At 39.9% G+C, this 71,923-nt stretch overlaps 2 protein-coding genes across 10 annotated transcripts; both read left to right on the forward strand.

The window, feature by feature from the left end:
* Positions 1-28,067: 28,067 nt before the first annotated feature.
* Positions 28,068-55,897, forward strand: MDM1 (Mdm1 nuclear protein). 9 transcript variants are annotated; one of them, XM_027659895.1, is made up of 17 exons: positions 28,280-28,298; positions 28,412-28,581; positions 29,471-29,567; positions 31,780-32,132; positions 32,556-32,690; positions 34,488-34,643; positions 36,653-36,786; positions 38,901-39,000; positions 45,558-45,596; positions 45,963-46,138; positions 47,518-47,796; positions 48,749-48,760; positions 49,648-49,790; positions 49,907-50,007; positions 50,854-51,112; positions 52,155-52,223; positions 54,417-55,897. In XM_027659895.1, exons 2-17 carry the CDS (start codon positions 28,426-28,428, stop codon positions 54,521-54,523), a joined length of 2,316 nt encoding a protein of 771 aa, XP_027515696.1. In that variant the 5' UTR covers positions 28,280-28,298; positions 28,412-28,425; the 3' UTR covers positions 54,524-55,897. The 9 variants fall into 9 exon arrangements, with proteins under 9 accessions (XP_027515716.1, XP_027515705.1, XP_027515724.1 ...); XM_027659915.1 differs by having other exon boundaries at positions 28,068-28,581; positions 34,488-34,631; XM_027659929.1 differs by lacking the exons at positions 28,280-28,298; positions 28,412-28,581 and adding an exon at positions 28,672-28,959.
* An 11,197-nt stretch (positions 55,898-67,094) lies between these two features.
* Positions 67,095-69,861, forward strand: IL22 (interleukin 22). The gene is made up of 6 exons (XM_027666549.1): positions 67,095-67,184; positions 67,264-67,512; positions 68,316-68,381; positions 68,478-68,621; positions 68,846-68,911; positions 69,320-69,861. Exons 2-6 carry the CDS (start codon positions 67,318-67,320, stop codon positions 69,431-69,433), a joined length of 585 nt encoding a protein of 194 aa, XP_027522350.1. The 5' UTR covers positions 67,095-67,184; positions 67,264-67,317; the 3' UTR covers positions 69,434-69,861.
* The last annotated feature ends 2,062 nt before the right edge of the window (positions 69,862-71,923 follow it).

Genomic DNA, 71,923 nt, shown 5'->3' on the forward strand with positions numbered 1-71,923 from the left:
ACTGAGCTAATCAAACTGAGGTGTTCTAATCATGAGTATGAGCCTCTAGTTTGGGGGTTTTTTCTTTTTTTTCTTTCTAAGGGTGAGAAATAGAATGGTTCTTGAATATGTAGATCAGTATAATTTAATTAGCTTTTATGACCAGCACTCCTCAGAGATAACCATAAAAGTCAATTAGACTGTATTAAAATGCAGCCATTTCCCTGAAGCTTCTGTGAAACATCCCTTCCTCATGCAGGAAAATGGTAAATGTCTAGATATCTTAATATAATAAAGATATGCTATTTCTATGTCTATAGCCACATAGAAAGACATGACTGTTGTTGTTTTCAATATAGCTGATTTCTTTCTTCACTTTCCCAGTGCCTGAAATGCATTGTAAGGTACAGGTCGGACCTTGAATTTATGCATTTACATGCTGTCCTGGTCAGGCAGTGTTACAGCATGATCTTGCAGTCTGTTTAAAACGATTTCAAGAACATGGTTAGCAAAGTGTAGTGCCTCAGGGCAAAAGCTGTTTATTTGCAGGAATCAGGAAAGGACTGTGTCCCAGCTGTACTCCCCCTCCCAATTCCAGATGTTACACACACACAGCTGGCTGAGCACACAGGAAGATGTGCAAATACCTAACCACACAGTCAGATGATCACATCTTAATTGATGCCTTCTTTCCTCACCCTTGCCCCTCTGCAATATAATCAGATCTTCATCTATGCTATGTTTAAAAGCAGCTCTGAGGTAGCATTTGGTGACCACCCAGCATTTACCTGCTTGGTCTGTCTCCACCTACCCTACCACACGGCCACAGTTAGTCTGTGTGTAATGGCTCTCTGCCTTGAGATAAGGTTACCCCCAATGGTCTTGGTCTTCAGCACACCCTGAACTTCAGGTTCCTGCTGAAGTGGACAATTTTGAAAGCAGGAATCACAAATACATTTTTGGTATCTCTAATGAACATTACAGACATATATGACTACATTACAGAATATTCAAGATTTAATTTTTAGGTTTGCTCGTTTTCCTTGAAACAACATATTCTGGCCATTACAAAGAGCATGATCCTACTTTTAATTGTCTTCATCAAGTACACACTCTCTTAAATATTAGTAAGCCTATTAGTGCTGGGAATGGATCATATTATTCCTTCAGGTATGGATTATCCAGAGCAGAGGTGGGAAGGGGTCTATAGTATCTTGCCCACCAGCAGTTTGGTCTTGAGAGAAGGAATGGTAAACCAGCTGGGCAGCTTCCCCATCACCGCCACGTGCATCTGGCCCTGAATTCCAGCACAGCCTTATTTATTTCAATTAGCTCATTACACCTTTCAAGCCTCCATGCTTATCTCAAAAATAAATATTTGCTGTACAGCACGTCACACTACCCGGTATTATGTTCTCTGCGTAAAGAAAGTCCTTGCAAAACATACCACAAGGAGCTTGTAAATCTATTGTGAGAATCTTCACTCTGGCTTTGCCTGATTTTATAGGATTAAAGTCTCAGAGTTGATGCTGCATTAGTGTGGCATTTCTGTGGAAATTACTGTATTTCATAATAAAGTGTGAAGCAAACAGAACTCATATCAAACTTGCAGCAGATAAGAACAAGCATTGTCTCAGAATCTCAAGTCTTTCTCCTCTTTTTCAAGGCATAAGGAGAAATATTTGAGAGTTAGCAACCATGACACTAAGGTGACACCCCTTGCATCGATGTAGTTAATCTGTCAGCAATTCCATCAGCAAACCTATTTTTCAGACCTGTTAACTGTGGTCTGAAAATCAATTTCAGACTTAATCATGGACAAAGGGGTGCATTCCGCTGTTCTGCATGCCAGTGATACACATATATCACTTGGAGAATAGACTCCAAAGGTCTCAGACCATGAGAAATTTAATGCTTACAATATTTATGACAGAATATCACCATCATGCTAAAGACTGCAGAAAACTGGACAGAATAGTTGATTAGATATTTTGCGTCTTTGCAAAATAGTTTGAGCCTCTGTTGAAAATTCCTTGGCCTTTGGCCTTATTGTACAATCCAAGGCATGTAAAAATTGTGCTGGAATTTGCCTCTTGTCATATCTCATTGCTTAATTATTAAACATGTTTGGTATGGTATGGTTGCTCTATAATAAAAGTATGTCATTACCTGAGCAAACAAAATTCCTTGTGCTATTGTCCTCCTAGATAGTCAATACCTGATAAGGGCCAGGGCTGCAGCTCCTGGCTGAAGCAGGGCCACACAGCTCTCCAGTGGGAAATGGTATCATCTTGGGGCAGTGCTGGCACTCACAGAGCAACCAGGCACTGCATTTTCAACTATTTATTGTTTTCTTTGTGAAGGAACAAATCCTGCACCCCTCTGTCCAGCTGGACAGACCAGGGGGAGAAGACACGATGGTGATCCTTTGGCACTGGCAAATGTCAAAGCCTTTGGAGCAAGGGGCTGGAGATAAAACTGGCAGTGATATCACGTTAGGGCACCAAAATTACAAAGGTTGCTGCACTTCTCAGTACACAGAGGAGAGAGAGATGGGAGGCAGCATGTCTATTTAGCACCCAAAAAGTGAGACATGATACATCCAAGTTAACGGCTTTTCACTTCATTGGTTTTATCATTTTCTGAGCAAGTGCAAAACAGCCCCTTGAATTAGAAAGGGAGCAAAAAAGGTGTGAGGCTCAAAGCATGGCTGGGCTTCGCGAACGAAGATTTGGGGAGGGTTTTACCCGCGTTTGTTACAAGCGCGCTGGTGGCTAAAAAGGCAAATACGAGATAGACATGTCTGATTGCAAAAGGCACAGCAGAAAGACTCCTTAGGTGGTATATTCTGCAAGGCACGATTTTTTCTGCATTGTCTTTTCTCCTCAAGAGTGATCCTGCGTGCTTTCTCAAAGGCATCAGCAGCGTTATAGATAGTGTGTCTCCAGACCTCCCGGTTGGAGGCCAGAGTAGACCAGTTATGTTGATCAATATGGCCAAGGCTGAGATGTTGTTTCAGGGAGTCCTTGTATCTTCTCTTTGGGGCTCTTCTCTTTAGGCAGCCACTGGCAAGTTCACCATAAAGCAGGATCTTAGGGAGGCGGTGGTCCTTCATCCTGGAGACATGCCCTGCCCATCGCAGCTGTGTTCTCAGCAACATGGCCTCAATACTTGTGATTGCTGCTTGTTCTAGAACAGACGTGTTAGTCACATAATCTGACCAGTGGATGTTTAGGATTGTGTGGAGACAGTGTTGATGGAAGCGTTCTAGGAGTCGCAGGTGGTGGCGGTAGACGACCCATGATTCAGATCCATATAAGAGAGTAGACAGCACAATGGCTCTGTAAACACTGATCTTTGTACTTTTCTTCAAGTGTTTATTTCACCAAACTCTTCTATGAAGCTTTCGTCTGACCCCCCCTCATCTGAATGTGCAGCCCAGCACTGGGCCAGGCAGTGACTCTGAAGCAGCAAAAGGAAACGCCATGAATACGTAGTGACTTCAGGTCCCTGCAGCATCTTTGCCAAGGTGCCTTTAGCTGCAGGGATAATGAACCCATATGAGCTGTGCTATGGTGCAGCAAAGGACTTGACTCAGGGAGATGCTGAGCTCTGACGGCATGACTGAGCTGTTTATGAATTGCAGGGTTTCCCTAAACAGAAAATTGTAGTTGAGGGCTGCCTGGGAATGTCTGTAGTGTGCTTAGTTTTGGGTTTGTTCCTGAGTGAGTCTGGGGAGCCAGGTAGACAGCATCCTGGAAAGGGCAGCAAAGTGTGCTGTGGGTACTGCTGTGGATGTGATGCTCCTAATTTATCGTCATCTGTGGTTCATGTTACATGCCAGCCTGCAAACTGGGGCAGGTGAGGTGCACGGAGACCCTTGCAGCCATGTGAGCAGTTCCCTCCAGTGCAGAACCGATGCTGGCAGCTGGGAGTGGTGACTGTGCCGGTGCCCCAGCCAGCCCTGCCATGCAGTGGGGGTCCTGCTTCTGGCTCAGTCCCCCTGATGCTTCTCCCACTCCCCACAGCCACTGTGGGCACCAGGGTTGCTGTCAGCTGCAGTCATCATAGAGCGAGTGTCCCTCCCCGCTGTCTCAGCTCTGAGCACCACAGTGCAGGTATGGGTCTGTTCATCTGCTGCAGACATGGCAAATTTTGGCAGAGGGCAAGGCAGAAAGCTGGAGGGAGCTCTTAGGTTGGGGTCTTATTCATGGAGATACAGTTTTTCCAAGGCAGTCAAAAACCTTATACAGGAATTCTACAGTTCATATGTCATCTCTAGTGCAAGCTGTGCACAGCAATGCTATAGTTTTATAGCCATATAATCTAGCTGTATTTTCTAAAATGAAAGACAGAGGCTATTTTAAAAAAAAATCTGGAAGTTAATTTCTTTTGAGGCCAAGTAACTCAGCACTTGCAAACCTAATAACTTTATAAAAAAAGAGCTCTATGCTGAACCGTGGGCCATCCCATCTTATAAAGCTTTTCAATGAACTGGAAATGATTTCTCTTCAGTGTCTTGACCTCAGGGCTCAAAGGGGGATCTGGCAGCAGCCCCATACAAAAGCCCACATGGGAAACATTTAATTTCCTGAGATGCTACACCCATGGTATACATGAAGAGGAATTGCTCCAGACACTGCAAGATAAGTTTTATGAATCATGAAACTCTGTCACAGTAGGGTGAAATACAAACAACTAAGCAATTAAATAAATACATCTTCTCTCTTCTTTATCATGCACAGGTTGGAGGATAGAATGGACAAAAATATAGAAAAAAGCTGATGTAAAAGCCTAGTTGAGAAGGTCCTTTAGTTTTATTGAAGAATCTCTTGTCCAAACAGTAAAGGTGACCTCTTGAGATGTTCTGTCTTTACCACTCAGGCTTTGCTTGTCCCTGTCCCAGGAGGAAACCTGGAGTTTTTCCCATTGTGAATTAAATTAATGAGAAAAGAATCTAGGGAAAATTGGCTATTCTTTGGCTGATTACCTTTAGTTATCCTACTAGCTGTGTTGGGGTTCAGCATTACTGAAAGAATGAACAATAATCTAATTAATATGCTTACTGTACTAGAGGAGAATATAAAGATGTATTCAGCTTGTCACAGCATGCACTTTTGAATTTTTTACTCAGCAGTAACATTAAAACAGCCAGATTTTCAGCCCCGCAAACTGTGGATAATGAATTTCTTTCATCCCAAACAATTTACTCCCCTGTGTATTTAAACACTTAACCAGATCAGTTGTATTTGTACCGATGCATGCTCTGACGTGCAGAGCAATGGAAAAAATGTGCAATCAGTGTGCGGTAATGATTATTTTCTTGGTAAATGTTTTTTTTCTTAAAATGATAGGAAAAAAGTCACATATTTTTCAGTTACAAGTGAGCACTGTTTACACAACCAACATGAATAATGATAACAAGTATATTCCCTCCTGCCCTCACTCTCTTTGGATGCTATCCAGTGTTGACTGAAGTCAGGGAGAGCTCACTGTTGACTTCTCTGGAGCAAGATTGGATTTTCTGCCTGCAGTCGCATTCCCCTCAAATGAGCATAGCTCTGGAAATGCAGTGTGGATGGAAAAGTCCCATGGAGAAGGCAGAGTTCACTGTACTCAGGGTTAGTAGGGTTACCCTCCGGGGCCCAAAACAAGGTCAAAGATGGGAGGGAGGGGAAAAAAGAAGAGTTTTAAAATAAAGGTTTGCATGCTCTTCCCCCGCCATTCTAGTTTCTGAGGCATTTAGCTATATTTGGTTGTATTTTTAGGCTCCGTTCCAGAAGCAGATTGAAGAACGAAAAACTTTGTGAAATGAAAGTTAGGATTTCCGCATGATCACTTCACTTGAAAAACTAATGTTTAGAAAGAAATACCCCACCCTGCCACACTTCTTAAAATACAAATATTTTGTACAAATGCAATATTAAGCTAGCCACATGAATCAGGTCTCAAGAATATAATTCTCTACTTTTTAAATTTGATATGTCAGCACAGAAATGATGCCATAAGGAGCCCGTCCTTTCATCAGGGGTTGATTTCCATGTTCTTTTACAAACTTGTGTGGGACAAGACTTTTCACTTACAATGCACATAAACAATTTTTCAAAGCAACTCCCAGAAATGCAGTTAATCATTCCAGCAAAATGGAATTTAGGGGAAAGCTTTCTGCCCTTCAGAGAACCAAAAAGGAGTGGGGCTTGGTCTGTGGGGATGGGATTCACCCTGGGTGAGGGGTGGTGTGGACTTGAAACAGGCCCAGGTCATCAGCATTTGACTGTAGTGGCAACTCTGCCTGAGCAAATAAGAGCTCACATGAACTTTTAATTTGTGCACCCATAAGGGAAGAGATTTGGCTTTGGCTGCCAGCTTCTTCAGTCCTTCTGGCTCTCTGGAGTGGTTCCTCTTGATTTCAAAGCGTATCAGCTGGGGCTATTCATGCAGTTGTAAAAACAATGTGGGTTGATGAGAGTCACTCCCCACTAGGTGACCCCTGGAAAACCTGCTCAGTCAAGGGCAAGAATTTCTATCCCATTTTGGCTGGAGAGAGATTAAATCGTTAGACTTTTTCCCATCATCAGCATCCTCGCTGTGGAAACACAGCGGTCAATTTTTATTGTGGTTCGGCAAGGCTGCCCTCAGTGCTGTGTATTTCCTGCTTGGCATCCACCTTCCTTGCTTTTAAAATTCATTACGGGTAATTTGTTGTGAAAGAGACTATTGAGTCTGTATGTCTTGACCACCCAGGTCTATACATTCCTATTGTCAGATCTATATACTTCTGCCATAACAAAAGCACTGGAGAGCAGAGCATATGATAAAGTGCTCCTAAGGAGATCACTGAATCTTAATCTTTGCCTTACACCCTGTTTAGCACCATTTCTTCTGAAGCTGTGCAGATATCAGTGCAGCTGTATATTTTCAGCATATGCCACTGAAAAATAAATTATTCAGGATTGTTAGATTACTTATAAATGACACCAATCAATTAACACTACAGCTGGCAGTCTTTGGGGCTTTTGTCACAGGACAGTATGGTACAGCTCTTGACTCCACGTTTCCTAGTCTGAAGGATTATGGTAATGACATCTTATTTTTATTGAATTTTTAATTGATGAGTAAAATCACTGCTGTGCTAACATTAGGTCTAGGGAGAATTAATCTCCTGAAGGAGAACATGATACAAGTAGAGCTGCCCTTCTGCAAACAAAACCCCTATCTACATGTGGTACCAAGCAACCATGTGAGTTTGCTGCTGCCAGTTGTCAGAGTCTTTCACAATCCCGTGCACTGAAGATTTGTCCCTTTTCTTTACATGGGCTGCACAGGCCTTTGTGGAGGCCACACATTGACATGCGCATCAGTGCTGTCCTGTAACATGGTGAAAAAAGTAGGGTGGTTGCAAGTCATGCGAAACAAAGTGGGCAGCAGCCTTATTGATCTCTGGGCCAAAGATCCCACGTTTCTGTTTGCAAGTTGGAAAAGCCTCAGGTCTCCCTTTTCTGCATCACTGATATCTCCAGTGTTTCCACTGGCGCTACCAGCAAGGCCACAGGATAGCAAAGTCTGCAACCCTCTTAGAAAGGAACAAACCCTAGTGGTGGCTACCAAGCCACAGAGCCATGAAATCAAATACTTGTTTCCCTCTGTTGAAACAAAAAAAATGGGATCCCTTCTTCCTTCCAAAATACCCAGACCTTGAGCAGACTGTGCTGGCGTATGCTCTTGGTGTGGATATAGGATGACCCACACAGAGAGCTGTGCCTAAATACTGGCAAAGAATAACACAGCTGATCAATGTTTTCCATGTTGCTTTAAGGAGCAGTAAAGTTACATGATGAGGGATAAATGCTATTATCATGCATTAAATGTGTGGTTTAAGGACAGAGAGTAGCCTAATACTAAGTTTTTCAATACAGGTTGAACATGTCATTGAACTGCTCGAGTGTTTTATATTTACATCTTCCTTGTAGCCCCATGAGCTAAAATCAGGCTGTTCAGAGTCCAGCTGAATTAACTTCATAAAGTCCCTGAGAATAGTTTAAAAACATATACATTGTGTGCTGACATGAATTGATTCATTAAAGGTGATGGTAGAATCTGAATTGGAAGGTGCAGTGAATATGATGATGAATTTTAATGTGCCCAGTGGCTACTGTTCAGCAGATATGAAATTGAAAATCAATGCTAGCTATTAAATACAAATGGATGCCTTACATCTGAAGCAGTCTTCCATTCCCAATCTTTCAGCGTGCCAGGGGATGCTGGAATGAAGGAAGAAAGCCCAGCCTTGCAAGGAAGGGTCTGCCAGTGCTGCTGTCTGTACCTTCTGTTCATAGCTGGGGTACATCTCACCCTCTGTGAAATGGATCCACAGCAAATGCTCCCAACTCCCACATGCTTGATGTGGTGGCTCTATTAGGTCTAAGCTCTGTCTGAGAGCTGCATGACTGCATCTGAACAGAAACTCATACATATTTCTAGACCTCATGGTCAGAAAGAAAATCTTTGAAGGGTAATGAGTGTGTAATGGATGCAATGATGCCTGAGCTCACTGGCACCTGAAGATTAGCCCAAGGCAAATTAGAGTGCAAATCCTAAAAGGCATGAGTGACTGCACCACAGCTGGAAAGGGTTGCTGAAGGAGTGTGGCATCTCAGGTTGCCCTATCCTGGCCCATGAAAATGCTGTTGGATGGTCCCCTAGCTTCTAGTATGGTGCCAGGAGTGGCTGGTAGGTAAGTCTCTGCCTGCCAGAGATGAAAACTCCCCTGTCAATGCAGCATCATGTAGCAGCAGAGACACCATGTGTTCTTGGGGGAGCAGAGAAAGCCTTGGGGAACTCTGTGTTGTATTTTGCCTAGGGCATCAATTTGCTATAATCCAGCTGTACTCCCATATAATGCAGAGACAAGGTGTTTAAGCCTCCTAAGTAGTGTCTGTTGCTTTGCTTTCTACTGTCCCTCTTTTCAACACACGTGGATGACAGAAATCACTTTGTTTCTTTGTAATAAAATATTGAATGAAAAGATAGAGACCAAAGTGTGTCCTTCACCAACAGCAAAGCAATGAGGAAATAAGCATCTCAATCTTATTTAAATATTTGCTGGCTCTGTTGACACTGGAACATAGAACTAAGTCCCTAATTAAGTGAGAAAACAAAACAGAGCTAGTAAACAATTGGTTTTCAAACAGTGTATAACAAAATAAGCACCATACTCTAAATGTTCACCTTCTAGATCTCTTAAGCTGTAATAAGTGAAGTTTAACACGTTCTTTATGAAAAAAGGAGACAAGCCTTTCCTAGGATGTGGGCAAGATGGATTTGTCACACCTGTGCACTGACACAAACACGAATTCTCCTGTGTGAGCATGATAGTCATATTGGTGTAATTAGCCCATCTTAATTTCACAGACAAGTCTCAGTCAGCACAGCTGGTCCACAGAGCTCGAATGGAGCGGTCCACAGAGCTCGAATGGAGCAGTCCACAAAACACCGACCCTAGTAAGGAGGGACAGAAACGCATCAGCTGTGCTACTTCATTTTTTTCTCTGTGTCAGAACTTGTCTGACTCCTGAGAAGCATCTCTCATTATGTATTTTAATTTTACCTAGCAATGGTTCCCATATGATAACATTTTTCTCATTTCCATGTCGTCCTTGACCTGCGTTGGCACCATGTACCTGTCTCTTCTTGGCTTATGTGTATAAATTTAGCCAGTAAGGTTGAAGTATTAGTGATTTTCAGCCATTTTGGCTGACATTTTTATAATATTAGAGGAAAATTTCTGTTTGAAGTTTATTTGGGCTGGTGATAAAAAGGTGGGGGAGGGCAGAAGTGTTGCTAAAGCATCTCCAGGAAGCATCCATTTTAAGAATGTATGAGATTTTGTTTTAATTGATATTTGACATTTCAGCCAAGTCTGAAACCTCCAGGATTTAATTGCAGTAAAATCAATGGTACACCAGGAGTAATGAGGTGTGCCTGAATCATTCTGAAATGGATATAATTGCTGTATAACTCACCCAGCAGGTCCGAGTTTCCCCAGCCACAGTCAGTATCTCATTGTTTTCCAAGAGAAAAGATGTCAGGAGCCAGTGGGATAGAGCTTCATCAGTCAGGTGCTTTTGTTGCCTGTTTCGCTTTTGAATGTCATGTAGCAAACACCATTTGAGAAGAGGGAAGGGTGCTGGAAGAAGTGATGGCTTGCTGGCACCCTCAGGGCACTTCACACACGAATGGTGGGGAAGATGAGTGTGGACGTATGATGCCAGGCTGGAGCAAGCACTGGTGCAGAGGACTTTGTTCAGCTGGGAGGTCTGGGTAAATATTAATGGTGTTCTCATTAGAAATGAGTTTGGATTTCCACTGCTGTACAAAAAAATCCCTGCTACAGGCCAAGATAAAATGCTTCGTGAATTATCAGCTGTCATCTACTGGAGTCACATCTCTGAGCCATGGCACTTCATGGAGATAAGGGACAACAAGGTACTTGGCCAGCAGAGCTATGAAAGCTACTGGGACTAAGGAGTCTGTCCTCCTAAGTGCATACATCCCTGCTCAGGATTTCTTGCTGTCTGATCTCTTCTTCCTTTCTTTCTCCTGAAGAGAAACATTCCTAAGATGTTATGAATCCAGGCTGGATGTCTTCTGCTGCCTGAGGATGCTCGACTCCACACATCCTCTGCTGGAGACCAGCAAGACACGAGATTTCAACTTATTTTATTGCACTGCCTCCTCTGCTGCAGGGGTTTCCTTATATGCAGAGTAACTGTGCCTTAATTAAGGGCACTCAGCTGGGAAGGCAGGATATGCAGCCTGAAGGTAGGATTTGATGTGAGTCTTGCTACTGCAGCCACCTTGGCCTCTCAGTGTTGTGTTAGATTGTGGATGAAACTTGTTTTTGAAAGAAAGACAATTTGTTAATTTAAGTGGGGTTTTTTTTGTTTGTTTTGGTTTTTTTGTGTTTTTGGGTTTTGTTTTTTTTTTAACAAATAGACCATTTACAAGCCCAGGGAGATGTAATGGGGATACACAGTCATCTGGACTTCTACTAAAAATAGTACAAGATAAATTTAGCTAATGAGTTCAGCGTATATATGTCTTAATAGCCTTCCCCTGCTAGTCTTATACTGGCTCCTATCGTACATCAATGCTTCTTTCAACACATGTAAATAATACACAGAGTACAATTCAAATTCCCGTAGAAAGCAACTTACATTTAGTTACAAACAGAAATAAGTGCAGCAGCAATAGCATAGATCCATTCAGGCAGTATATCAAAAGCTGGGCCAAATTCTGCACCTTTTGCTCACAAAAATAATCCCTACTGACTTCCTAATGTCACTGTGATAAACAGGGTTAGATTTTCTGAAAGATCTTTATGTTGCAATATATTTCATATCCCAATGCCAAAGGCACTTCTAAAACCTTCCATATGTCTAGCTAAAGCATGGTGGATGGGTTCCTACATTAATAGAGAACATAACCAAACAATTAATATAAAGACTCTCTCTCTCCATAATCACCCATCTTAGTCATATATCATCTAACTCCAGTGCTAGAAATGCAAAACTTTTTAAATAGCCTATTATTTGTCAACAAGGCAAAGATTTTAATGCAAGTACTCTGTATCTATCAGTGTAGCTTACATGAGCAGCTTGTCTAAAGTTCTCAGCACTGGATAAAAAATTTGAGATGTAAGTTTAACTATACTGTATGCCTCTGTGTGGTGAGCTGGGCCCCCTCTTTGGACTTGATTTAGTCTGGCCATTCCTATGTTGCTCAAAGAAGCAGAGCGCAGCGTGCTACACAAGGCCATGTGCAATGTCTGCTCCTCGCAGCGGCCATCTCAATTCACAAGTGTCATTGAGCACCACCACGTAACAACAGTCCCCACTCCACAACAGTTACTGCTAATTTAAACCTAAGCTTATACTGTGGTCATGTTTGCAAGTTGCACTTGTAAAAATGTGTGAAGAAAGTAATTTTCAGGTAGGCCTTCTTGAATATTGGTGTCCAAAATGACAAGAGTACCAATAATAGCATAAACCTTTGTTTCTGCCTTGAGATATAAGTGACTGGACTGTGAGGTGTTTCCTTTCTTGTCACAGGACCATTATTTTGTTTCACTCTGTTCTCTGTTTCTATGATAATACCCCACTTCCTCATCAGAGAATCAATTAGGAATGAGCTTGTACGAGTAATGGGTGAAGGACAGGTGTTTGCTGTCTGATTCTTTGCAACAGCATGGCTTCTTCCAAAGTATTTTTATCTGGACAAAGCACTATATACAATTACACTATATACAATACACTGGGGGAAAGGGTCTTTCAGTATGAAAGCATGAAGCAGAAGTGGTGTATGCCTCTCTCCTTCACTTTGGTCTTAATCTACATCTTCAAGGTTTGATCTTGTCCACATGAAGACAGTTCTGTTCACTTCAGTGGGATTAAGTATTAGAAATGTGCAGAGGGAATGATATAAGAAAGTACTTTATAGCTAGTCTGCATGGAATGAATTGGAAATACCAGGTGCAAGTTCAGGGAGAAGAAAGACGCAAATGTTGCATTTTCTTCATTTAGAAACAGGCTTCCAAAAATCAATATGCTTTATACATAGTCCTGAAATATGCTGCCTAAGGTGACTTGGACACCACAGTGATGTGTGTCCTCAAAATCAGATCAATACAAACACCTGCTCCAAAGGTCTACCTTAGTCATAATAAGTATAACACCTGACTCCTCAGGACATGGGCAGCTCCTGCAGAAAGTAAGCACAGACATATCCTCCAATCAAGTATGCTTATTGGGAGTAACATTTCAGGTACAGTCTGCCTGCTAACCCACTCATTGTAGGAAGTTCTGTGAAGATCAGACCTGCTTGTAAGAAGTAGAAAATATATGCTTAATGCAGCAAACTTTGATGATAAACATATGCTATATTGCTTCATTCAAATGTGTATGCTTGTTCTTTTTCTCCTCAAAACCTAAGTTTGTTGTTTAGGCATATATAATAAATATAAAAAAATAATAGGATGTCTTTTCTAGTACCTCTTGTTTTCTAATATGACCTTACAAAATTTTCAAATTGAAAAATGATGGGAAGCAGTGAGGCAGAGTTTTCAGATTAACTGTTATAAGAGCAATGGAAAATTTCTAAGGCATTCCCAAAAATGTTTCCATGTTCAAGTGGATGTTGCACCAGAACATTTACCATTTTATGACATTCTTACTTGTGTTCATCCAATCACCACTTTTCCTGGGAAACCCACTTAGGGCTAGATTTGCTATACCTGCAGAAATCACGGAGACTGAACCTATAGGAGGACACTCATGTGTTAAGCTTTTCTGGCCTCTTGTGTTTTGGGTGAGGTGGACTAATATAGATATTCTCATCTTCCTATCCCAAAGAAAGAAAAATATGCTAGAAATTCACATATGTGACACGATCATCAGAGAGAAGTAGAAAAAGAATTTCAAAATTCACCCCCAATCCCAACTGGAAGCACACAAATCCCAATTACTTCTATAGTACTGCATCCTTTTTAAAAACTATTTACATCTGAACTCAATTAAAACCAAATCTGATCAGAGCAATCAGTTCAAAGGCAAGATTACTTTACCATCAGTTATATTTATGGACACTGATTAGAAACGTACTGTGCATGCTAGGGATCTCTTTTCAGATAAATATTTGCTTTCTTTAATTCAGACCTTTAATTCAAGGTATTTGCACTATCAGCATGCTGTGCAGTGACATTCCCACACCAGCAAACTCCAGGCCTCATTACTGGAGGGAATGTCTGTTTAAAAGGAGACCATATCTGTTAAAAAGTATGTTTTTAGATGCTTGGGTTTTTTTGAGGGGGTGGTGAAACTGCATATCCAAAAGCACCATTCAAATGCAGTGTGATGCATCAGCAAGGTGGTATAGTTTGAAAGGAGTATCTGTTACCTTAAAGTGATTTTGCTCTCAGGAACTAAGGCAGATGCATTTGTTTTTCTAAAACAATCACCCTTAATAATCCTGCAAAGAAGCTATTTCTGAGAGGGGCATATTTGAGTGCAGCACTATTATTCCTAACAAACTGGTCATATTGCATCATCAACACAAAACAATGAAACTAAAGAGCCAGGACCATCATTTGCTCTCTTGCATACTGGTGTAACTCCACTGGGTCTGATCTTTGGGCACACCCGAGCTGAGCAGAGAGTCTTGGAAAAGCCAGTTACAGCCTGAAGGCTGCTCTGCTCTCCTGAGGAGTGGGTGTCCCACTGGACTGCACAACAGATGGACGGAGCACCACTGGCTTGGCCACCTCCCTCCCTGCCTTCCCTCTTCCAATGTGCCAAGGGGTACATGGCAGCTTGGTGCTGGATGGGAGCTCCCCAGGGAGACGGCAACCAGCTCAGGAGACTGGCTGTTTCCCACCTCCCTCTGTACTGTGGGGCTGAGGCAATGCAGGGAAGCAAATATTGAATCAGACGGAATCACTCCCCTTTCCTGGCATAGAACAGTTGCCAAAGCCCATCGTCTCTTATGCCTGTTGAAAAATAAGAAAGAAATCAGTATAATTTGGTAGAGTTTGGAGAAAGATGCCTTTCTTCTCTGTTCAAATACTACAGTGATCTGTGTCCTCATTGACCTCTGCAGTATTAACATTTTTAAAACATATTTTTTAATTAAAATGGGCTGGAACAAATTTCCATTCTTGGTCCTGGATTGAGCACTTGGATTCAAACTGTGCACTCAGTGAGGTTTCCAGCAAAACATTTGACAAAGTGTGGAGCTACTTCAGATTTCCATGCAGAGAATTAAGATCAAGATCTGCCCTTGACATTTGAGCCTTCCTCCAGTATAGATCAGGGGTTTTGACACTAATCCATCTTTAAGACTAGAATCTCATTCTATTTTTGCTATCAAAAAACCCTCTCCTGTGCTCTCTTTAGCAACTCTGCAACTTTATGCTTGTGAATAAACTGTAGAGTAAAAAAGTAAAACTAGTAACTAAAATAGCAGGGATATGATCTACCAAGCATCATCATCATCTGAGCAGTTCCTTCCTTCATGTGCCACCTTGTTTTCAAGTATTAAATCACATCCTGAAGTCTGCCCTACAAAGGAGCACCTGAGGAAAGCAGCTGTGGTACGGTAAGGCCAGTTACATCCCTATGTGTGTATTCACAACCATGACAGATGAGAGTGAGAAAGCTACGGGGGCAGGGAAGTAATTGGAAGTAATCACAAAACAGGCTTGCATAAGTGAAATGATGCATACAAGTAGTCTTTGGAGATTAAAGATATTTGGGTTGGGAGAGGAGCTTTAATTGGAATTGACCTTGTAAAACATGTTCCCTTATGTTCAGGCTTATAATCATGGGTGGGCCAGCTGATCTATTTAAAAATGCCTGGTTCACATTAACCACCCAGGTTTTAGAGACGGTTTTTAGATGCTTGGTAGTATCACAGAGAACAAATGACCATGTTTGAATATTGATCCAGCTTACTCTCAGCTAATGGAAACAAGTGCAGATGTTTGGTGTAGCACCTCAGCACCATCATGCAATACTTTGACATAAGAAAACACTGGATAATATAAATAATATATATATATAATATATATACTATATAAAATAGTAATAGTCCAATTGTGTCTTCTAGGACTACAGATTTCCAGTTGCTGATCTCTAGACAGATTTTTAGCTGGAACAGATGTTAGAGAAAAAGATCTAGTAAGTCCAGAGATTGTCCCTGGAAGATTTGGTCAAAATGAGTTCCTTTGTAACACAGATCTCAGTGTAATGAGACCAACACTAAGAAACAGACTATTTTGCTCAGGAAAGCTGTGCATAAAAGAAATGCTGTATCTTTTTGCACTCTGGGTGGGGGCATGTGAAGGATGGTGCTGGAAAGGGGCAAAGCAGATTTTTATGAGGAAGTCCTGGGCTGCACTTTGCAGGATCTAGCCACAATGAGTGCCTCTCTCTGACTTTCTTTTGACCTGTAAAATAGCACACACCAATTGTCTGCGAAACAGCCCAAATTTCTGCCTCTCTTAAAGGAAGAGTGTGAATACTGGATATTTTGTATTTGCAGAATTTTAATTATGCATCCCTGATGCAAGCTGCTAGGCTCTTTTTTTTTTTTTTAAATTGATTTCTTTGGTAAATACTGAGTCCTAGCAATTCACTGTCTGCCTTTGCAGTTACTGTTTAAAGGTTTGCTCCCTGGGCTGTTCCCTCCCTCTGTTGTGCCCCTCTACTGTGGGGCCCTGGGAGTCTGGTGCCTCACAAGGGGTGAGCACTGCCTATGGGAAATAGGGTGAGACCAAGCTTTGGCTCCACAGACAGGGAAATAGGATGGTGAAACACCACTGTCTGAGCTGAAAGCTTGCTCCAAGCAAAGACCCTTGAGCAAAATCCTGCCCCTGTGCAAGCTTCAGGGCTTCTGTGGTTATTATCATGTGTTTTTAAATGTCCACATTAAATCTGTAACTAAATTGCATAGAATTTGGAAGTGTAAAGAAACTGTAGTCCTTCTCAGGCAGTGTTCTTCTAGTGTGAGAATACACGAAATGCCTTAAACATGTTTGAGAATTGATGACTGAAACTTGTGCTGATGAAAACTCAGGTTTTAGCAAAATGAAATTTTTCTCAGAAATAATTTGCTTTCCTCTACGTTATATATGAAAAGGTATTCCCCCTGTTCTTATCTCATTGGCCAAAACTGAGAACTTACTTTGTTTTCTGCCAAAAACCAAGTTTCCTGTAAGGAAACTTTTTCTTACCCCGGCATACAGTTTCTGACTGGCTTTATGTGTATAACATTCGTCACTGTAGTGTCTGGGTGTAGCATCACACTTCCAGGAAACCAAACCAAATTCACATTTGACACAAATGACTCAGAAACTTATATCAAAGTAATATATTAAAGCATGCTGTCTGTGTAAGAAATGGGAATTGTTAAAAATATTTTTAAAGAAATAGTCTCTGATCTTTTTCTTCCTGCAGCCTCAGACTCCCTTAAAATCTTTTGACATGCCTCAATTTTTTTTTCAAACAATCTTCTATTGCTAAGTTCTGCACAATCTTTCAGAGTGGATGCTGTCCAGAAATCCTATTACAATAAATTTACTGTATTAAAAAATCTGAGGAGGAAATAAGATATGGTCATATTATTAAGTCCGACTGTTCACCACTGCCAGTTTTTCATCCAGCCCTTTGTTTATTGTCATCTTATCTTGCACTTAATCTCATTTAAAGCATAGGTGCTTTAGTACAAAGACCTTCCATTTTCTTTATTTTGAGTGCCTTCTGCATATATGATACAACATTTAAAGCACATATTCTATGTATTTAAAGTGCTTTCCACATGTGTGATGCTGTAGAAATAAACTGTTACAAAAGCTTAAGAGTTGTAAGCCATACCAAAATGTATTTCTGTGGCTCTCAGTCTCCTTTGTCATAAATAGCAAGGCCAGACTTCCTGTATTTTAGGAGAGATCATATACCATATTTGTCTAGAAATTCTGCTTAAAGGAATGGATTAGATACTAGCAAATCTGAATAAGAAATCAGTGGTATACTAGAGTGCATATCCCAAAAGAAATTTGGGAATTATCTTGGGATCTCTAATATCTACTTGGAGGGCCATCATTTGGAGTCTTCCAGGTTGACAGTCCACTCAGAGGACACACCGTGAGAGGAGCTCTCCCCAGATCTGCAGTGCAGGGTCAGCGCTGACTTGGAGGCAAAGTGCTGCTGGGATACTTCAATTTACAGCCTTGAGGCCTAAACACAGGGTTGCACTGAGTGAGCTGTGCAGCCACAGCCAAAGGGAATGCGATCACCATGGCAGCCAGCTGGTCTCAATTTTTTGACACAGTCCTAGCTGTCCACATCATTGCTGCTCCAAGTCGGGAAAAAAATGTGTGATTTAAATACCTGGCTGCAGAAATACAGAAAAAACATATTATTAGCAATGGATTTTCATTTTGCCTTTGGGGAAGGAGGCAACACAGAAGTTCTGTTCCAAACACATCCTCCTTTCCCTGTTATCTAGAAGACTGTTGGGCAAACCAGAATGAAGTGGACTCTTCAAACTGTGGTGGTGGTGGTAGTCTTTTCACTTACTGGATGGCAGCTATTCAGCAAACCATTAAGTGCTCCAGCATTTTTTGAGACATGTTTTCTGCTGCATCAGGTTCGTGCCACCTAGTGGTGACAGTCCCACCGTGCCGAGTCCCATCAGCAGACACTATACAGTGGTTTTCACATCTCTTCATGAAAAACAAAAATAACCAAAGTATACTTTCAAATAAAAAAGCACAAGGTCCTAAGTTATTAAGCAGTACGCTGTATGCTCTGTAAGTTTTGTTTTTCATCTCCAAACTGCACATTGGCCCTTAGAAGACTGCAGATGATATCCTGGACTTTGGTGACAGAAAATGCCAAAGGCATGTGTTAACATCTGGAAATTTGCCTGCCCACTCCAGCTGGCTCTGACTGGGTCTTGAAGCCAGAGGCAATGCAGTAACAAAACAGAAGAATGGAGAAGTGCTTCACTCTGGCAGTTCTCACCATTGCTACTTCTTCAGCTGCCCAAGTCATCATGCAGTTGTCAACAGTCTGTGCACTACCTAGAAGCCCTGAAAGGTATATCTGAGAAAATAAATGTTTCTAAGTAGCTTTATTTAATTGATCTTGTCTTTCACTTTGATTTATGATTATTGTCTAAACTTAACATGGAATAGATTGGCTTAACAACCAGTTGTCAGCAAACCTGCAGTAAATTTTAAATTAAAATTCCTCCATTTGTCTTTGTTCAATGATACTTCCAGCCTTGCTTATGCAAAGTACTTTTGAAGAGTTATCATCTTTTCGGTTAGATAATTTAATTTAGGGAGGGAGAAAAATAAATACAACATCTACCCACATTGCCGAATTGGAGTTGTATCAGGAATGAATCTGGACCAGTAGATTTATTGACCAAAACACAACAGAAGAAACTTTTTACTTCAGTCTTTCTGCTGATCAAGTGACAGAACAGATTGCAGTTTTAATGAATAGACTGCAGTGGAACATTTCTAGTATTGTGCATTCATGTATGGTTTAATGGATTCAGGCCAATACTGAAAAGAAAGTCAGCACTCAAGTCTTCAGAGCAACTGTCATAAAATCTGCATTGTTCCCACTCAGAGATCAAAGATTTGACTTGCCCTGGTGAGGAGGTAGGAAGAATTCGGAAACCCTAAGTTGCTTTACTTCCCAGGAACACAGGAAAATGTGGTGCTTCTGCCACTCTTTTCTGGAAACTGTTAGATTTAGCTTTAAATTAATAGTGAGAGCCTCAATGAATTCTAATGTTAGAAACTGTTGATAAAAGCTCCTGTTAATATGTAACCTTTACTCTGGTTCCTCAGTAGTTGTCTGTGTCCTCCTGCTGTCTGTGTGATGTGTGGTCCCTGGTCTTGTTCCCTGCCATACATCCTTCTTCCAACAAGTCTTTCTGCTATTGAAATTACCCAAAGTGCCCAGGAAGAAAATAAAACTTCTGAGTATAGCAGAAATGCTACTATGCCAATAAAGGCTTTTAGGGATTTAATTGCTGTTCCTTAAATAACCCAGTTCAAAACACAATGAGAACTATGTCTGAGAGATGAGCCATGGATCTCAATGAATGTAAAAAATGGATTAGAGAAGTGTCATTTATTGAGAAATAAATATTTTATAGACAGTAGAATTGTGAGAAATATGGCTCCTTTAAGCTGTCTTAATACCATGCTATAAGTGTTCAATGAGCATCAGAGGTGGATGGAGCAAATGCAGACGTAAATTAGGAGGAAAATAATCTGGAAGAGCTGCTGCATTAGAGTTACATTTAAAATTTAAAACCAGATCAGATGCAGCATGCTATGACAGAAACTAACAGAAGATCTTCAACAACAAATTGTTTATTTGAGGATGACTATGTCTGGGCGGGAGCAGAAAAAAAATGAAACATTAAATCTCCAATAATTTTTTTAAGTTTGAAAAGGCAACAAACTTCACAGAGGCTGCCAGCATGGCCCACACTTAAAGGAGAGACCCAAAATGGAGAGAAAACAAAAAAATACCCATTTTATAAAGTAGAGAACAACATATTAGCTGCCACAATGCAATCAAAATGGATTAACTTCTTGGATCCTGTTGCTAGCGTTCAATTAACATGTCAAGTTAATTCTTCAATTAAAAGTCAAGATTTTCAAACTTCTTTCTGGTATTATTTTTATAAAGTCTAATTTCTGATAAGACCAGAGTAGACTGAGACTCTGCTGTCTTTCAGTTGGAAAATTTAGGTGGATTTATTTCATCGGGTGATTGCCTATGGAACATTAAATTTTCAAATATTTCCACATTATATTGTATTTACCACACAAAATATTCTGTGGGAAGTTAATGCCCCACTGCAGACAATGTTTTGCCCTGGACCCTTTCTTCCAAATATAAGTTTTCTGCTGCAAATGGGTGTTAATTAGCCACAAAGAGCCCCTATTTACTATGCTGCTACACTGGACACTGCGCAGTGTCAAGGAGGTATTTACCCATAAAAAAAAAAAAAAAGACCACTGGGATATTCTAAAAATGTTAACTTTTCTTTTTTGTATGTGCAAATCCAAATTCAAATGGAAACTTCCAGCATAAGTAAGCCACAAGAATGAGAGCTTTTCTACATACTTCTATTTTAAAATATATATTTTAAAATCTATGTACTACTCACATGGCTTCTTTCCTGAAACTTTACATCCTGGTGGGGATGAAGAACTGCTTTGTTCTGCTGAGAGCATTTTAACTTGGCTATGCAAGTAGAATTGGTGGAACACCTGCCTGAACTAACCTTTAAAAACAATTAAGAACTGCCACTGTTGATTTTAATTCACTATGACATTGCTCTTTAGGTTAATGCTTTCACCATCCTTCTCTTCAGAACAGGATGTTCTTCCTTCTCTTGAGGTCATCAGGAATGTTCTTCCTTACATTAGCAGGACTTTCAGGACATGATAGTTACAACTTTATCTCTTCACCCAATATTGTAATTAAGGGATGGATTTCGACAGCTCATTGTAACTGATGATGGTGAGACCTAGCACATCTGCAGGTGGGGGAGATATATATTTCAATCACAAAACCTTTTGCTGCCATTCCAGATTAAAAAACAATGAAGTTTATTTAAATTTTATCTGGGACAGTCTATCTACTTGAGAAAAAGCTTCGCCAGAATTCATGACTACAGAATGAAGTAGCCCCATGAATGACATCAAACCACTGCTCTCATGGGCAGGTTCAAGCCACTGGCTAGAACATAAAAGGTTATAATGCATACTCCTTTTTAGATCTCTTAGCAGAGATGATCAGCCAATGGCCCTATGTCTAGATTTGGCCTGCAAAGCAGTTAATCTAGTCTGTGGAAGAAAAAGAGCTACCTTCGGCAGACTGTACCTTTGAGGTTGCGCCCTTGATTTCAGTGAGAGACACTTATGAGAAGGAAATTGTAGGATTTTGTTCCAAGTAGTGTCACAGAAAGAAAAACCCTAATGAAATTATCTTTGGAAGTGTACCACAGCAAGTCAGGTATTTTGAAATGGATCCAAAGTATCATATTTAATTGCAGATATTTTCTAAAAGCTGCTAAGTACTGAAAGCTTTGGTTTATCTGAAGTTGCAAAAGCATCCCAGAGTTAATTAATTTGAAACTTGACTTTTTGTTACTGAGATTCAGCAGCTGTGATAAGGACAAGACTGCTGGTTAGGTGGCATTTTCATTTCCAACAGTATTTGTAACTTTAGATTTTGATACAGATTGAAAGAAAATACTAGAAAGCACCATGCACCATGTTTGTGCAGAGCGGCTGTAAAACCTGTGCCCATGTTATAAAGGTCCTCAGAGCCCCCCACAGCAGGAGGTCTGGCTGCCAGGGCTTAGGGACAATGCAGAGTCAGTGCAGCCAAGGCAGAGGTCCCCAGGCAGTGCCACAGGGAGGCTACAGCTGGGACCCAGCCCTGTCCTGGGGGAGCTGCTTCCAGTCCAGTCTTCACCTGAGAGAGAGTGCTGCTGCCTGGCCTCAGCCCACCCCCATATGGTCATTTTCTTTTAGCTGGTAAAGTGTGGAGTCAGGAACAACCACACAGGTCTTGCATTTGACAAATCCCATTAGCAAGTCCACAAAGAGCAACAGGGACCACCGGGCCTCTCCCTGGAACCACCAGGGGTAGAGCCAGGCTCAGCCTGTAACTCCACACTTGTGTTCCCTGCGGCCAACACAAAGACTGATGCTGTCTTCAGACAGAGATGAATAAGGCACTCCAGGAACACCCCCAGCTTGTTCAGTTTCCCCGGTTGGCATTATGGAGGAAATAATTTTTTTAAGAAACTTGAGATATGTGTGTCACAGTGATGTCATATCTGCCATAGAAGGGACTTCAAGATTTTTGCCAACTGCTATTTACACAAGACGCTATTAGAATGGTGTCCTGGGGGGCTGCAGATGGGGAAGGAGGTAGAAAACAGCTGTGCTGGTAAATACTGAGATTTCTTTGTGCTTGTATATATGTCAGATGGCGGTGAAGCTCAGACAATTATGAAATTTCAGCTTTAGTAAGGACATGCTGACAAGATTATTAAGATTTGATTTGTGTAGCACTGGATCATCTACCAGTCCAAATGAATGGGGCAGGAGCACATGATGGCACTTCTGGTGAATTATGCAGAGTACAGAGATCGTTATTTATACTGGCTTTATATTGTCTGGGGGGAACTGGCAATACCTAGTCAGGCATAAAACTGGCATGGTATGGATAGAATATACTCAAAACCAATAAAAACTGGAACACTTTTTTAGCACATTCAAGTCACGTGCCTGCAGCACTTTGCACCATAAGGCTGCAGTGTTTTGGTGCACCATTTAGTGTCCTAAAATATTCTAGTGTATTGCTTAACATAATTCCAACTGTAGAGCTGGGCTGCGGTAACCAAACTTCCTATACAGGATGTTCAGAAGTTCTCATCCTCGGGAACAGCCAGAACCATGTGTCAGAACCGGGTACACACTCAGATTCCTTGCAACCTAAATACAGTTAAGAAACGTGTACAGCAGCTGATGTGTGTGGACCTAGTGCAGACAAAGGCCAGGAGAACAAGGAGCTCATTTGGCAGGTGGCAGTCCAGGACTACAAGATCCTGCCTACTTGCAGATTTGTATTTGGCTATCAACTAAGGGCAGCTAGAGCAGGGTGCACTCAGATGTCCTGCTTATCTATATTTACTGGCACTCTTTGAGGGGAGACAAGTTTCTAAATTTGTCTTTCATAAACTTTTAAAGTCAGGTACTGGCAGGGACACCAGTGGCAGCAGTGCTGGTGACAACAGGTCACATACCTGTCTGCAAATTATACATACTTGAGGGGAATGCAAGAACACAATTTGGGAACATCTGCTATGGTACTTCAATCAACGCCTTCAAGTCACCTTATTAGAAGGCATTGGATCTAGTCAAGTAATTGTGTACATCTCATCTAGTTTTCCTATATATGATGTAGCTGGCACGGTAATATCTAACAGCTTTTGTAGTTTGTGGATAAAGGTAGGTTTGCACATGTAACTGCTGGAGCATTATTAATCCTATGGGCTGGTAGGATTCAGGAGGGAAGAGGCAAACATTGAAAAAGAAGAATCAAAGTCTGATCTGTGTTTAGTACAGCTATATGAGCAAGCAGTACCACTAAGTGCTTGCCCTCCACTGACACTTTACTTAACAAAAAATGAAAACAAGAACAAGGAGACTTGCATCACAGTTAGTAGAGGATTAATGGATAAAATGACAGATAAAAAAGTTGATATGGTTCAGGATCTTGAGAACTACTGCCCCTTCATAAAAATAATTATGTGTCTCTGTGACAGAAAACCCTCACCATAAGCTGCTGCAGTGACCCAAGAAATGCATCCTACAGTGGAATATGTAACTTTTCTAGATGTCACCAGTAAGGTAAAGGGCGTAGCAAGCTATCTGTGAGGAGCTACCCCTGCTATATACAGTGAACGAGTTCCTGATAAGGAGGGAGAATATATGATCTATGAAAATGCCACTGGCTTTTCCTGCAGCTGGGTGCCGAAGTTCTTTCTTCTTTGATTATCTCCTTACCAGTCTGTCCTCAAGACTGTTATAGCTACTGGTACAGTGTATTTCAAGCTATGAATAATGCCTCTTTCAATTTTCTGTACTATAAACCACAGCAGGTTTACATAATGTTACTCTATTGTATTACCATCTTTTTTGTAGAGAATAGATACAGATATCAGCACAAATGACAGACACTGTGGCAAATTGCACTGACAGACACTATTACCAAAGCAAGAACAATTTTTAGATGTTCCTTTACCATGGTGCTGCCAGATGAACTGTGTTGACCTAGACATACAAAACCTGAACTTGTTTGAACATTTTCATTCTGTCCTACAGGGCTGTGGAAATAGACTTCTGTCTGTCTGCCTCCTGAAGGACGCTGCCCAGAGCAGCAGGGAAGAGGGAGAGCTGCTCACATCTGAATTCCAAAATGTAAAGGATAATCTCCTTCGGATAGTGTGGCTAATTCCCACTCCCTTAATACGTCTTCCCTTCTAAATGGCTATGAGTCAGCATCATGGAAGTGTGATTTCTTACTGATGTATGCATGTGTGATGAGAGGTTACTGTTACAAACAGCATGTAGAGCAAAGTAAGAAATGAAAAGAGAAATGACACAAGTTTCATTCAACAGGAAGTTCAGTTCTCTTACAAAATGTTTTCTTAATACATCATAGAGAGTTTTGGCTGTCTAGCAGATGGCTCTCTGCAGAGACTTTTAACTTCTTTGCTTTCCCTTTTGAAGTTGAGCTGCATTACCTCACCAACCCAGCTGAGCCTGCCCACCAAATCCATGAGGTACTTGAGGCCCAGCTCCTGTTTCCATTGTTACGGTGCAGTTACCAGGGCATCAGACCATCCTGGGTTTACACACACACATCTTGCCAACAGGAGTTACTCCCCGAGGGGTTGTCAGAACAGATTATTTATGCCAGCACTGCACAGTTTTGCTATTGCACTGTGCAAATCTTATGCACCTTTAAAAACAGAAAGGAGATTATTTCTACAGTATGAACAGCCATGTGGACTGGTAATGACTGAGCGCATAGAACTGCACAGATATCACGAAGTAATGCTTCTTTATGCTTCCTACAGAAACAGAGATCACTGTTTATATCTACAAGCTGGGTGCAAGCTTCTTTGCTAAAGAATGAGCAGCTGTGGTTTCACTGTGTTCTTCAGGCAAACGTTAGACCAGAATTACATCAAAATGACACATCCTCTCCTACTTTCCTTTTTCTTCTGATATAAAAAATGAAGTTAGCAACTGTTGCCCTTGCATCACCTACACGCATCTGATGTAGCAGAACACACACTCTGTTCTGGTTTTGAACCTGAACCACTGTTTAAAAATTACCTTGTGCTTTTATAAAAAAAATAAGCTCATTATTAGGAGATACCAAACTATGGTTAGGAATCTCATTCTCACTTTAAAGAGGAAGGAATCACAATCTAAGGATGCTGGTTTCAAAAGTGGTCTGATCTGAGACATTTTAGAGTTCCAAGATCACTCTGGGTTGCCACAGAGGTTGGCAGCCCTTGGTTATGGAAAGCCCTGCTGTATGTGTCTGGCCCTGGGGGTTAAAAATTAAGTTCTCAAAGGCAGCCATCACTTTTGGCAGTGTTTTGCCCTAAGAGATAGCATACTATGCACAAATAAGTAGATGCTGGATTGAGAGTTGGACCTGTCTATCCATATTTCATGTTCATTTTATGAGTTCTTTTACAGTTGTAAAGAACAACTACATAGGCTTCTCTGCAATTCAGAATGAAATTGTACCAGAGAGACAGACTAGTTTAGGATGATAAGAGTTAATACTTTTGCCAAGCTCAAGGACATGAAGCCAAGATATCTTCAAATCCAGACCTCTGTAGGCAACAAAACACTGCCCTTTAATGACTGCTGCATCAGCTCAGTCACTTGAAAAAGGGATTAAAATGAGTTCTAAAATTAAAGTAGTTTTAACACTGCAGTTTCTAAATGAGTTGTAAAATAAGCTAGGACAAGTTTGCACAAGAAACATTTGCTATTAAGCGTAAAACCATGGGACCTGTGCCAGGCCAGCTGTGCTACTGCTCCTCCTACTAGTGGGTGCCAGAGGCTACAGACTCTGGTGGTAGAAAACAAGTTTCTTTGCTTTCATTTGCTTCCCTCAGGCTGACGTATGGAGTGGAGTTGTCAGGCTTCACAGCAAGCTGCATCAAGTCTTCTTTAGCTGGAGGGAGAGTTGCTGATACATCATGCTCTGAGTTTTGGCAGGAGAGACCACCAATGTTAAATGAAAAGAAAAGAAAGAGACTTCAGGTTATCAACTCTTTAAGGCACGGTTGCCTGTGGTATACGAGTTTACGAGCAGCAAGAGAAACAGGTCATAGGAAGGTCCCTATCTAGTTAGATACATTAATTAGCTATCCACAAGCTGAAGTTCAGGTGAAAGCTGCTCAAGTACTTGAAGTCAGGACTCAAGAATGCTGGGGTCAAGAGCCAGAAAGGGTCAAAGATAAAGGTCTGGAAATGCAGCAAGATGTAGTGGAGCTAATGGGCAAACAAACAACATGAAAAGAAAAATTTATAGCTCACAAATTACTCATTTGAAATTATACATATAAAAAATCAAAAGAATTTTCATATGTGGTTTACCAAAAGAAACCACATCTCTTGATTCATTTGAAGAATAGCAACAGGAAGATCTAAATCTGGAGTAAGTATCAGCAAAGCAAGTTAAAATACTTATATTTGCTTTATAGGAAATAAAGGAGGAAGATGGTCAACATCTCAGGTGTTATAGAAATGTGAAGTGACTTGAACTCAAAACTACTTAGATGTGTTATGTAGCAACATAAGCTTTAAATGCTTGTTTTTTTAAAACAACGGGATCCAATAAATGATACAGACCAGTTACTGAGGGAGGTACATTTACATCAGTTGTAGGTAGTTCATTTTCCAGAAAGCTGGAAACAATCTTTTCTTTCTTTTCCAGACAGTGAGCTTGTGAATGCAATGTAACTTTTTCTAGACATGGGTCCATTCTTATGCTTTCATTATTTATTCAACACTCATATGAAAATACTACAGTATTTTCATACAGATGGCCTAAGCATCTTAGCATTCTTACATCATATTACCTTGAATAAATGAATATTCAGCAATGTGTATACATTGAACCTGAAGTAGCTGGTGTATCAGCAGTGATAAAGAACATGAGGTAAAGATACAGATAGTTCAGTGGTTGACATATTTACCCACATAAGCTGTTCCTATCTATTAGCTATAAGGAGAAGATTTAACATACAATTTAAGTCAATCGCTGCACAGAGAGGAATGTGAATTCCATTGTTTCAGGATAGCTTATTGTGTTTCATCTTGAAAAAAGAGAAAGATATTGTTAATACATATAATAATCTGCATTTCAGGATGTGTCCTACTATTATGTTTCTGCACTAAAGAATCAAATTCATCTCCAAATTCAGACAACCCCAAACCACCTATAAAAGCATTATTATAGCTTGGTAATTGAAAAACACCCTAAAAACATACTGAAATTATGTTTGGCCTGGTTTCCATACATATCAAAGAGGAGAGATGATTACTGGCAAACCTGGAATCTGTATTTTGAACAAGGTGTTTGCCAGCTGGCTCTTCACATTCTGTAGCAAGTTTGTGCATTACTTTAGCAAATGTACTGAACTGGACCCCCTTGAACATTACAAAATAAATCACTGTAATAACAAAACAAACTACTTTATTTGGTGGACCTAGCAGTTTCAAGTGTAATCAGGAAGTAAATTATAAAAAAAAATTGTCTTGATCTTGAAATTCATAAATAAAGATGTGTGAAACTTGGAAACACTATCAACACAGCAAATTTCTTCCGTTCCTCCCCCACCGTTCACATCGCAGAAAAACATTTTACTTTGCTCGCAAGCGTTTCGTTACAGATTGGTGCTTTCTCCTGTCTCACATCGACAGTAAAAAATTGTTGCTCACCAGTTACAGAGAGTCCCACCGGACCTAAACTCTGCTTGAGTCAGTGGGACTGGCACTGTCTGGCAGGGTGCTTTGCAGAGACAGAAGTGACAAAGCCCTTGCTCAAAGAGCTTACGCAGCTCTAGAGGCATCAGCGATCAGCAACAGGCTCTGCTAACAGGGAGCACAGGGGAGGGTCAGCAGCCAGGGGCAACGGGGATATAAACAGACTGCCTGGACCGGTTCGGGTCAGTACATCTATCCGAGCACTTTTTTACCACCCTCTCACTTCTTTTTATTTTAATACAGTAAAGCCAGTCAGGATGGAGATTAGAAGGAGGAAGGCAGTCAAAAAAGGGACCCCTGAGGGAAGATCTGAACAAGAAGGTGGATTAGCATCTCCTGACCGGGTGGCGGGGTCGGGTGAGGTGGCGAAGGCGGACCGGCCGCTGGCACGGCATCGCATAGGCTCCAGAAGGGTAAGAAGTCTTGTTTTATTCTTCCTCCAAACGCTGTTTTTGTACCAAAATACAGCTGCGTGCGTGGACACGTGATTTTCCTGTAACCAGCCGCTCAACATCTCCCCGGCCTTGCGCTGCATTAGCACCGGATACTTCCCCGTCGTGCATCCCCACACACACGGCGCTGGCCGTACAGCGCCATTATCCTGCCACAGGCGGGGGATCAGGCTTTTAATAAGGATACCACGGCCCCGAGGACTGCGCTGCGAGGGGAAGCGCTGGCGGCCGCCGGCCAACATGGCCTTGAGGGCAGGGCCGGGAGGGGAAGCGGCGCGGTCGCTGCTGCGCAGGCGCCCGGCGAGGGGAGGCGAAGAGAGGCGAGGGGAGCTGGGCCCGGTGGGGCCGGGGCCGCGAACGGCGGGGCTGCGGGCACGGCTTTGCCATGCCCGTGCGGTTCGGGGTGAGGCGGGAGGGGACAGCGGGCCCAGGGGGCGGCAGCAGGAATGGGAGTGCGCCCGATTCTGTGGGAAAGGGGAGACCCCTGCGCCGCGGGCATCGGCCAATAAAGATATAAACAGTTCGGTCGTGCCGGTGACAGCGGGTCCAGGCTGTGCTCGTTCCTGGAACTGTTCGCTTAAAGATATAAATAAGGGTTGAGGTTTTGTCCCTTTGTTCGTTTGTTTTGGTTTTGTGGTTTTGTTTTTATTTTTTATATTTTGGTGCGTGAAATGCAGTAGTTTTTGTTCTCCGATGGCGGTGGGTTTGGAAGCCGCAGAGCAGCCTGCCAGCTTAGCTCATCCCGCAGCAGCGTGTTGGTGTTTCTTCCACTCGGAAATCTGTTACCAACAGGAGCGGTGGAGCAGCATATGCACCGGTGGCTTGACAGACTCCTCTCTGTTTGCTGCAGGGACTGAGTGAATATAAGAGAAACTTCAAATGGAGAAGCCCAGAATTTTGTAGCCCAGAGAAATCCTTGTGGGCAGGACTTCGGTCGGACCAGTTTGGTAAGCGCCTCTGGAAGCTGTCTACCTTGACTTCAGCCAAAGCCATGATGAGTGCATGGCCGCAGTAACTGGTGGTATTTGCAGTTTGTGCATTTTGTGCAGTTAAAAGTATATTCTTAGGTCATCATTTAGTATATGTTTTTGAACTCCATATTTTTTCTGGCTACACTGAAACTTTCTTTTTTTTAATTAGTGCTATTTATATAAACCCTGAAAAAAAGTAATTTCTGACTTTTAGTGGCATAAGCCAAGACCCAAACAGATGCAGTGTAAACTCATACAGGGTGTGCAGAGGATGATACTGGGTTACCTGTGATGTATGGAAACAGAACGTAGAATTCCATATTTCAGATGAGACTAACTTGGGGCAAGGTTTGATACAACATAAAATTGTTCTGAAGACTAACAGGTACAGCTAACTGAAAGAAAAGGACAACCATTAAGTCTAGAACTTAAGGATTGCAGACATTGTCATGGCAGGGAAATGTGGGGATAGGAATTGGAAGACGGAGGAAATAGCATCTGGATTGAGAGGCCTGTAGGGAGTTGAGGAGTAGGAGTAAGCTGGACAGTGATGGCAGCTGTGATGCTTTGAAAAGTAGTAGTAAAAGATAGTAATTATTGTAGTGGCACAAGGCAGATAAAAAAAATAAATTGTGCAGTTCAGTACAACTGCACTATGCAGTCTACGTAATTAAGAATACAATGTATTGATTCCTACAATATGATAAGTGCTATAAATTATTACCTAGTAATTAAGAACCAAATACTGGGAGTAGGGTTTTTTTTAGTCAAGATGGTAGACATTTTAATAAATAATTTAATCTTGTTAAAGATTTTTTTATATTACTGCTTTCTTCCATTACTGCAAAATGTATCTTTCTTTAACCTTGCTTTCCCTAGTGCACGGGTTTGTGTGTGGGTACCTGTATTGAGAACTGTAATTTTCACAAATTCTGAAATGCTTAAGCATACAAACACATTAACATCTTTTTAAAATTGCAATCTATGTTTATTTTCCAGTCAAAGTAAACTGCAAATTTTACAAGACTTGCAATAAACCCATGACTTAGCAGTACAGCAGTTTCTCCTTTTTCTGATGTTGTAGTGGTGGTTTTGTGCATGCTTGGTTAGTTTTTCTATATATTTATGTTAATTTTCTTTTCCCACCATCTTTAAATGGCACTGTTGGCACCTCATAGGACTTGCAGATTGTTACTTATAATATACTTATGGTTCTTCTTGGTGAAACACATAGCTGACAGTTTTAGGAGTCGCTTGGAACATCACTGCAGAAAGTTTACAGCTGCAGGTGCTCAGAGGTCCTTTCTGCTACTTTTCCAGTGTTTTGCCACTGGTATTATTTCCTATTCCCTGTATGTATAGTCAGACATCCAGACATTCTGTATATCTTTCACCATAGGTTGTTCTCTCTATCTTACTTCTTCATGAGATAGGAGTGTCTCTCTCTCTCCTAGAAAGTATTTCTCTAAGGTGTGACTTTCACTTACTTTTCCATCACAGTTGAGCACTTTGAAGTGGATTCCCATTTTGAATATGTTCAGTCATTCAATACTGTTCTTAAAATGGTGGGGGAATTTTATTTTCACCTGCCTGTGTAAAGGCCAGCAATTCTTAAAAATAACTTGATACCTGGTTTTCTTACAAAGTATTTTTCTATTTTTGGAAATGTTTTTTTGTTCATACTGTAAAAAGGCACCAGGTATCTGAGATGGTGCTAAACTGCAAGGTGGGTGGGGATCTGTCACAGTCACTGAGAACCTGTTCAGCAAGGTCTGTTGTGCACGAGTAATGAGAAGTGCTTGTAGCATAATTCATGGCTGCAGGTTGTTTGTTCTGTATCTGAGTTAGCCATGTTCTTTTTGCTGGTTGTGTTAGTTTTCTTCTTGTTCAACTCCCAGAATCAACTTGCACAAACTTGTCCTATGGACAGTTTTACTTTATAGGGTTCTATCCAATATTGTCCTGGAGCACCATGTTCCTGTCTTTTAGTGGAAAGTCATTTCAGATAGGAAAGAACACAGAACTTCACAGCCATGCCCATAGTTTATAGTTTGTCATTGCTCAAAGATACTAAAACAGTGCTTTCTAATAATCAGTTGTATGATAAACTTTCAGTTTATTATTGTAATAGACTGATATTATGTCTTCAGTAGAATGTTTTTGTTAAACCTAATGTGGTTTTTTTCAGGAATCACTAGAGAACCAAAATTCATCTCCAAGAGAAGGGTACCTTACTATGATCCACAGATTTCGAAGTCCTTTGAATGGACAGCAGATTGTGATTTGAATGGCCCACTTGAACCTGAAGCTGCAGAGTTGCACACAGACCACAACAACAATGATGTGAATCAGGAAGAAATTGAAACGGTAGAAGGACCCAGACTCCCCCCAGAAGTTCGGTCACATTTGGTAGATTCTAGCGGTGAAACAGCTCTTGCCCTTGCAGAGAACAACATGAAGAAATCACCCTATGAAGCTCCACCAAATCAAAATGAAGCATTTTCATCTCCGAAAAAAGAATTAGAAAAAATGAGTAATGGGGTAAGGGAATATTTTTTTTTTAATTGACCAGTATAAAAATTGCTAACAGTGCTTTCATGCACATGCTCAGACTCTCAGACTACCTATCTAACTCTTTCTTTAGTTGTGTATTTTGATACTCTATGTTGTAACTTCTCTGTTGGGAGGGCAGTACTTTTGAGATCAGATTTTGGTGCTACTTAATTCAATAGGAATTTACTCTTTTTTGTCATCACTGTTGTTTTCAATTAAACTAGCCAATAATATGTAAACTTTTTGGGCTTGGTGACTGTAATGAGAAAATGTACTTTGCATTAATTTTGTTCATAAAACTGAAACCCCAGCCACTGGTTTGGAAGTGTGTGTTGAAAGATGTGTGACTTGTAAAACATTGTAGGAAAGGAAACAATCATTGTTATTTTTTTTCTTGTTTTATGTTACCAGCTTCACAGAACCCTTCAGAGGAAAGCAGACTTGAATATTTCACGTTTAAATACTTTCCCTAGAAATTCGGAATATCAAAGCCAATTTGTCTGGAAGAGTCCTCATGAAAAGTCACCAATACTTGCAGCTGAACAGGTAACTTTAAGGAATCCAAAAAGTAAATTAATACTTCCTTTTATGTATCAGCAAAGTTGCTTACCTTCCAAGATTTGGGTTTTTCCTTTTTTGGTGTGGTAACAACAATGTTGTTACGTGATTTCTTTTTTTTTCTCTCACTGTATGAAAGTGCATTATAATGGGATTTGTTTCCATGTGATTCTTTATTGTGGTCAGGTCTACTTATTTTTTCTCCTTACCCCTGATTGTATTTTATTCTGTTTGCATTAATTTACCTGTGTTGTCACAGTTTCTTATTGTCAGTCTCCATCTCTGTGCACATGTACTTCTAAGCCCTAAAGTGCGTCTCTGTTTTTTTCTTTCATGAGAACAGCTTATATTTAAAAGTGGAGTCTTCCAATTTAAAGATACTCTTCTGGCATTTTACTACATCTCATGAGCTTTGGGGTTTTTTAGGGTTGAAAATGCTATTTCTAGTCAGACCACAAAGAGTAACTGATTGTGAGACTATTTGTATTTTCAGTTAATTGTTACTGGGATTGGGACTTGAGCAACTTAGTCTGTTTTTACAGTATAAAATAGGCACTTTTGCTTTTATTTTGTCTTCTGTTAGTAGGATTACTAGAGGTCGTGCACTCTCTCTTTTTATCCACAGGTAGCAGATTTGTTCAGTAACAGCTTTCAGGGGAAGTAAATGTTGATACTTAAGATCAGTCACTGTCCTGTCTTTTTCCATTGAAGTGCCAAGCAGGTGGATTTACTATAAGATATGCTTCCCAGCAGTTCCTTATCCAAGGAAAACTCTTTGAAATGTGTGACGGTAGTATAGAAGTCAAAGAATCCTTTGAGAAAGAGGCAGGTCCCAGAAAGTCACTTTATGGAAAATTTCAAAGAGAATTCTGTTTGGTTCTGTGTGAAATCAGTTCGATAATGTCATTAATGATGCTTGTTTATCTGCCTTTTTCAGAGGATAGACGTTGAAATCTAAAACAGCAAACTTTTTTTTCATAGCTTATACAGAATAAGAAGCAGTGAGAATAAGTCTGTAGGCACTATACATCTGTGGATAAATAGAACTTAGAGAAAATTTCATTATAAAAATGATACATATTAACAAATTGATATTTTTGATGTTGATATGACAGAGAATATACCTGAAAACTGAATAATGACAATACCTTTCCCTTGAAGAGATTCAGTGAAAATCTCAAAGTTATCAAGTCAGACCCAAATTCTCATAGCAAAGCTGAGGAAAATGTATGCTTGCCACATATGGCATGGTGTTTAAATTCAGCACCCCATGAAGGGATGATACACGACCACATAGCAGGCAAATTCTCTACCTTGGTTTATAGTACTATATTGATTGGAAAATAATGGATTTTTAATTTACCCAGCCCTAAGCATCCAGCTCTAGAACACAGAGCAGTTGTCTGTTACTTATGGACTGGACATGTACTGAGGAGGCATAGGGAAGTTTTATGCTGTGCCTTTCAAAAAGCGTGATTCAACATACAACTCTGAAGGTGAGCTGTCTTCCCAAATAAACAAAACCTCTTTAGTAAGAACAGCATTTGATCACAGGTTTAACTGTGTCTGACTTGATCACTTTTAAACTTCTTTTCATCAGTTTAAATTTTTCCTGGATTTGTCCTAAAAGTTCATTAGTCTGCACATGCTGTATTGTACCCACAACTATCTCTCTGCTCATAAGTGAGTGTATTGGCGTGAATCAGTTAACAGATTTTGAAAATTTACTCTCAAGGTAAGCAAATCTCACTTTTCTCTTTGTTTTATTTTCTTTCTCTCCCCAAGGTTATTTGCAACACAAGGAAATCCACACCTGTGGTTAAATCTCCTACAATTACTTCTGAAACTGCATATGAGAGAAATTTCAAAGGGTCTCCTCCTGTTAAGGATCCACAAGAGAGAGGTGTTTCAGAAGAGAAAGAATTTCCGGTTTGTGAACAAGTAAATCTTTCCCTGAATGAAAGGCTTTAGTAGTACTTATATAGTTTTGCTCTATTTTATAATGGGGTGGGTTTATTTTGAAATTTTTTAGTTACATTGTAGAGCCGTTGCTAATGACACTGGACTCAGTAGTGGTTTTGCTATAAAAGACTGAAAATAACACTGTACAGCTCTGCTCTTTGGGGTTTCTGTAGTGGGTTTTGCAGTTTCTTTTGTAGTTAATTTTTTTCAGTTTACAATGAAATTTTAAGTGTGTATTTCTGAGTTTTCAGGTGGTTTCATTAATTTTTTTAAATATTTAATCCTTTTGTTCCCAACTGAAACTTCGTTTTTAGTTATTAGGACAGTTTCTGAAGTCTAAATCTCTGATTTATACTCTCATTGCTACCAGTGTTGTCTCTTGGTGTGCAGGAGGGCTAAATGGGAGGTCTGGTACTTTTTGAATGTCATAAATTAGAGATAGTGTAAATAAAAAATAATGTCGATGTATGAAAATTGTCACAATTGGAACTGATTTTCAGCCAATAGTTGTAATTTGAAGAAACATGGAGGAAGGGTTACAGTTAATAAGTTGAAAGGGTAAGTAATTGTATGGGGTATAACAGGACATTATGTAGCCTATGTAGATTCTGTTACTCAGTTCAAAATATTATCATCTTTTGTGAGAGTAGAAGACATTTTTAAATTTCTATTTTTAAAAGACATTAAAACAACAATCTTAAATGACATTTTAAAGTAAATTTTAAATATTAAAATCTCTTTTATGAAAATTTGGCTGTCTTGCATTTCCTTGTCTTGCTGTTGACTTGTACAAACTTAAGTGGACATTTAGGAAACATGCCTATGTCATTTTTACAAGATACATGAAATGAAATGGAATTGTTTCAGACTGAGACCTTCTGAAAATAGGTGAGAGCAATTTAGAGTGCATGACTGAACCTATTTTGCGAAGGGGATGTACAAATGTTTATTTTTGTAGCAAGCTGCCAAGTATGGTGTTGTCTAAACTCCTGCAGGTTAGCTAGCCATCCTTCAGGTACAAGGACCACAAATGAGTCTCCTCACTACCCATCTCTGTTCCTGAGAAAACAGAAGGGGCCACTATCAGACAACATGTTCCCTAGGATGACTACTGAGCAAAATGTGTACTTCATATGCGGGGCCTGTGGCTTAGTTTAAAGCCATTGGTACTTCTGAGGTGATTGTTGGCTTGGAGGTTTTGTCATATAAAACTCAGACCTGCCCAGTGCTTTAAATCCCATTTGGGAATGAGGAATTTTATGTCCCCTTTTGCCTCTTTTAGCAGATACAAAGAAAGCTTGAAAAACCTGAGGCTTTCAGGAAACATTTGTCTGGTTTTAATATTGGAATTTCAGGTTGTTTTTTGAGAACAGCTAATACAGTAAAGTAAGAGAAGTCATGAGAAGGGACTTTTGTTGAAAGTGTCTAAAAAACTGGTTGTTTATACCGGTATCTCTTCTCTGATTAGTATCTTGAAAGAGTTTTGGGGGATTTTGGTGGATTTTTTTTTCCCTTGAATTTGAACAGTGTCTGTGAGGATCTCTAGCAGAATCAGAAGGCATGCATGAGATTTCCAAGAGAATAAAATAAATCAGGAAAAAAGAATCTTTTGTGTAAAACCCAAACAAATCAATCTAATAATTTGTAAACCATAATGGCAGGGAATAAAAAAAATTTGCCTTTTGGACTCAGGTTAGAATGTACAGGTATTGTATTATTTTATTTCTGTGCTTCGTGTTAATTTTGTAAAATGTACAAAACGGATCATCTAACTAACTGAATGTTGTACTCAGAGACTTAGCTTTGGCATTTTGTTAGTTTATTTTTGTATTAACAAAAGAATGTGATATTTTTGTTTGTATTAAATATGCAAAAGAGCTAACACTAAAATAAAATTAACTATTTGCAAGAACTTGATGTCAAAAAGAAATATGAGGGGTTTCAGATTGTTAGCTAATGTGGTATTTTTAAAATTATCTTTGCCTTAGAGTAAGAGGGAAGAACCGTTTCAAAAACCAGCAGAAGATGCAGCAAAACAAGGGAAATCAGAACAGAAACATCTTAAACAAAAAAATAAGCAACATATCAGTCCAAAACCCCTCTCTTTACATACAAGTCATGGGTATGTATAAAATAGGAAAACCTAGACTAGTGAGTAGGTGTACAGCAGCCTAATATTTAGAATGATGGACAGTGGACCTTTAACCACACCATGCTACAGTTGCAGGGGCAAATGCCCCCACTGAGTGTCCTGTGGCTACATCTAAACCTGGTGTTAATTTCCATCCTCTTCCCTGGTCAACAGAAGTGGAAACTTTGTAGCCACTCCTGTTCAGTGAACCTTGTGATGCAATAATAGTATTACTAATAAATTTAACGTGAATGAAATTAAATTGGTGCAGTGCTGCTACTAAACTTTTAGCAAGTCCTTCAGAAGTCATAGTCACCTCTCAAACTGCTCTCCTGTGCTTGCTCCACACCTTAAAACTGTGGTAATTGTACTTGATCTCTGCTTTTTCTAGTCTCTACTGCCTTCTGTCCCTGAGTAACAAAAGCAGACACATGAGGTAAAGAGGAGTAGAGAGATCTGTCCCATTTAGGGTAATCTGACAAGCATGGAAATGAAATGAAATTGTATGTTACTGAGCACTATCAAAGTATCTTTTTTTTCTGCCACATGCCTACATTGCAGGAATTGAACTCATATTTCCATTTTATACACATCTGAGATACGTCAAAAGAAATAAAGGGCAAGAATAGATGTGGGCTTTAAAATGCAAAAATGAACCATCTCTCTTGTCTTTGTGCTTAACATATACCCCAGCGATTGCTTTCATTCTTTCTGGCAGTGTTAAGGCATTAAATTAAAAATGGGAGAGGAGACTTACCTGAGTCTTAATGCTGTTGGATATTGGGAGTTGATTACAAAATTCTGTGAAATAAAATTGCTTTATGAGAAAGTAAGCAGATATAGTGTAGCTAAAATCTTTAACTCTTTGGTTTTCTTAGCACTCTGATGTGGTGGATTGTAGTCAATTTTGCAGTGAGTACTGTGTAAAATTCTTGATCAGATGGTGTGGCTCTTTTCATTTAAGGGTAAATTTCTTCCTCTTATGCCTTCAGTGTGGTAGTATAAGACAGATTTTTCTTAAAAAATCACTGGGCAAATAGCTGTCAAAATGTGCAAGTTCTCAACATGCAGACAGAATGCAAGCTGTGTTGCATGGCCTGCTTTTGCAGAGTGACTGCAATCAAGGCATAGCAGTGATGTGTTTTTTGAGCTAATCCATTAGTTTTGCAACCAAAACTGAAAAAATTTAGTCAGTTTTAAAGAAAGAGACATATTGAAAGAAATTTTGAGTATAAAGGGTTTGTGACCTTGGTATTTTTCTTTTGAAAAGGTACTTTTTATTCTGTGGCTTCAGGCTTTTATGACCTATTTCTGAAGAAGGATTTAAAAAGAGGGCTTTTTCACCCAATGCTGAATATATTAAAATAAAGTTAGTAATGTTCTGAAGGAAGATTAAAACCAGAAATGTCTTCAGATTTAAGCTGATACATCCACAGTTCAGTGCTTAGGGACTTGAAGTACTACTTGTTGCTTGCTATAGGTTAGATGATGTTAATTTTTCTGTGTATGTATGTGTGTGGCAGAAGGGAAAATGAACCCATCTTTTCAAGTAATGAGGCCTTTTGAAGATCAAAGCCAGTAGGACATAGTTAAATGAATTATACTGACCAGTGTTCTGGCAGTCAGATGTTTCTAGCCCCAGCAGTTCACCCCACCCATATGCAGAGTGCCTTTAAAGTGGAGTTCATAGAAGGAAATTCTCAGACACATTAGTGCCAAACCAACATTTTTACTTAAATACACCTTTATTAGCGACTTGAGTCAAGATGCTGCACTTTGCATTGGAGTGATTGAGGCTTACGTGTGTATCACGTTCTCCTGATTTGGCTGTCAGAGCAAAAGCTTCAGGTAGAAGTGTTGTGAGGAAAAAACAATAGGAATATGTACTTAAAGGGCTACCAACTGAATGAGGTTTTTTTCACAGCTTTCCTAGTTGTGTTGGTTTGAGTTGTTTGTGCATGTGTTTTTCACATCTCACTGGCATTTAAGTGCAAGTACATATGTGTTTATTGATGTAACTTTAAAAGTGCTCTTAAAGAGTATTCTGAATATCAAGCTTTACCCTTTCTGTCTTTTTTTTCCTCTCCTCATTCTTGATTTCTTAGGAAGATGAACACTGAATATAGGTCAAAATTTTTGTCCCCCGCCCAATATTTCTACAAAGATGGAGCTTGGTCTCGTATTAGAAGTAAAGTTCACAACCAGGTGAGTACTCTTAGAAAACCTGAAGCCTAAGTATGCTTTGTATTTTGATTTTTAGATGCAAAAACTTCGAATTGTGGTGTTTATAAGATAGAGTTTTGAGATTGTGATGCTAATGACTCAAGCTCCCTAAGGTGAGTATACAAAGACAGGTTCTGACAAGTCAGTGTAATACATAACAAGAAAAAAAAGAGATGGTGAGACTTAAAAAATATATTAATGTGACATCCAAAGTGAGGGAGGAGTTTTGTTTCCCTTACAATCAGAATCATTCAGAACAGAGTGCCTTCTGGAAGGTAATCTTGCTATTGATGTTCAGCCCAGTTTTAATAAGTGGAAGTGTTCGAAATACAGAGTTGAATGATAGGAGATTTCAAGGGAATAAAAGGAGAAGGCCACCATAGTGTCAACCCAGGTCAGCTTGGTGGTCAGGCTCACGATGCTGAATCCATTCAAAGCAGTCAACTGAATTCAGTCATACACAACATAGAATTGACAATTTTTCTTGCAAGTTTCAGCCAGACCGTGTATTTCCTTGTAGTTTAGTCAGTAGCTGCAATCCATATTACACTGTGTAGAGGAACTCATTTGACAGAACTCTGAAAATGGTGGGCAGCCTTGGGACCATAGGATTACTTAACAGCATTATTAATTATGATTTCCTGAGTTAGTTAAGTAAATCAAAACCCTTAGTGTGCTAAGAAACTTCTAGAGCTAGTTCTGCAACTGATTTCATTTAATTGACTTAGGTTTCTCCCAGCTGATAGAGGGAACCTTTGTGAGACGCTGCACTGCTAACTGTGTGGCAGGTACTTGGAAATGTGAGTTTTCTCACCAGTCAGGACCAAGGTGATGGTGATGTGGAAGGTAGAACTGGAGCAGATGGTTCTAGGATGCTGGGCTTTGAGAATTTGCAAATAAGGTTCTCTGAGAATTGCAGGAGTAGTGTGGTAGCATTCAGTTCTGTGTTTTCTCACTGGACTTAATCTAGCAGGTCATTTTCTTTTTCATTTTAGGCAAAAGGAAACATTTTATAGAATACATACAAAATACATAATGAGGAATAGGTCTCAAAGTTTAAAGTATATCATAGTATAAGATGATTCATAATCAGATTTTGTATGCATGCATTCTGTGGAAACAGCCTCAGGAGAATGTTAGAGGACTGAAAACAAGCAACAGTTTTATATGTATCAATACATGCATTAGATTTACTGTAACTAAGGCTGTAGAATATTGTGAACTATTGCATGCAGCTTAAGTTGTATACAGAATGTTTCTATAGAATACTGTATCATTTTTCTGGTATGTAAGACTTTAATTTGTTCCTGTTGCATGAGTAACATTCAAAACAATAAGGAATGGTGCTCAGCTTCAAGAGTGACTGAGTTGTAGGCGAATAAAGGGAAAGGGATACATTGCCTTGAGGTATATTGTGTTTGTGGTACAGTAAGCTGGGAGGAGTCACTGCAGTATAGTCAAGGGAAAGAATGAGGAGACTGCAGCTGGAGAATGGATGTTTAGCTTTACATGCAACATTTAATTAAGGATTTCCCACACTGTAGCAAAGTGTTTTGGGTGTGTCAGACTTTTCCACGGAGATTTTCGTGCTGAAAAGGGAATTGCAGGAAACTAGAAAGAAGTTACTTGCCATGAAGAATTAAAAAGAAGAATTATTGTGATTTTTGGGGCCTTCTAAATGAAGGAATTGTGCTGGGTAGCTGGAAGAGCCAAATTAATTTTAAGACTATAATAACAAATATCGATGACAAATGTGCTTTAATTGCATACATATTTTCATGTGTGCATATCTACATTAGATCCTGATATGAATTCATATAGAAGAGATTTTTATAGTTGCAATTACCTGTCTCTGTTAGACTTTAAATCACATGCCTGTCAGGGTTTAACCCCAGTAGGGAGCTGATCTCCACAGAACCAGTTGTTCACTCCTGCACAGTGGGATGGGGGAGAGAATTTGGAGGGTAAAAGTGACAAAACTCATTTTGAGATAAAGGTAGTTTAATAGGTAAAGCAAAAGCCACGCGTGCAAGCAAAGCAGAACAAGGAATCTCCAGGAAAGCAGGGCTCCATCACGTGTAATGGTTACTTGGGAATACAAACACTATCATTCCAAATGTTCCTGCCATCCTCCTTTCCCCAGCTTTTCTTTCTGGGCACAGCAAGAATATCCCTTTGGTTAGTTGGGGTCAGCTGTCCTAGCTGTGTGCCCTCTCAGCTTCTTGTGCTCCCCCAGCCAGCTTGCTGGCAGGGCAAGGTGAGAAACAAAAAAGGCCTTTTAGCTCCATTCAGCAACAGCTAAAACATCTGTGTTGTCAACTGTTTTCAGCACAAACCGAAAACATAGCCCCATAGGAGCTACTTAATTTAACGCATATGACTTATATCATAAAGAAATTTATCCCAGCCAAAAGCAGCGCAGCATATCAAACCAGTTTTGGTAATAGACAAAGAATAATTAACTTGTGTGAATGTATTACTGTGTGGGATATTTTCTATATCGAGTTTTTTAAATTTGGTATTATCTTATTATTTCCATATGTATCATTGAGGGTTGTAATTCTTAATAAAGCTTTTTGTGGGTAGAGGGAAAGCAAAGAAGAAGGTTAATGCTTGTAATTTTCTGGTCTTCAGGATTGGTTGTAAGAAAAACAAGCTTAAATCTTAAAACTCCTGTTAACATGAGAATAAAAATCCTGATAGACCTGATTCTTGGCCAGGCTTTTTTTTTTCCTCCTCTCTGTAGGATCCATCAATATTTGTGTTCTAAGAATGATAAAATGGGATCCAGCATGGCAATTCCAAAATGTTGGAAGTCAAGCAGATGAGGCAGAAGCCTGTCTTGGCCAAGCTGGGATCTTCTTTTGGTGCTAAGGCAAAAATGGAAAGTGTATGCCCAGTGGAAGCAAGGTTATGTGACACAGGAGGACTCCAGAGATGCTGCTCACCACTGTAGGGAGAAAATCTGTGTAGCTGAAGCTCAGTTGAAGTTGAAGCTGAACAGTACTGTGACGGATAATAAAAAAGAGTTTTTTAAAATATGTTAATAGCAAAAGGCAATGCAGAAACAACACTGACCTGTTACAGAATGAGGATGATCACCTCACAAACAGGCATAGACAAGGCAGAGATCTTTAATGCTTTCTTTTCCTCTACTTTCAACACTGGTGATGGGCTAAGGGGTCCCAGTGCCCTGAGCTGAAGGACCATGTCTATGAGAATTGATAAACTGCCAGTTGACCCTGAACTTGTGTGGGATCTGCTGTTTGAACTGGCTCCCTGGAAGTCTAGGGGACCTGATGAGGTTCCTCTGAGAATACTCAGCTCAAGGGTGATTGTCATTGCAAGGCCTCTCTTAATGACTTTTCCGAATGGTCTTGAGAATCTGGAGAGTTGACTGCAGTTGACTTGAAGCTGGCTAATGTTGTCCCAATTTTCAAGAAAGTCAAGTTGGATGACCCTGGAAACCATAGACCTGTTAGTCTCACTTCAATTACTGGTAAAATTATATAGAAGATTATCCTGGGAGGTACTGAGAAACATCTGAAGTCATTAGTTACAGCCAGCATGACTTCATGCAGGGAAAGTCCTGCTTGTCAAACTTAATTTCCTTTTATGACAAGGTAACCTACCTGGTTGATCAAGGGAAGCCAGTTGATCTAATCTTTTTGGATTTTAGTAAAGCTTTCAATCTTGTCTCTCACATGATTCTTCTGGACAAAATGTCCAGCACACAGCTGGATAAACAGATCATGTGGTGGGTGAGCAATTGGCTCAGGGGTCAAGCACAGAGAGTAATAGTGAATGGGTAACATCAGATTGGTGAGTTGTCCCTAGTGGTTCCACAGGGCCTGTGCTCTTCAACATCTTCATAAAAGACTTGGATGCAGGACTGGAAGGGATACTGAGTAAGTTTGGTGATGATACTAAATTGGGAGGAGCTGTTGACTCCCTCAAAGGCAGGGAGGCCCTGCAGAGAGACCTCGATGAATTAGACGACTGGGCAATCATTAGCTATATAAAGCTGAACAAAGACAAATGCCAGGTTCTGCACCTGGGATGGGGCAACCCCAGATGTTTGTACAGACTGGGGAATGAGATGCTGGAAAGCAATGCCGCAAAAAGGGACCTGGGGGTCCTGGTTGATGGCAAGTTGAATATGATTCAGCAGTGCCCTGACAGCCAGGAGGGCCAACTGTGTCCTGGGGGCATCAGGCACAGCTTTGCCAGCTGGTCAAGGGAGGAGATTGTCCTGCTCTGCTCTGCACTGGGGCAACCTCACCCGGAATGCTGTGTGCAGTTTTGGGTGCCACAGCATAAGAAAGATATTAAGCTATTAGAGAGTGTCCCAAGGAGGAAAAGCCATATGAGGAGCAGCTGAAGTCACTGCTGAGGAAGAGACTGAGGGAAGACATTACAATCTACTGCTTCCTCACAGGGGGAAGCAGAGTGGGGGGGCACTGATCTTTCTGGTGGCCAGTGAGAGGACCCAAGGGAATGGCATGAAGCTGTGTCAGGAGAGGTTTAGGTTAGATGTTAGGATGTTCTTTACCCAGAGGTTGGTTGGGCACTGGAACAGGCTCCCCAGAGAAGTGGTCAGAGTACCAAGCCTGACAGAGATCAAGAAGCATTTGGACAATGCTCTCAGGCACGTGGTGTGCCTCTTGGGGGTGTCCTGTGCAGGTCCAGGAGTTGGACTTCGATGATCCCTGTGGGTCCCTTCCAACTCAGGATGTTCTATGATTCTGTAAGATAAGAGGACTGAATAAAATATTCATTCATGGTCAAGACGTAAGAAAGAATCCAACCATATGAGAAATATATTAACAGCAGATTAATGAAAGTCTGCATAACTTGAAAAACAGTGCCAAGTGCATTGATTTTGTTGTAAAGCAACAAAGGTACTTTGGCCATTTACAGTACAGGTTGTCTAACAATTCTTTTGGTTTCTACATGATTCCACACCTTTTCCCATACTAATGAAGAGAAATGTTCTTCAAAACTGTATCTAACCTCTACATCTGGTGAGTTGTTGACGCTCACCTTTACCAAGGGTGCCTACAGAATATCTCTAGCTTAGCATAAGTGCTTAGATGATAGGTTCTGGCTGATCCAGTCTTGTTTCTGCCTTAGTTGGGACCGCACATGAGTAACTTTGGGTCCAAAGCAGAGTTTCTGAAGTTCTGAGTCCAAACAGGCAAATGCCATAGTAGAATCCTGGTGTGACCTTAGCCATAGTGATTACTGCTAGACTGCTTCTCTTCAATTTATTATTAAGCATTTCTTTTCAGCAGTCATATAAAAAAAAGTCACTTTGAATTATGCTTTTGAAAAATTAATGTGGGCAATTAATGATTACAGTAGGGCTCTCTGGGGCCTGTGTCCTGCTGAGTTAATGCTGCCTCCTGAGTCACTGAAGGAGATGGTTGTCCTTTGTACTTCTTCACAATTCACTGGAGACATAGTATTCTTCCTCCCCCTGCAGTACCCTGTTGCTCTGGATTTATATTCCTTCCGTTGTGGCTATCATAATTAATTTTTCATTCTTCTGCTTAAGATGAGTAATCCAATAAATCACTTGCACATCAAACTTTAAATTCCCCTCTGAAAATGACAGGCATATATTTTTAATGGGCTGTTCTTTGCAAGTTTAGTGGGTCAAATTGTGGATGTTAGGTGGATATCCATCTGCTGCATCCAGTTACTTTCAGTGGGATTAGCAGAATTTAGCCCATTAAGGAGGAATGATGTGAAATCTATCATGAAAGAAGAATAAAAAGGAAAAGCTAGGAAAATGGACCAGTGAAAGTGTCAGTATTACTTTCCTGCTATTTTACAAAATGCTTATTTCCTATGTACCATTTTTAGTAAGCCAGAATTCACATGATAGCACAAAGTTATTTTTAATAAGTTAAATATAAACATTTCATGTTTCCTTTTTCTTCTTGCACTTTAATTGTGTTTGGGTGAAGAACACAAGATAGCATGTGTGTTTAAATAGTCTTAACCATAAAAATTATAGTGTATGATATCTGAAGAGAGGGGTTATCACTTTTTTTATTTAAACTAAAATTGAACAGGTTTGTATCTCATTCTTACTGATAGCCTAGAATGAATAATTTTGATATTATGTCTTACATACAGTAGCTCCAACAGTTGTCAGCTTCTAACTAAGATGAATGTAGCTAGAGACAGTTGCAGTGTTTGCAGCATACAAACTCAGTATTGCACATGCATATAGATCTGTTAACTTGAAATAATTATAAATTAGTGGTGAATCTATTTTTTAGTATTTTGCTGATGCTTAGGAATCTAAATTGATTTCCTCAAGCTTGGCAGAAAACTGGTGAAATACCAGTGCTGATATATTTGTTTTAGAGCTTTTTATTGAATCTCAGGGAGGCAGCATAGAGCTATGTTGGCAGGCTTTTTGTATTTAATTTCTTAGACTGAAGTAAAGTTACAAGGGTGATAGTAACAATACAATGTTGAGAGAAAAATAAGAAATTTAAAAAATAATTCTGTATTCTTCTCCTTAGGCATCTCAAAACACTCTAAATTCCATGTGGTATATGGAGGTTGGTTGCATAGAAATTCCTCTTTCAGTGTTTAGAGCACTGTGTCTGAGCGCTGATGGAAAGATTAGAATCCAGCATTAAACTTATTCATAGTTACTGCATAAATTTTTGTGCTTATGGAATGAATAATTAACAATTTTACTTTGGCTTCATGGCTCAAGCATGCTTACTGAATATATGCTTTTGTTATTTTTGCTTTCCTTTTGTTACCTTTTTTTCAGCATGCAGTGTTTGTGCTGTGGCTGGCCCTGTATTATGAGTAACTTGCCTTTCTCTTCTAGCTGCCAATAGCTAATGCAAATACTTTGTAGTAGCCTAATAGCGAACTTTAAACAGACATGCAACTTATGAAACTTTGATGTATAGGTGAGAGAACTTCGAGAAAGAGCAAAGACTTACAGGCAACGAGTAGAGGGAACACACTTCTCCCGATACCATTTCAATCAGATCCTGTCTGATAATAACAGTCTTTGGGATGTGTCCTCAACTTCCAGTTCAGAAGAAGGGATCAGCAACAACATCAGAGCACTAGATCTTGCTGGGTAAGGTCATCATTCCTGCCTATTATTCTGCAGCTTTGAAACAGAGCAAAATGCTGAATATAGGCTCATCAGATGTGTGCGATCTTGGATGTTTGACTGCATTCAAGATGGGTGTCCAGTAATCATCTAGGCTCTCTTTCCCCATGGAGGGTTGGACTAGTTGGTCTTTTGGGGACCCTTCCAACCTGAGCTGTTCTGCAATTCTGTGATATGCAAAGTCTCTGGAAGAGATGAGGGCATTTATCAGTTGCTATGTGCTCAAATGGAAAATGAGGCACAGTCCAGTCTTCTGGAAGAAGAGAAAGTTATATAATTCTTCACAAATGCATATTTAGTGCGGCAACCTTAGTCTCATCAAATCTGGAAGACTTTTGCACTGAGTCATACTGAGGTAATATTCTTCTTTCCACTGGAATGATATGAAATCTGTTTTGTCTACTTAGATGTTATTGATGTTCTCATCAGGATTGGTTAATTTTGTGGTTGAGTCTTAGACACTGTTTAGTTTGGAGCTGAAAACCTAGGAACTGGAATGGTGTACATCCATTTTCTCCTTTCTTTGAAGGCTATCAGAATTGACAGATATTAAATCCCTTGCTAGGAAAATTCAGAATTAGTATGTTAGTAAAATGTACAGACAGCTATAGCTGAAACAGGGAGAGGAAAAAAAAAGTAATTTGTGTCTTCTCTGAGATTTGATATTTAAGAACAAAGCCTTGGATGCTTCTGTAGTCCACTGTAGACTGCTGTGCACACACTACTTGTGTGTCAGAGATCTACCCATTTGCATGACTGTAGCTCTAATAAGGGTTGTGGGATGACATGTAAAATAATATTTATTACAATATAATTTGTTAAATGTGGTGTAAATGTTTTGGTCTACTGGTTTGTTTTCTTTTCCTGTGAAATACAGATCCTCTTACTGATCTCATTTCTCTACACTGGGCTAATTTGCACTGATTTCTGTCAACAGTTGAGAGTTTAATACTTTGAAAAGTTGGGCCTGAAGGGGAGTCTTCTAAACTTCTTGGCTTTTAAAATTATGCCATCATAGAGTCCCTTTGTGTGGAAATAATTATTTTTTAAGCACTTATGATAATCTAACTTGTTTAAATTGAAAACAGAGCACTAATTTACATTGCATTTTTGGAACTGGTAATCCAGAAAGAGTCTTCATCGACTCTAGTTTGAAAACTGTTTGTTCTTAAATACAGTTGAAACTTCAGTGGCAATTTAACCATTCATTATGTCAACTGTACTACTTTTTAATATCTGAGCTGTACTTTTTGCGAAGGACTCAACTGGATGAATGTGTTCTGCATAGAACACATATATTGTGCAAATCACTGATATGAGATGCTGTGTTCTTTGTTACCTAGAGTTTCTGAAAAAGAGGCTGTACCAAGCCCTCAAGGGCTACAGCAGCCTGACTCCAGAGAACAACCACACCAGAACAACACTGGAAAGAAAGACATGTCAGATGCTTTAACTGTTCCAGTCAAAAGACGTTTAGTTTGGGATGAACAAGAAGATACTGAAGAAAGAGAAAAATGTCAGTCAACAGAAGAGGAAGAAAAACAAGATGAACAGGGTGCAGTTGTGGCTCAGCAGTTAGAAGAAAACAATAAGGATGCCAAAGAAGATACGAAAATTGAAGGGTAAAATGGAACATTTTAGTGATGTATATATGTATGTGTGTGTGTATATATATATATTTTTATTTTTTTTTCCCTTTAACAACTCAGAAATTTGTAGGTTAACTAATTTATGTTTTAAAACTGGATTTAATTAAGAGAAGTAAGTTGGTGTAAGTTGGTGTGACACTACTTTTGTTTTTAACAGTATCATAAGGAATGAGAAAGTTTAAGACATTGAGCTGGTTGATGGAAATCATTAGGAATACTGGATTTCTAACTTACAGGACAGGTGTTTGTAGATACATGAGCAATTCTAATGTTTTTCTCCAAAACTATAAAATTTGCGGTATGGGCCTCTTGGAACTGAGTATTTATTACACATCAGCCAAGTTCAAGTTTAGTGAAAGTTAAAACTCACAATTTGCTTCAAATTGACAACGTAGGATTGATAGGAGTGAAAGGATAGGATACATGCTAATCTTCACAGAATAAGCGGAGTTGGAAGGGACCCACAAGGATCATCAAGTCCAACACCTGGCCCTGCACAGGACCATCCCCAAGAGTCACACCATGTGCCTGAGAGTATCATCCAATCTTGTACTTAAGCATCTATTTTAAAAAAAAAAAATCATGAACAAAGATGAAGGACTTGGGAGAAAAAAAATAATTAGCATCCATTAATCACTGATCATTGTTACTGAGCACAGGTTGGAAAAAGGTGGATGGGTATTTATAAATGATGAGAGATCAATTCAGCATGTGTGTAGTACTGTATTTGACAGTTCAAAGATCCAAATTGTATTTAGTTACAGAAGTCTCTGGCTTTTTGCTGTGCAGGTTTTGCATACCTTTTTTTTTTTTTAGACCAGTATTTTAGTTTAATAGATATTTAAATCTCAATAACTTTGACTCTTGTTACCATGCAATCTAAGCATTTTATATTCCTCATTTGGTTTTATTTTTGGTGTTGCAGCACTAATCAAAGGTAAGGAACTGTGCTAATCTCCTTTGGGGATAATACCCTGTATGGAAAACCCACACAAAGAAAAATTGAGATGCTAGACCCAAGTAGAAATTAAGTGCAGACTTCCAAAACTATCATCTGGAAAATCCCTCTAAGTTTCTCTGCCTCACTCATGCCTCTGATAAACATTGAAGGTTTTCTCTCATCCTGAAATATGGTTCTGTGTGTGCTGAGGTGTGTGCTAGACTTGGCCATGCAGAGCAGCTTAACGCTTGCATGTTATCTAAGCCTTCTTGAGAGCTAGAAATGAGGAATTCTTTGCCTAGATGCATCTAACGTGCTGAGAAGATCAGGTTCCTTGCCCAGTGTGGGTGTGCTGCCACCTCCTTTCGAAATGCACCTGGAGGAAGAAGACTGAAGTGGTAGTGCTGATTTATTTAATAACCTGGGGGCTATAGCGATTACATACATGTGGGATATTTGATTTCAGTTTGACCGCATTGACTGAAGAGTGTCAAACCCACACTTCCATCTCGAAGGTGGCAACCAGGTTCGGGGTTTTTCTGGGTGAATACCTTTTCCAGCCCTCCTGCTGAGACTCTGTATTGTGTAGCAATACATTCAGGGTTTACTGGGACAGAGGGAGCCTGAATTTGCAGCTTGAGACCATTTATGTATTTTATCCATTTACACAAAAAAATTAAAATACACAAACTGAGCCTCAAGGGCTGGAATCCAGGACTCCCCTTTTCAAGCAGATGTTTTAGCTATAGGCTGTTGGGGTTTTATGGCCTTAACTGTCTTGCCTTAGGCTTCCTTGTGGGAGTTGTTAAGAAACAAAAAGCTTGATTGCAAGACTCCTGAGTCCTTAGCTAGTCCTTTAATAATTTCTCTTTTTTTTTTTTCAGTGAGAATTTAGAATTGAATACTTCTGCAACTGTGTCAGATTCTTCTGTATTCTCAAGGACTGGTGGCAGGCTTCCTACTCCAAAGCTGAGAGCTCTTGGTGGAACTCAGAGGACTCATCATGATCGCACTACCCCAACTGTTGGTAAAAAGACTTTTAAATGCAAAGCAGTATTTCAAGAACTGAAGAATAAAAAACATATATGAATCAGTTTATTAGGTTATTTAATGTAATAAAGTATTTTTCATCTTCTCCAATAGGAGGTACAGTTTTAGTGTCTCCTCCTAAATTCAAGTCTTCATCTTCACCACAGAGAAAACGAGACTTAGGAACAGACCCTTTGAAAAGAAGATCCTTCCAGGTGAGCCAGAAAAGGCACTTAAACGTTATGAAGTTTAGGAATGTGCTGTTTAAGTAATAGTGAATAATTTGTTTAATACATCTTTCTCTTGAGTTGTCATTTGCTATTCTAAAATTCTCAGTATCTGTGACTGAAAAAGGCCCATGTCTGAATTATTAATTTTTTGGGGGTATCAAGCAAAGAGGTTGAGACTACTGGAGCTGTTGATTTCCCCATTAATGTTATTGTAGCCACTGACATAGGGCACAGCTCCAGATTGCTTGACTTGAAAGAAATTCAAGAGAGAGAGGTTGGGTGCTTATATACAAGATAGGTTAATGTGCCAGAGTAGTTTCACTCTTCCTTTCCTTTACTTTCATGCTGCTTTTACTTTGCAGCTTGCAGTTACTAAAAGAAAAATAGAAACATTTAGTTGTCATTCTCAGAATTGGGATACTTTTTGTCAAGTTGTGCTTGGTCTGGGTTCTACAGAGACAACTACCATTCAACTGCATACATCCTCTGTAGTAAGTTCTGTAATAGAAGCAGACACAATCACATGAGAAGTTGGTTATGTTGTTTTAAAATCTAAAAACACAGTTTTTTGTTGTGAGGAAAAGAAGCTCTTGGTTTGACCTGATTAGGTTACTTTCAGACCATGTTAAACACTTATTATTAGCAACAGATTCTCTTTAGGCTGTCTCACAAGTTTGGAATACTTATTGTTTTATTACCCTTATGAGAAGTGTAACTGTAAAGCCAACATTTGCTGCATATGTGAAGATCTGTACTGTAAGGCAGTGTATGAGATGCTGGAATTTTGTGCTTTTTTTGATCCTTTTTTTTCTTCTTTCTATTGTGTTGTAGCCTGACATGAAAATGAAAGCTGTTTCACTGTTTAACTCTCCACCTGCTGGGCTGAGAACTGTGGATCCTCTGCCACTTAGGCAGGATCCGTGGCCTTGTAACAGGGTTACTGATGAGCAAGTTCCTCTTCCTTCAGCCCATCAAGAACATTCCTCTGCAACTTCCGTGCTCAAGTCAGCAAAAAGCTCCTCTGTGCCTTGGTGGAGTCCCTCTCATCGTATTCAAGGGACTCTCAAGGATCCAGAATTCCAGCATAATGGTGGGTTTTGTGTATTAACCATCTGTGTTAGAGTGCTGCAGGATGGAAATGACCACTCTGCAGTATTCAGGCCAAGAGAATGCTGAACTTGTTGCGTTACACTTTCTACAAAGAATGTGTTGTTTGTAAACAAAAGCTTTTCTACTGTATCGTTAGTCTTGCTGAGGAAACGTGCACAACACTCCACCTTAGTTTCAGATTCCACTAATATCATTACATTCTAGAAGTCTGTCTAATTTTGCCTTATGAGTTTCAATAAGTACTTACCATGAGAATAATTTGGTTTAGCATAAGCACCTCTAATTTTTAGTATCTAAGCTACAACTGGATGCTGTAACACTTCTCCAGCTGCAATTACCAACATCAATGTGTCACTGAGACCTTTGTGATGCAGTATTACTTTGCAGGAGTTTTTGATTTCTGAAAGATAAGCTCCTTAAATATTTCTGCAGGATATGAAAATAAAAAAGTCACCTATAGAAGATTTATTGGATATTGAGAAAAGCCTTTTCTTGGCTGAGGAGGAATTTGTGCTGGAGCATTTCAAAGATTGTTAACAAATGTTTAAGAGTACTGAGGGTGTAAACTGGATTAAGAAAAGAATCCTCCCCCCTTAGTCTTCATTCCAGAAAGCTGCTTAAGGTCACACAATTCTTGCTCTCTTGATTATAGAGATTAGCTCAAAAGTAATATTTCCATTCTAGGATGGAACAAGTAGTTGTCCAGTTAAGTGGGAACATGAAATCCAGAGAATTTCCTCAGAAAGAGGTTTGAATCAGTGCTGGATTCTAGCTCTGCACATTGAGTGCAGTTCATTAAGTAACTTGCAGCATGTACTAAAGAGGTGTCTTGAGAAGAATACAATGGAGTAAGTTTATTTTACCTCAGCTTAGAGTCTGGTGGATTTTGGGTATTTTTGCTATTAATAAGACTCTTGTTTTGGAAATAATGTTTGCAACATTTTTAAATATTCTAAAATTAATTACTATACTGTATCTATTTTGAAATTATTCAAAATTGTGCTTTTGACTTTTTGTCTTAGGGAATCTTGGCAATCCAAAAATGAGAACTTTCCAGTTGCCCCTTCGGGAAAGAAACCGTAATGATGAAGGTATTTCTTGTCCCAAAGTATTATTGTATATCATGTGTATATAATCCAGATTAATTTTAACTTACATGAGTGTGAGAGATTTTTTGAAGCAGTAAGTAATACTGGTTTAGGTGTTTGCTTGAATAACTACTGCATTTTTTCATCAAAATAATTTAAAAATGTTCATCCTAGTAATCTGAAGTTTGAACATGATGATATAGTGTAGCATGAATAAACCATTAAATGTGTCTGAAAATTAAATAGACCATTGTGGCTCAATATGTGGCTTACTGTAGGTTGCTTAGTTCCATACCTAAAATTGTTTCCTCCCCACACATTTTAAGCCTCTGTGTTGATAGCAACAGAAGCAAAGTGCAAAACGATCACAGCCCAGATTGCAGCTGCAGTAACTTTGGATGCAACTTAAAACATACCAGAAACCTTCAGATAAAGGTTTTGCTTGTGAGACTTTAGCACCAGATGTGCAGCACAAAATGATCTCCCTGACTTTAATTTTCACACCTGTTCTCTGCTCAGTGTATTAGGGATACTTATGGCATCCTGCTATTCCGATTGCTGTTTTGGCCTTTTTTCTATTTTGTGTAAAGTTAGTCTGGGAGAGCAGCCAATGCACAGCCCACCAGTGCATCTGCTTGGCCCTTTTGTAGGCAGACACAAATAAACTCTTTCAGTAGCATGAGTCAACCAAGGGCACTGTAGCCTCATTAGCTTGAGCTGCCATATACTTTTTCTTAGTGTGGTGTCTGAGGTTGAGCTTGGTGCTGTGCTATTGGCAGTCACATTTGTTTGGTTCAGATGAGATTATGGACAGACCAAGCTTATATCTGATTACAGTTTATTTATAGTTATACCCCAGAACGACCAAAAGCTTTTTTCTGTACCCCTTGTGCTTCCTTTGCTCCTTGGTTTTAACCAAGTTTCAGGCTGATTCTCTATCTTACTCATTGCAGTTGCCTGAAAAATATGTGGGTTGTGCAGATGGCTCAGACAAGAATCTGTGTAAATACATAAAACATGCAAAATCCTGTAGTACTCTGCAGCTTCCCACAAGCTTTGCCACACACAGATTAAATGTTGTAACTGCTGTGTTACTTTTTTTCCCCTATGAGCTGAGCGATGATGTATGAGCTTTCAGAAACAGATTAAATGTGCCAGCTCACAGATATTTTGTACATTCATATTTGTTCATGTACATACAAACCTGGGGAGTTATTCCAATGACATGTCTGTTTGCAGAAGTGCAGTTAGCAGTTTTCTCATACATGAGAATATAGTTGTTATGCATAGTGTCTGAGCCTATTATGGGCTGTTTGGATCACTGTATTTTAAGAATTTAGAAATGCTGCTAAAAAGTTAATTCAAACACTGACAAAGTAGAGGTGCTGTTTGGATTTAGTTGAGGAATTTTTTCTTGGGTTATTTTGTTGGTGAGGGGGCTGGAAGGTAGTGATACAGTTCTTTTTAATCCATTTGAGGAAAATGGGTATAATTAAGGATATTTTTCATAGATAACATCTTGACAGAGCTGTTGCAACATTTTAATAATGCTGTTCAAGAATTATAGTGTGCTTTATCAGACAAGCAACTGATTAATTTTAAGACTTCTACTGTGTGTGAAATGGACCTTGTATTCAAATGGAAGACCCTTCCAAAGTATATTTCTAAAGCTTACTTCTTGTTGTCTTTGTGATAAATTTTTTCAGAATACACGTTTCTTTCAACAGCTTGTGACACAAGTTGCATTTGGCACAGAAGGACTCTTGGCAACATGGGTTCTGATATTTTAGTCATGTTATTCTAAGGTTGTCTAAGAATATATTATTTTCTGAGTCTAGTCTATACAGATTTCAGTGGCACAGGAACAATTCCTGAGCTCTTCTGACACAGGAGAGTAAATGTAAAAATGACTTAAAGGATTGGGTGACACTAGGGATCTTATTCTGAAGTTTGTCAAGAGTTGGGCTTGTAACTCTCTTAAACTTATCTAGTATCCTAGAAGCTTTCTAGTGAGGTTTTTCTCCAGCACATCAGATGCCAACTAATTGCATTAAAGTGTATTGTGGTACTATTTTAACATTCATTGTGAAAGAGGGCATAAAAATATTTACACTCTCAAAGTCTACCAAGAATGTCAGCTATGTTTTGATATGTATATTTAATCTTCCTATTTTTCCCTTATTGCTTTCCCCACAGATGACAGGTTGTCTCAGATCTCTGCTCGCTCGGCAGCATCTAGCTCTCTTGCGTCTCAGATACTGGAACGAGCTCAGAAGAGGAAGGATTTCTGGGGCAAGACATAGTCTCTTCCCATGTGTCATGTAGAAACTGTTCTGTAAAATGATTTATCTTTTATAGTTTGTAGTGTACATTTAAAAAAAAAGGTGATTGTAGATCACATGTTAATGCTGCATTCTTTCATTTAACCACTGATATGGCCCAAGTTTTAGGGCTTGCCATCCCAATTGAAAATTAAGTATTTAAACTGATGTTGAAAATGAACATCCTTTATGTCTGAGAGTTCAGTCAATTCACTATGTCTCTACAGCCATATGAGGCTTTTTTTTTTTTACTGTGGCACCTCTTGAAACTGAGATAATTATTTTTTTATGGAAACCGTGTGTTACTTTTCAAGGTATTCTGCTGCAGTCAGGCAAGTATGACCTGGAACAGTATTCAGGGGCAACACCATCATTTATCAAATACCTCAGTTGCATTATTTTAACTAGTTATCTTAAAGGCAACAATGGTATATTTGTTTATGTCACTGTATGAATTGTCAGCACAACACAGTACTGTGACAAAAAGTTACTTTTGCTACTTAACTGGCTTTAACCTGTTACAAAAAGATTCCTATTTCCTAATGATGCAAACATGGAACGTACAGGAGTTTGAGAAAAGGACATGAAGCATTAGAATTTGTTTGTTGTCCACAGATTTTTGGCCAGGAAGACTATTAGAGTTCAGTGTGTACAGTACTGCAGTTTGTCAGATATACTGATTTAAATGCTTGTCTTGTGGACTGAGACCACAAGATGTTTACTGTTAATTTCAGCTTCTCTAGAAAAAGCAAACTCAGCCACCTTAACCAGTGGTGTTCCCCAGCCCCTCTTCAGACTCAGGTATTTAGGAGGAGTTGATTTCTTAAAGTAATCTCAAAAGAACGGTTTTTTTTCTTGACTTTGACATTTTAATTACCTCTCATCCTAGTTGCCTGTTGCAGAGAGATTGATACTGTTGTGACTGTCACAGTGAAAAGTGTTTGTGATTTATGCTGGCAGCTCATTTTTCCAAGTGATGCAGAGAAGTTAATATGAAGTAGAAGAAATGGGTGGTTAACAAGCAGTTTGGTTCTTCTTGTGTGGATTCAAGTTTTAGTATTACTTCATTTGGAAATTTTATACAAGAACAATTTGAATTTTGTACACATTTGATTACATTTCAATTTTGTATGCAATTATGTATGCATATTGCTGAAAATAAAAAAGGGTTTGATTTGTTTTTGTGGAAGTTATGCTGGATAATTTGTCGGGGCTTATTACATTGGCACTTCTCTGTTTAGTTCTCTGTTTCACCTGTTCAGCTGGAATATGTGTGGACTTACGAAAGCCGAGATGTTACCTCAGAAATCTTCAGAAAGAGTAATTTATTAAAGCTAGATATGTTGATACCTGAAATCATGACTGACTGCAGATCCTTTAAATGGTGACCTGGAGCAGATGGGTGCTACAGAGGCTGGATAGGCTGCAGTGCCCAAAGGGTCTGCCCAACAAATTATTTAAAGTGTTGATTTGAGGAGTGAATGAATGAGTGCTATCTAGCATTGATCATGTTAGAAAACAGCATCCAGTTCTTCCAGAAATGGTACATTACAGTAGCTTCCTACCAGTGGAGTCATTTGAAACAAATCAAGGTATTTTATTTTATCTCAAGAACTTCTGGGATTATTCTGTGGCGTGCACTTTATGACCAATTATAACTTACACGTTAAGTTTCTACTGAAAGGGAAACTCTGTGCTTCAACCTTTATGAAAAAATTGCCAGTTTTCCTCTATAAATATAGTTTTATAGGGGAAAACTTAATGGCTGAAAGTGGAAATACTTTTAAGAGGGAATGTTGCTGTGATGTTGTGGGTGGTTTAATTTTGGTGTCTTCTATCTACATTATTCATACTCAACATGTTCTCATTGTTCTCCAGGCCAAGAGCTTTCATCATCCACTACTTCTCTGTGATACCTGTAACCTGAGTTTTATGAACTGTGCCCTCTTTTTTAGTGTTTCATTTTTGTTTTTCTATGTTTGCCTGGATTTCCTGGCTATCTGACAGTTCTGTCAGGGTGTTTGTGCAGGTCTGATTTTGAGGTCTGTAAGTTATAAATATTATAACACCATATGTTCCGGTTTTGCTTACAGTATTGCACGATGAGTCTGGTACATCTAGGTGGCTCTGAGTTTGTTAGATGTGTGCAGTATGCTACTTATTTGATTTCTGCCAAGGAGAAAGTACACATGGTAAAGGAGGGAGACAGTTTTGTTGCATGGGGTTACACACCCAATTTAGATATGAGAATGGAAATTCCTGGTGTCTCACACACATCATTGAACAATATTTCCCATCTAAAAAACTTTTACCTTTTGCCTGAAATGTTCTAATTGAATTTACTTTTGGAAGAAGTATTTAAAGGTAAGTGTAGACAAAATACCTGTTACTGAGTTACGCTAGTGCAAAGCTGCTGAAGTGTGCTTTTCTGTAGTGTTCAAGGCAGATGTGAAATTCTTAATGCCTGTTTTCTGCTATTGTTTATCTTGTTCAAGAGAGATTTTGTTTTGTTGTTTTTCTAAATACTTCAGATCAACCTGCAAACACACTTCCTGTTGTGTTTTCCAGCAAGCTGAAAATAGAAAAAAAGGTTCAAAAGTGTACCCTTTATTAGTAATTACAAGTGCGTGCTGTACAGTGAATGTGTATTGTTTTCTGTCAAGAAAACTTTAGAAACCTTAAAGTAGAGAGACCAAGTAAGATAAACAGGGATGAAGGCAGTTGCCAATAGGAGATGTATCTAAGGAATAAACAACTTTGGGAGCTTGTCAACTTAAGGTCAAGATTTACAAATCCAGCACATTAATAACTGACCCAGTAAGTGTTGAATCGTCTTCAGCTGCTGTTCCCAAGTTGTAGATACCTGCTGGGTGAGTCTCGCTGAGGGGGGTTCACAGCTCTTGACCACTTGTACAAGTAAATAAGCCATCTCATCCTCACTAACTGCTGCTAACTGGGAAAAGGCCTTTCCTGCCAGTAAAGCGTTCCCTCAGCAAGCCCACAAAGAGCAGGCTGGATTCCAGTCTGCACTTCTCAAGAATTTACTGTCTTGCCAAACAATAAGCCTGTTGCCTGTCTGTGAGAATGAGAAGTGATCTCTCAATTTCTTCTACTGAATCAGGATAGCAGTGGTTGGTGGCCTAGGGGTTGGAACTAAGACCTCCCTGTTCCCAAAGCTCTGCTCACTCTGGCATTTGCCTTCTCCTCCCTCTGGCCAAATCACTCAGGTTGGAATGACTTCAGCAGGAGGGATGAAGCACCTTTGTCAGTACTTTTGCTATTCCTCCAGGAAGGTTTTGATGCTGCTGGGCATGAGGAGAGTTTTGAGAATTTAGCTAGTTGCTTACAGTAGTAGCAAGGTAGTATTTAGGCACTTGCATCCTTTTATGGCTCTGGACTTTAATTTCTTTTACAGAGTCTCCATTTTCAGTGCCTTTCATGAAGCATCAGCCTTCTCTACTTAAAATCATAAAAATACTTCCAAACCCCTGGATTGAACAGTTTAAGAAGAGTTGACTGGGGCTTTTCGGCTCTGCAGGAAAGTTTGGGAGAACGTTGGACTGTGGATAATCCCATCCAATTAAATAAATACTGCTAAAATGCATAAGTTTTACAATAATATTTTTTTGTTACTTTCCAATTTTAATGCCTTACTGAGGTGAGTTCTGAAACGTAATGTGAAGTATATAAATGTTGTTAACCTGATAAATGTAAAAAGTTGAGTTTCTTTAGTCATCAGAGGTAGATTGCTTTTAAGGAAGGTGCAGGCTACAAGACTGGTTTTGGGACATACAGTCTGGATTAAGTCATAAGGGGACCCAGTAAGTTTTCCAGTGATGCTTAAGTCACTACGGGTATGTTGTATAGGGATTTTTCAGCATTTTTTGATGAATAGATCCACATGTCTTCCGTATTGCTGATGGATCTCTATGTAGTGAGCAACAACATCCTGAAAACACGTTTGACTTCACCGATGTCTTACAGGTAACCTGAGTTCCCTCTGCATCCAAGGGCCACAGCCCGAAACCCAGTGTGTTGCAGTAAGGTGAAGGGAAGCTACCAGCCACCAGCTTTCTCCTTCGCTCACAAATTCTTGGAGTCCAGGTACTAGTATGTTCTCCCTATCTGACTCTTGGTGTCAGTGCTTTCTGGCAGATAGCAGTGGAGGAAAAGGGATTTCCAAATCGGTAATACTTGACGGGCAAATCTGTAGTACTAGAAGATGGGGCAGGAAGCACAGCTTCTTGAACAATTTAGTATGTGCTTATTTGCATGATGTCATACTGCTTCATTCCATCTTCCTGTTCTGCAAGGCTGAGCTGGCACCTAACATTCTGGTATCAGAGCAGTTCTTAGCATCTGGTAAAATTTGTCAGCAAAGAGCCCCATCACTATCTTATGCAAGTGGAAGTTTTGCTATGACCTTGTTGACCAATTTTTACTGTAGCCTGAAGTAAAATTGTTTCGTTATCTGGATGCACACAAATATGTGATAAAGAAAACAAGCCGAACAGTAATTTTAATGGCAAGTGACCAAAAATTAATGTCCTAATTCTAGCAGTTATTCAAACCTTTTTAGACAGGAGCCTCGGGAAGAGAGGGTAGGATGGTGGAGCTGTGGTTAACTCTTTGGGATGCAGTAATTTCTTTGGTTATATCTGCACTGAAACCCAGTGGGAAAGTGTTAATCACATAGCAGTGATCACACCAAAAGCAAAACTTGTAGAGGGACCAATGGATGGTAGCTAACAAGAAAACTCCAATTTCATAGAAATACAAGTTTTGGATTGCTTTTTGATCCAAGTTTTCTATTGTGTTGAAAAAGGACATCTGGAGTTCTATGTTAAAAACGTAAACGAGCTTCCTAAATATATTAGTATATATAGAGTTCATCTGTGTCAGATATGAGCTGACCTTGTGAGGTTTCTGTTTCAGTCTGTGTTCTAGAGAAGCTCATGGATTGACTGAACAAGCCTGAACTTTGCATGGTGAATGTGCTGCACCAGGGAAACTGAAGGATGGTTCTTGGTGGTCCTGAAGTGTCATGGTTAGGGTGGAGGATTCACCTGGAGACTGATAGTCCTTTGGGAAGGCAAGCAAGGCCTGATAGTGCTTACAGCTTTCACACCCTCTGTTGGATTGCTTATTCCGTTCATGGAGCTGGATTAAGAGTGTAAGAGCAAAAGCACTAAATTACAAAGAGATTGCTAGTTGCAGGGAGAGTCTGTTGGTACAGTCAGGGCAGCAGATCCTCCTTAGAGCAGATAGTTCTTCGGTGGAGGGGGAAAAGGACAACTCAAACTTTTTGCTCTCCATTTTCATCAGAGGTCTTGATCAAGTCTTCTGGTAAAACATGTGTCAGCTTCCTATATGCATCTTATTTACATTTATACCAGTTTACCTTTCCTAAGGTAACTAAGGCAGTGACCTGTAAGGGTTTCAAGTGGGCCTCAAAACTTTTCTTTTTAACCATGTTTAAATCAGATATGCACACATACTGTATGTGTTTCTGTGCATGTGCATGTATATATATGTATGTGTGCTGGTTTTTGCTGGGATAGAGGGTTTCTTTTCATAGTAGCTAGTGTGGTGCTTTGTTTTGGATTTGTGCTGAAAATAATGTTGATAATACAGAGATGTTTTCTTATTGCTGAACAGTGCTTATAGAGGGTCAAGACCTTTTCTACTTCTCACCCCACTCCATCAGCATGGAGGCTGGGGGTGGACAAGTTGGGAGGGGACACAGCCAAGACAGCTGACCCCAACTGACCCAAGGGATATCCCTTATCATATGGTACCATGCTTAGCATATAAAGCTGGGGGAAGAGGAAGGAAGTGTGGGGACATTCTGAGTGATGGCATTTATCTTCCCAAGTAACCATTACACATGATGGAGGCCTGCCTTCCTGGGGATGACTGAACACTTGCCTGCCTATGGGAAGTGGTGAATGAATTCCTTGTTTTACTTTGCTTGTGTGCAGCTTTTCCTTCACCTGTTAAACTGCCTTTATCTCAACCCACAAGTCTTCTCACTTTTACTCTTCTAATTCTCTTCCCCATCCCTCCAGAGAGCAGTAAGCGAGTGGCTGTGTGGGGCTTAGTTGCTGTCTGGTGTTAAATCACAACAGTGTGGGTGTGGGTGTGCATATATATATATATATATATATATATATATATAAGTATATATATTTCTTTAAATTCATGGTGTCTTTGTTTAATACTGTTGTGTACTGGGATGCCTCCAAAGCACCTACTTTAAAATCTGAAGTAGAATAGGAATGGCTGGCAGGATCCAGAAAGCCTGTACTTCTGGATTTCTCTCTTCCTAAGTCCCTTTCTGGTCACCGGGTTCTCGTAGCACATATATGCAACCATCTGCAGATGTACCCTGTTCTGGAGAGCTGGATGTCCAGATCTCACTGCAAGTTTGCTCCTGTGGACTGGGGAAACCTGCTAAGACTCAGTGTACCCCCCAGCTAGAGTGGGACTGTGGGTTTCCAGAACAGTGCTCTTGTGAGGAACACACATCTGTGTTTCCAGAGAGAAGCTGGCTCCAGTCTGTTTGTGTATTTTAGCTTACATGACATGTGGCTAAAAACAGATAACCCCAGAAAGCAGCATTATAATTCCTATGCTGTAGCTATTTTGTTTAGTCTCATTTTGACCCCATGAATCTCACAATCTTGACAATAGTTCTGCTCCAAGAGGAAACTCGCTGACTCAGAGGACTCTCTTGGGAGATGGGCAATAGCATAACCTGTCTGGGGAGAGGCTGGGGCATGGACTGTTGGCTTCCTAGAGATGGACACTATTTAGAAGACTACTGTTAGCAACATGGGAACCAGGAACCGTCACCTTCTCTAATGGCTCTGTAATACAGAATAACTGAGCAGCCACGGGCTCACCCTTAGGCGATGATGCTGAGCTCAGAGCCTCAGTGAAAGTGCTGGTGTATGGGCAATGTCAGGCACAAATATTTCACCTTAAATTACATTGCTTCCTTTCAAGATGGATTTATTTAATTACACAAGATGGTGTTGATTTATTACATGATAACTGATGGTACTTGGTAAACCAAGGTGCAGAATGCTGGGGCTATTTCTTAATCTGAGTAACTGTGTGTCACTTAATTTGGATTATAAACCAGCTTGCAAAATTCTGTTCCCAATTAGAGTGGTTTTCTTTGAGATAACGCTATGTCAGTAATTCCACTTTGCCACTGAGTCGCGGCTGTGCAACCACACCACATTAACAGGAAGCACAGAAGTTTCAGTTCACCTGATCTGACTATTCACAAGACATAGCTGGATAGATGTAGGTCACTATATAAAGTGACAGAGTTTTATAGTATGTACGTGACTTTACACACTGAACTCAGAGAACTAGCCATCTGGTGGAAGGGTTCATAGTGGTGCCTTTGATGGCATGACATGGTGTGTGCAGTGACATGGTCTGCATTCCCTTTTCTCTCATCTGTGTCAGCTAAGTGATGGCTACTATTGATAAATTCTTCTCTTTATGCTTTACTGATGTTGGCAGGAGTTGTCTGAAGAGGCAAGACCACTGGACTAACATCTATTGTACTTCATTTGACACTGTTCTTTGGGTTCTTGTTTTCATATTAATCACTGAATCCTTCTGGTACTGTAATAGAAATTATGACATCAGTGGTTCTGGTAATAATGTTGTATCAACACATTAGTAGTGTTGTCTCTGGATGATTTTCTCTTGGATCTCCACTACATGAATGTTTCTGAGGTGAAAATAAAATTATTTAAACCAAGGAGGTTTTGTTTGGTAGTTTTGTTTTTTTTTGGGGGGGGGGGGGGGGGGGTGGGGGTTTTTTGTCTCAGAATGTAACTTAAAATTGAAGCCACAATGAACTATTAGTTCCTTTCCTCTAGGATGTTTTATGGTATGAAATACCAGTTTTATGATATTTTCTATATAGTATTTTATACTTAGAAGACCTAAAAATTATATAATAAAACCAAGTGAAGGTCAGAGACAAAGATCTTTGATGAAATATCAAATATGTAAGCTGAACTGTTACTGTCAGAGGAAACGTATTACTCTGTGTTACAAAAATCAGGGGAGGTAGGAAGTTGTACATCCTCTCCAAAGTCCTGAGTCAGCAGTGCTTCTACTGAGAGCTGACACCAGAGTCTTTTCTGGTCACCTAATATTCCCAGGCTAAGCAATTTTAGTACTATTCCTCCTTCTTCCAAAAGGTTCACAATTTCTTAGACAACATTAAACCTAGTATGAAAAAAAGAAAAAAACAAACAAAAATATAATGATGAAATGCTACATGTCCTCTCCCAGTTTCTGTGTTGATATAATTTTCTCTACAGAAATTGAATTCCTTCTACCATTCCTAGTGATCATACACAGAAGACACTTGTCTGTGTACTCGGACATTTCCATAATTAATAGCTGGATTATGGAAAAGCTTATTTTCAAGTTTTATAAGGAAGAATCAAGTTCCATTACTGATGTTTTCATTGCTGGGCAGGGAGCTGACTAAAATAAGACTGTACTGGAGCTTGAGCTGAAACGTTTTTATAGTTGACTTTAATCTTTGCAAACTTGAAAGTCTGGGCAAAAGCTGAGGAGAACTAAAATAAAATGCAGCCAACAAGCTCACAAATGAGGTGGAACAAAAGAAGGGTATGAGTGTGACCTGAAACTTGAGATTGCATGTTCAGTTTTAGGTGTTAAGTGACCTGTGGTCCATTCACACAAATGTTTAAGGGGGGAGAATTGCATCACCAAATAGAAGATCCAACAAGATGATATACAGGCTCACTCTTCCACATGCCTACTCTTGATAGTGTTTCTAGCCCAGTGGCCAATTCTGACTTTTCGAATAATGCAATATAATCCTGGCTGATTCAAAGTGTACTAAAGCTGAAGGAAATTCCTGCGTGCCAGTGTGCTGCTGCTGATACTCAACAGCTGAACATCCAAGTACAGTGTTGGTTATTCACCTGTGGCCTCATTCGAAGTCAGAAGGAAATGTCTGTGGCTTTTGAGGCAGATGTGATGTAGAGTTCCAGTCATCCTCAAAAAATCCTGTTTTCAATGTGGGTCAAGAAGTCATTGTCGAGAATATTTTACCACTATAGTTTCTTAATGAATTTGGGAAACAAACTTTAAATGTTTATAGGTGAGTTTACTGACAGGAGGTTTAACTCTTGGAACAGTACCAGGGAGAAAAAATGACCTGTGAACATTTTCAAAATTATTTTTTTATTAAATATGCTTAAAAAACCAATGCAAGAGGGTATTTTATAGAAGATGGGAGGTCTTTGGTAGTTTTTAATTAAAATGAAAGCATAACAGGTATGTTTCCTTGTAGGAATTTTGTACTTTAAACAGTGTTACTAGCCTTAAACATTAAAAATATCATTAAACCTAGAAAAAAAAATCATAAAATTAGAATGGGAAATTACTTCCCCGTTGTTCTTAAGATATGTTTTGTCCGGTATATTCTTTATCCCCAGAGTAAGACCCACCAGTGATGGTTTCAGCCAGAGTAGCACATTTTAAATTAAAGGCAGATTTCCTTCCACTGGTCTCTCTCCTGCCAGCTCTACAGTTCAGAGTAGCCTGTTCAGGAAGCAATTTCCCTGAAGTTCACCTTCAGTACTGGCTTAGCACTTAGACCTTATTTTTCAGAAGTTGATTGTACTTCCTTCTCAAACAAGAAGAAAAAGAAATTATTCCTCAAATGTTAGCAGAAAATCTTTATATTCTTTCCTCTTTCTTAGGAATTCTGAGGACTGGAGTACGATCCAGTAGTAGTGTAGGTTTTTAGCTCCATCTTTACATAGGATGTAATGCTGGATTCATATCTCCCATGCAGGGTGTGGTGAGCTAGTCAAAAGAGGTGATAGCCATGACAAGTCACATTTTTGTTCAATGCAATCTCATAACAGAAGACCCTGGGAATGGGAGGTATATCCACACTTCCAAAGAAATTCTTTTGACATGTAACAGGAAATAACAGCAGCCATGACTGCAGCTATACCATAATTCTATGGTACATCCAGGACCAACAGTCATTTGGTAGAAGATGGTTGAGAAGAGGCCAGGAATGAACTGATGAGCATGCTAAAATTAGTGTCCAGTAAGGTGTTGACTGTTTGTTTTTGCATTGGACCATACTCACAGTAAACTAGAGGGATGAAAGAGAGTTATAACTCCCATCCGCTAACAGAAAGTTAAATATTGCAAAGGCTTTAGAAATGTAATAAAAAAAAAATTCATGCAGAACACGAATTAATGGACTGACAATATGCACTTCAACATCTCAGTGTGTGGAAAATAAAGGTGATAACAAAAGTAGCAAGGTAAACTAAACAACTGAAACAAAGCTTTTCCAAAGTGTCAGAAGGAAGACATCATGGCACAATGAAAAAGTAGCGTGACAGAGAGATGGCTAACAATACAGATGGGAGAAAGAGAGCTTTACCAATGCTAACAAGATTTTCTATGAAAATAGGTGTGTCATAGTGTATGGTTTCAAATAATAGAGAAGACAGACAAAAGACATCCTGCATTGACTGCATAAAAAAGGGCAGAAGAAAGATTCAATGTCTAATTCCTCATTCATCTGCCTGATATTGTTTATATGTCCATCAGGATGCGTGGGAAGCTTGGGACCAGCAGGGCTCCTCACAGTGGTTTGAAGAGATGAGTGGTACAGAACCTACTTACCTAGGTCATGCACCCTTTCCATGGGGTTAGAGCCACAAGAAGACATCAGGCAAACTAGATCTGTGTCTGACAAGAGTAAGTGGCCAAAGGGATGGAGAGGTGGCATGTGCCAGAAAGATGAGGACACGGAATCTGAACCAGGGAGGGTTTGAATGCCTGTTCATGGATTTTGTTCTGGGTATGGCACTTCAGTTGTGATGGATGAGCTGATGGAGAAGTGTGAGAAACCTTAGTTAGAAACAGACTTTGGTTATCAGGCTGTATTTAAAACCTGGAGAGGAGTTTGTGGAAATGCGCTTCAGAGGAGGCCAATCCTTCGAAACAACCTGTCAGGATTTCTCACAATTTGGTCTTTAATGTTTGTCTTTTGGCTAAATAAAGTATAACTCAGCATTTCATCTTCTCATTAGCCTGCACCACCACTAGGAGTATTAGCCTCCAAATGAAACATATGTGGAAAAGAGTTTAGAAATATGTTCTTGAATAGCTTTGTGGTACATTTGGGTGTGAACGAGACTGTTGACATCCTGGGTCCAGACTTGCTTTCTGCTGCCTACTGCAGTCAGGATGCTGTTGGAGGTTGGTCATGGGAATGGGAACCTGAGAGGGGCACAGAAAGGGAGGGGGTGATGGTGGCTCCAGAGTGTGAGGGTGCAGTTTCAAGGGCACAGATCTGTGCAGAGCTGATGTGGCAGGTTTCTGAGGGAAACTGAGGCAGGACTGAGGCCTGGAAAGATGAATTTCTGCTGCAGATGTATCAGGGGAGGCTAAAGAATAAATCTGGTGCCACCTAGCCTTTAAGTGCTTCCTAAGGAAAAGAGCTGGGCATTTCAGACCGTGGGGTAAGGTCGATTATGGCTTTTTTCCTGAGAACCTCAGCCACAAAGTTTCGAGCCCAGCCACAGGGATGCCCACTCTCAGAGTTCTCAGACGTTCACTCTCAGAGGCAGAGCTGAAGCGTTGGTTTTCCAGGTCTGATTTCTCCTCTTTGTCACCTGTGTGCCTTGTGGGTATTATACAACCAGGAGCTGGCATTTGTACCAGTTCTGTGTTCTCATGCACTGCTGTCTACAGCTGGGTTGCAACTTAGTCTCTAAAAAGAACACTGTTTCTCTTTAACACTGTGCATAATATTTCAGACTGAAGGTGCAGAACTACCTTAATGTTACCAGAAGAGGCTTAGGAATATGGAAATCACCTGGATAAGAAAGGACATGACCCCAGTTCTGTCACTGCACATGATTACAGCCTGGAATATGGATAATTTTTGAAAAAAACGGGAATTTGGAAATCAAGGATGTGAAAAATGCAGTGCTGGTCCTACACGGTTTCTGATCTCTCAGAGAGGATTTCACAGTTATGGGCAGATGGCTAGTGACCCAGTGGGCCACTGTGTGGGAAAGGGTATTTGCAGGGTAGGAACCATAGGTGGTCAGTGCTTTGGGTCTTTTGCAGTCTCTGACCACTTGTGTACACCAGTCAGCAGCAGAGAAACACCAGTCTTTTACCACAGAAGATAAACGAAAGTTTAGATAAGTTACATTACCCGCTATCAAATTGTCAATCAAATAAGTGCATTACAATTGGGACAGGAGGCACAAACTCATAAAGCTCTCAAATATTTTTATGCAAAAAGAATTCAGGATTCCTACCCTGGTAAAAGCCCCTGCTTTGCCCCACGTTAATATTTGGTTTGTTTTATAGGAAACTAAGGATTATGATGCCCTTTGAAGTTGTATTTGTGGGTTTTGAGGTGGTTAGGTAGTTCTCAGAAGAGGATAGTGGAAAGTAAGAGACTTGCTGATGTCATTTTTATTTCACCACCAGTAGCCAAAAAAGAAAAAAAAACTGAGAGAGATGTTGCTGGCCCTATATAAGGTGCAGTCACCTCCTGCAGAGTGCATCAAGAATCACAGCAAAGGTAAGGCTTGCAGCCTTTGTACTGCTCTCACTTTGCCTTGCCCACTCTCCCTGATGCTAACGCTGCTCTCTCTCATCAGTGCTGAGTGCTGTAGCTGCAACCTGCTGGAACGGACTATATCGGACGGTGAGCCATGGCCTACCTGCAGACCTTGTCCAAGAGCTTCCCAGGATGGGTTTTCTTCTGTTGCTGTTGCTGTCTCCCTCTTCTTCTCACCAGCTCTCTGCCTCTGAAAGGGGCTTCTACTTCCCATCATGCCTGCAGGCTCAGGAAGATCAACTTCCAGCAGCCCTACATTAGGAATCGCACCTACACCTTGGCTAAAATGGTACAGTAACCCACATATTCTTCATAGTGGGATCTGAGGACTTACTCCTCTGTCCCGGCTTCTAGCCTTTGGCATTGCTCTCTCATTACCATGCCTTTCTCCAGAGGAAAAATGTGCATTTCCAGTTAAGGTAGAGCTTGGGTGTGTGGAGTGGGGTCTTTTGCTTGCTGGTTGTGTAGGCAGGGGAAGCTGTTGCCTCTCCTCCTCCTACTCCTGCTCCGCAAGGGAAAGGAAGCCCCTGGAACAGCACGGCTCCTTCTCTTCAAGCAGCTGGTGCTAAAATGGGACAACTGTGAAACATGAGATTAAATTTCTCAATTTGCCCAGTCCATTTGGAGCTGGACCTGTCCATGACTCCAGTCACAACCAGGCAGATGCTCAGGCATCTTACAGTGCTCTGCTTGGATGGGTTTCTTGGCTGCTCTTGCCATGGGTGGGTCTCCCGCAGTGTACACCATCAAGGGCTGCAGCACCTCCCAGCAGCACTGTGGGCCACCGTGAGGTCGGCCACCTGCAGTCTCTGGTTTAGTCATCGTAACCACTATAACATCGGATGTTTAAGAGGGGGACATGAATTCAGACTTTTGCTTATTTATTTTCCAGTGATACTGACCTTAAATCTCATCCAATTGAAGGGAGAAACAGACACAATATCCAGGTTTATCTACCTGTAACAGACTGTCTGTGGCATCCGTTCCCTCATTTCACCTGCACTTTCATTACTGATGAAGACCTTAGGGTTTATTATTCAATTTTAGGCAAGGTTCCCATCCCCACCTGATGTTTCCTTTTTTTACTCTCAGGCCAGTGCCTCGGACAAGGACACAGATAACAGATTGATTGGGCAGCAGCTCTATGTTAACATCAAGGTAAGCCTTACTCAAGGAGTCTGCTTTTTACATATCTCTGCAGCAGTCATTGATCTCTTGCTTTGATTTAACATGATCTTTTGCTTTCACACATAGGAAAACAACCGCTGCTACCTGATGAAGAGGGTTGTGGAGATTGTGGTAAAAGATGTTCTCCTCACTGAGGTCAAGAATCAGTACCCATATGTTGAGGAGGTTGCACAGTTCTTGGCATCCCTGACCTCGGAGCTGAGCAGATGTGTGAGTAACATTGAGTTTCTTTCCCTGCTAGTGTTGACTCTTGTTGCTGCTCCTGAATCTCAGAATGTTACAAACAGTGGCAAAAGGCAGTGATACGAAAGGAAACCTCAGATCAAAGATATGAAACTCAGAGTTGATAGAAAGGTGTGAAAAAGAAAAAAAAACAACAAGCACGTTGTTGCGTACAGCTGTCAATCTTATGTCTGGATGTTTCCTTTTTTTAGAAATTCTCAGGAAACAGAGAGCACATTGAAAAGAACCTGGAACAAATGAAGAACAAAATGGAACAGGTACGTTTTTTCCCAAACATTTAAAAAGAGCAGTTTCAAACCCCAATCATTTAGTTGGATTGAGTCTGACCTAACTATGAAACAAACTCTGGAGATTATTTAGGAGGTGAAGCTTGCAGGGGTATTAAGGAGGGGATTATTAACATTTCCCCTTCCAACCCTCCTTCACTTGTCCTGTTAACTCTGCGCATGTTATGGTAATTTAAACCTTAAAAAGTTATGTTGCAGGAACTGTATATGCTAGTCTAGATTTGAACAAGCTAGTTTTTATCTTATGGCATAATGACTAACAGAACTATGTGAGAGAATTAGGAAAGTTAAGTTCTTGGTTCAGTTTCTGTGACAATCCTAATTTCAATTTTCTGAGAAATAATGAGTTGCTAAGACTTGCATTCTGCTCTTTTCTAGTTGGGAGAAAATGGAAAGACTAAAGCCGTTGGAGAATTGGATTTACTGTTTGACTACATGGAAAATGCCTGCACTGGTATCACAAAGAAGGGAGGGAACAAGGAGAAAAACTGAGAAAATTTCAGATCAGCCTTGAAGAGATGTCTCTGAAAATCTCTTGTGATAACTCAAACTGATTAGCTGTTACAGCAACTACACCCATTCCCCCCAGATGCAATATGTTTTTCACTTGTGTCAAAACTAGCAAACTAAGTGGGCAGAGACAGGATGATTACTGCTGCCTTCTTTGAAAATGAAAACTCCAGGACACTGCAGCTCCATTTAAACACAGGCCATTAGTTATTTTCAAAGGCACACTCCTGTCCTCCCCATCTCCGTAGGAATAAGGCAACTGTTTCTGTCTTTTATGTGTTGAAATTTGACACCTATGGATCAGCTTTGATCAAGGTAGGCAGTTAAAGGTAGCCAGGAAGTTTTGAGCCTCTTACCTGGAAGTCTATCTTGAATATGTTGTCCTCTTCTGACCTTTGCCTGAAAAGCTGGTATTTCAGACTAATTCAGAAATATTTTTTGTCGTTTGTATTTAATGGTAACTTATTTTAAAGTAATAATTATACAATACTTTTATTTATATAGATTAGTTGAAAAATATTCAAGGAAATATATTTATGAAACTGTACCAGAAGGTTTTAAGTGAACTATGAAAGTAACACTGCTGTGTGATATTTATATGCAAATTGAATATTTTATAAATGCTTGCACTTTAATTTATTATAATAAATATTTTAGTCTTCAAACATTACCATTTGCAGAGCTTTTATCTTTTCTTGAGACACAAGGGATATGATACACATTACGCCTGTGGTGTTGCTGGACTAATGGCTGTACTTTTGTATCTACAAAGCATCCAACCTCAGTTTGGGGACATGCTTCTTTTCCATAAGGCTGCAACTTCAACTTATCACAGGCCAGGCTTAGTGAGGAGCATGTCAATCAGCCTTTCTTGTAGGGGGCAGTGGGAAAAACAACATCACTCCTGAGAGTCATTGGTTTGGTTCATTGTTCTGCCTCAGAATGCCCAGAGAAAAGATCCCATCTTGAATAGCTGCTGGTGAAAGGCCCCAAACTGTCCCTCTGGGTCAGATGAAATGGAGACAGTCAGGAAGCAGTTGCTAGTGAAAACTCTAGTATGCTGCATTCTCACTGATCTATCCATAGGCACGCTGAGCACAAATGCTGTTCTACAGCGTTAGGGATTTGAAAGTCCTTCAGAAGAGAATGTTTGGTACCTACTCTTGACACAAGCTCCAAGACAGAAAACAGCCCAAGTCACTGAAGAGCAGTTTAATCTGTCATTATCATGTCCTTCAGCAATGTCTCCTGGGCAAAGACAGAAGAGTTGCTCTAGTGCAACTGGAGAAATTGGTGACTGGACCAAGGTTAAAGGTTTGAAAAGCATCCAAATAGTCAGAAAACCAGAGGAGATATGTAATAGCAGATTTTCAGCAACTGCTGAAGTATTCTTGAGCAAGACCTTACCATTTATTCATCAGGGCAACAGATATTCTGTCCACATTTAAAAATTGCTCCTCCTGAGCCAGGGCAATTTAAAGATGCATCTAAAAGCATCCATCCATACCTATTTTGAACAAGGTTTATGTGAACTGAAATCGTAACACTTTCTTGTAGGAAATCACATATTAGACTGGCATATGATCCATTTGAGTGATGGATGCCTGTCAAATTAGATGCATTCAACGTGGTTTACTTTTCTCCATACACTTTCATTTGCATCTCACAATGTATGATTTACGTGCCTGTTCACAGTCAAGGCAGAAGTGACCCAACAGAGACAACCAGCCAAGATTTGGTACCACATGACAGTGTCAGGGGTTTAACCTTTTGCTGTATTCAGTGGAATACATATTTCCTTTCTTGTGGAATATGCAGTGATGTTATCAAGAGCTATTGGCCAACATCCTTTCTCTTATCACTCAAGCTTGTGTCAGCTGACAGCAAAGCGAGGGAATTTAGACATCAAATGAGCAGTTCACTTCACTGACCTTTGAAATACACTGTCTTTCCCCAAACTATGCCTGTCTCTCTTTATAGTCAGTGGAAGGTAAGAGGAATTATTCAGGTGTCATTCCTCTGGTCTACATTAGAGGCTTATGAAGGTTGTGATTTTTGACAGCATAACATGACTTTGCCCTAAAAGTACCTGTTTTCTTCCTTAATTATAAATAGAGACTAGATCATGAGCCACACACGGGCTGTTCCTCCATGATATAATTGCTTCACAGATGGATAAATAACTTATTTCCCTGTTCTACTTCCTCCAGGCCTCTTCTACATTTTCCTTGTTGAGCTGCCCTACCCAAAAATTCCAAATCAATCTCTCAAGTTTTTCAATGCTTCATTTGGGCTAAACCCAAATGAAAACCCATTTGTCTACAAAAGTGTAAAAATGAAGTAAACTAATAATTAACTTCTCTAACCCTAAAAACCACCAGCTGGAAGACTCTACCATGGAAACCTCATGAGCTGGTGCCCTGGAAATGCCACAGAGCAAATTTTGCAGAATTTCCTTCATAGATTTTCTTG

The sequence above is a fragment of the Corapipo altera genome, unplaced genomic scaffold (assembly GCF_003945725.1).
Source record: "Corapipo altera isolate COAL_440 unplaced genomic scaffold, ASM394572v1 1, whole genome shotgun sequence".
Taxonomy (NCBI): Eukaryota; Metazoa; Chordata; class Aves; order Passeriformes; family Pipridae; genus Corapipo; species Corapipo altera.

Excerpts from the sequence above, each read along its gene's own strand:
- MDM1 (XM_027659895.1), top strand. The coding sequence starts at position 28,426 with ATGGAGATTAGAAGGAGGAAGGCAGTCAAAAAAGGGACCCCTGAGGGA. Across the intron at positions 32,133-32,555 it reads TAGAAAAAATGAGTAATGGG|CTTCACAGAACCCTTCAGAG; the intron begins GTAAGGGAATAT and ends TTATGTTACCAG. Across the intron at positions 34,644-36,652 it reads AATTTCCGGTTTGTGAACAA|AGTAAGAGGGAAGAACCGTT; the intron begins GTAAATCTTTCC and ends TCTTTGCCTTAG.
- IL22 (XM_027666549.1), top strand. The coding sequence starts at position 67,318 with ATGGCCTACCTGCAGACCTTGTCCAAGAGCTTCCCAGGATGGGTTTTC. Across the intron at positions 68,382-68,477 it reads AGCTCTATGTTAACATCAAG|GAAAACAACCGCTGCTACCT; the intron begins GTAAGCCTTACT and ends TTTCACACATAG. Across the intron at positions 68,622-68,845 it reads CCTCGGAGCTGAGCAGATGT|AAATTCTCAGGAAACAGAGA; the intron begins GTGAGTAACATT and ends TCCTTTTTTTAG.